The following is a 72,089-nucleotide window of genomic DNA, read 5'->3' on the forward strand; positions in this document are numbered from 1 at the left end:
GCTCGAGCTGACTCGAGCGAGTCGAGCACTCGGATCGACTCTTGAAGGCTTACTTAACAGTCTCAAGCTCAGTCCTGAGTTGGGGTATATCCCAACGAGTCGATCCCGGACAAAGGTCCTTAAGCCTGGCTCGACTCGAGATCGACTCGTTTAAATTCTCCTTAAAACGAGCTGGTCCGGGATTGCCAAAACTCGACTCGGACCGGCTCGTTTACAGCCCTAAGCATATGTATATTTCTATCGACCAGTTGCATGATTTAAAAGTATTGAGTTTCAATGTACTTAGATATTTATGTTTCTAAATTGGGGAATATAAGTGTCTTCGAGTAGGCAAGTGGACTGTCGTTTGATTTCCAGTTTAGGAGTACTTGCATACTAGGGCTACGCTCAAGTGCATGTATGACTAAGCCGACATATCAAAAGCATTGAGCTGTAATGCACTGAAACACGGAGTACCTATATTTGGGAATATTGATATTTATGTATAGCTGAGGCAAGATGTCGTTGTTTTCTTGCTTAAGGCCTATGTGTATGCGTAAGCCCGTAATGGAGCAATGGTGTGCGTGTAAGTCTGAGCCATCGATCAAAAGTCAAATATTGTAGATGGGTTTTTATGTAGATGTTTCCAAGGTGGAAAGTCTGGAGCTTTTACATATGTTCGCAGCTGCATAGTATATTTTAACGTTTTCTTAAAAGTCGATGTTTACTATATCAGTTACACGTATCTTCAAGAAACAAATGCTTATAAAAATGAGTAACTGTTTTTGTAAATGTAAGACAAAAGGAAGTTGGTTCTTTGCAAAAACTCAGTGATTAGTATACTACTAAGGTCTCGGTATATTTTATACTGAGATGGTGAACTCACAATTTTACCTGTACGGATGTGTTTAACCCCACAACTGTGCAGACATTGATGCTGTGGTTGCAGGTACATTTGAGATGGACGATGATCTAGCGGCACTATACTTGGGGTATTACTACTGAATCCTGACGTGACAGTTGTGATGGGTTGGACCATAGGTGTCTGCTCTTTAGAGTATTTTGTCCATGGCTTATGACATGTGTGTCACCTATTCTTTTGTATAAGCCATTCTTTTGTTATATGATGTAATTAATGTTAAGCCTTAAACAAATAGACTCATGATGACTCTTTTGTGTAGTTAACTAATGATATTATAGAAGTGCTTTTCCATTGTTAATGCGATTATTAATTATATATTTTTCTGCTGCTTAGATGTAACTTTGATTATTAGGTACATGTCATGGGATATGTGTCATTTATTGGCTGAGCGACAAATAGTTGTGCCACTGTGATGATTCATTTATGTTTATAACAAAAAAAAAAAAGGTTCATCACATAAGTAGTATGATTTCATGTATTTATGAAATGCCAGTGTTTACTTCATTAGCTACGAAACCTTTTTAAAAGAAAAGTATTAAACCAAAATGTAGCTGTTATTGTAAATGCGTGGTAGAATGAAAGAAAATTCTGCTCAATATGAACACGTAGTGGTTTATATACTCACTGAGACTGTTGACACATTATTCTGCCTACGTGAATGTGGTTACCATTGCGATCACATAAATCATACTGTTGAAGCAAGTGTAGACGGATTGGATGAAGACCCCGTGACCTTGTACTTGGGCTACCACGACTGATAGTAGTTTATGTCGGAGCTTAATGTCGTGCTATAGTTTTAGTCCCTTCATGTATGGGCATTTTTGTTAGTATATAGATACAATGGTATATTTATGGCACTGTGTCGCATGTGACACATTTTGTATAGCAGTACTTTGGTTATGTAAAAGATACATTGATCAAGCTTTGTAACGCCCCGCCTTTTGTGAAAAAGGCATAAGTAAATATAACTAAATATTTACGTGACATTACGACATTAGATGTGCGATGATAATAGCAGAAAAAAAATGTGTATCTTTTTTTAAAAAAAATAAAAAACTAGATTAAAATTTTCAAAACACTTCAGAGCTTCAAAAAATACCTCAGATTGATATAAAATGAGTAGTTCTACATATTATTTACATACAAAATATTATATACGCCACATGTGGCGTTGAATAATTTACAAATATTGTCTTAATGTTGTTATTAATCTTAATATAATAAACATACCAAAAGTAAGCATAAGGGAAGGTAGATGACTAATTAGGGTAGTCCATACAAAATAAGGTAATTGTTTGCCTTAGATGTCAGGATCATAACAAGGATCCTGATATTCCTGATACTCCTAAGCTTCAACACCTGCATAATCATCTACAAGATTGTAGATAGGACTACAATCTCATATACCTATAAGTGAGTCCACTGTTTTTAATAACATGATGCTTATAAATTTATTTTAAAAAGAAAGCACAATGCAATATAACTTCAAATTTATTTGTATATGGTCATGAGTCATAGTCATAGATTGAATATAAATATATCTATAAAGCAATGATGGTGATAGTTTCATGCAAGTCTTAAAAGATCATCTTCCTTTCACTCATCTCGTTGCAGTCTCATGCCTTTTAACGGGTTTCTAGAGCGCTAGCTCTTCACACTAATAGCTTATTTGTTCACCTCGGATATCTCCGGTTTTTCAATATTAATCTTTCACGGGATTTATATCCACTGGTGGTTCTGCCAGCTTTGTTGCATAATTTCATTAATTAAAAAAATAAATAAATAAAATTTGCAAAACCACATGCGCAAACAAATAATTAAATCTATAAACAAGACGTTATTAAAATTCAGCATTCAGCATCCCTCTCATTAAGTATTAAAGAAATACTTACAGCTTTTGTTTCCAAAAAGAGATTCCACAGAAAGGTAACTGCATAATCATGTTTATGCAATGATTAACATATAATTTGAGGATATCTTTATTATTACTAGTTTAACTCTTTTGTTTATTATAGTCTTTATTTTTATTTCAAGCATTAAGTCGCTATATTTATTTTAGACAAGTATTTATGTCATATAATTTATTTATCACCCCCATTTTTTTTTATTGATGACTTTAACAATAACCATATAGCTATATTTGGTATAGTTGAGCATAATAACTGTATTAACACTAAGACATATATATTTTATACAAACTAGACTTAGTGACTTCTTCAATAATATCAATAATACGTCTGTAAACAAATAGACAGAGTAACGGTATTATTATATCAAATGCCTAATATTTTAAAATAGTTGGGCAATACAACGACGCCTTTGGAAATATTTCCATTTTATAACAAAATAACTCAACCACATATATATAATACATATATATATTACTTCCATTAGTTAATTAAATACCTATATAAAATCTGGTATAGTTTGTATAGCATTCACGCCTATCAGTTTTATACACATCTTTAACACACACACACACACATAAGCAACACACACACACACACGTTTCATCTTAGTACACACACACGGTTTCATTTCAGCACACACCCACGTTTTTACTTCAGCACCTTTAATTAATCAATTAAACAACACACGTTTTCATATTATAAGGCACTTACTGGGTCTTCTAGATTAAGTTGGATTGCTGATCTTCTGTCCTTATTGTTGTAAACTACTGAGAGAGATGGAGGGTGAGTTCGTTTAACAGAAGAAAACTAAAACTGAAAATAAACACAGAACATAGAGAACTTCGTGGCTTACCAAAGGGAAGAAAAAGCTTCTAATTTTTATCCTCTCTATTTTTCCACAAACAGACCACACAAGGAAGAGGTAAGTGAAGATTGTTCTTCTTATTTCTATGGTTTGGTTAGTGTTTTAGGTGGAGCTTCTTGTAGCCTCTGATTAGTTGAGAAACAGGAGAAAAATGAAGGGACTTTCCTCTGGTCTCTACACTAAACTAAGAGATAAAAGTTGCAGAAAATCTGGTGAGCAAGAAGGAAGAAAGGCTCTTGGCTTGTGTGAATGAAAATCCATTGCCCAAGCTCCCTTTTAATAGTAAACCGAATGGTTAGGATTATTCCGGCGCCTAACTTCATCAATGGATAGGGGATTCGCAAGTATTCGAGTGTTGACTTGAGGGGTACGAATTTGAGTACTATCTCTTATCTCCTTCTAACTAGGATTTGATCTTAACAAATTAAAATATGATTTTCTTTCCTAAGTTTTCCTTTGCCTTAGATTTCTATAACTGCTGGGTCAGGTTTACAAGCATGTGGGACGGTAGAGGGAGACGACTGACATTTTAGTATGGGCTGGGCTTTTCTTGGAATAAGGCAGTCATGCCTTTTTAAGCATTTGGCTGTACAAAATTAATGAAGACTAAACGTTTGATTTAATTACCCATACACACTATTCAATTTCTATTATGTAAGGATTAGTCATCTTTTCTCCCTACTTAAAATTTTTAATCTTAGTCTTTTTAAATAATTAAGAACTAAGTGTAAATAAATTGAGTCTCACACATAAACTAAAATCATCAATGGAAGTGATGAGTTTGCTTAATTAAATATATATATTGTCATGATTAAATCTTTTATTTTCTCGGGCGTTATAAGCTTTAATCATATAGAGGTATTATTTGGCCTGTGTTGTTTATAGTTCTAATTCTTTAATGTTTAGTAATTTTCGCTACTATGTGTAATCTTTGATGAATCACAGTCATGTTGTGAGATGTTTAGTGTTGATATTTGGTTCATGACGTGTAGTCATGCCACTGCGATGATCGGTTTTATTATTAAAAAAATGGGTCGTCACAAATAGGTTCATTGTACATAATTATATATAATCCATAACTTTCCTTTATATGGTATATTCGAGCCTTTAACCCCTTTTTGATAGCATTTGTACTATCCGAAGGATCTATACTACAATATTGGTGCCCCAGTGAAGCACACATACCGTCATTGCTAGTTGCTCGACCAGATATAAACCCCAGGTGATCCACACCACTAACGATGTTGTCTTTGTTATCACCACTCATACATGGTTGCGTCGGTCAGTTATAAATTATTGGATCTAAGGCCAAATAACATAAAAGTAAACTATGGACTATATGGTCAAGTCTTTATAATCTTGTGCCCGCCATCCGTACATGACGATCCACACATCTTATATTCAATTATCATAACTCATTTATCATATGCATGCATTGAAAACATTAGCTCATAACATAATTATTTAAGTAAAAGCATGCATAAAAGATCTCATAATTTGTGAAGAGAAATGTCACATTTATATGTTAGAATGGTTTAATCGTTCCATAAGCATTTACGCACATCCTCAATTCCGAACATCTTAACTCCACGTTACTGCAATACATACTTTAGTATTAGACATATTCCACATTAGAAACCCTAATTATGCGACGTAAGCCCTAATCATGCATTAAAAACTTAAAAACCCTGATATTATTCTTCTCTATCTACATCAATCATTCGATCATTAGGGGTCGATCATTCGATGCTGGCTAGAAACCAAAAGTTTCCCAAAAACCTAATCTCATGTTCAACCAAGACTCCTAACAATTATAGAAAGCCTAACAATAATCATCCATTTCTATAAAATATCTAACCCATCATCAACTCTATCATATTCAACCTAGAAACTTAAATAAATTACTCAAATTAATAAACTACAGAAATGCAACCTAAGCAGTAGTTAAACATCAAGCTAATATACTTATAACATCAATAGGAACGAGATTAGGACAAGGAGTTACATTTTCTTGAATGTATTACTTCAAGAATCCTTCTTCTCTCTCTCTCTCTCTCTCTCAAACTCACTCACACTCTCTCTAGAGTTTTCTGAGGTAAGAAAGCTAAAATGGGTGAAATTGGCGTAAGAATGAATATAAAGGCCACACATGCACGTTCAAAAAGGCCGAGGTGTCGAAATTTTATTGCATGTTGGTTGTCTTTGATTGTTTTGATGTGTTCTTGAGTGTATCAATAATAAAAATAACCACTCGCAATAGAATGAATCTTTGTAAAATAGGATCTATGTAAGGGTGTCGAACCTCAATGATTATTGGTTGTTGTTAAGTTACTAAGATTATCTCGAATTTAATTCAGAAAATATTTTTGAATTTTGATTGTAATTGAAACTAAATAAAAATGTAAAAGTAAAAATAAGATAGTCAGGAGAAATATAGGGGATTGATCTCACCTCTAACCTCATCATAATGATAAATTACATTTAACATGAGAGTTTTACGTGCATGAATATTATGACTCATGTGTGTGTGTCAAGCACCCAACGATGTCATCAAGAAATTTTTTTTTAAGAAATAAACATAACTCATCTTTCGGCAAGGTATGAATGCTCTACCTAAACTAGGTTGTAGAATAATTCATTCTTCTTAGGCATGGACTATCAAATATCCTAATTAGCTTACACATAGTCAATGGATAAGCATAACTCATCTTTCGGCAAGCATAAATTGATTTACCTAAACTAACTAGGGTGTAAAACAATTTATTCTTCCTAGGCATGACTTATCAAACCCTCTTGATTTTGTGTCCTTTAAAACTGTTGTAAAACTATCGTTCACATAATCATAGAAAATATGAATGTTGAGTTCAATCAAGATAAATAATTTTCTAAGACAAAATAAAAGATTTATCAAAATTGAATATAAAAATTTGAACACAATCTCAAGATTAAACAACCAATATTCATGTTCATAACATTCCCAAGAGAAAACATAATTATATCATTACAACTTGGAAAGGGCTACATATGGAAGATTTAGCCGCTCATGGAGATGCTGAAGATCATCTTTGTCGGAGAGAAATCCATCCCAAATTGCTGCTGGAAAATATTCATCTTTTCTCCAAAACCCTAACCTCTAATCATATTGATTCTATTCTCTAATGTAAACTAATCTCTATCCCTTTAATCTGGACGAGTCTAGGGTATTTATAGAGAATACAAGTGAAATTATTCACAGATTTGTACATATAAGAACATTTAATCCAACTAGAAATCGTAAAACAACTCTTAAGTGAATTTGGTGTCTTGTTGTCAAATCTGCCGCGCGACTGTGCTCGATCCCAAGCATTACTGCGCTCAAGCCCAGGTTGCGCTCGAGCCCAATGTGATGGTGTCTTGTGCATGCATGTTTTCCAATTGCGCTCAAGCTTCTGATGCGCTCTCGAGCCTCATGGCCTGATGCGCTCGAACCTAGATGAGTTGCGCTCGAGTGGAATGGTATTGCACTCGAGCCTAGTGTACTGAGCTTGAGCTCACTTGTCTTGGTGGGTGAATGCTGGATTTGACTTTTGCTGAATTTGGCCTTTAAGTCCAGAAGATTACTTATGTTTTTCTCTTGGTTCTTGAGAGTGCTGTTAACATAAAAACAATGCAAAACATCGTATCACAATAAAACCAAGAGGCTAATATATGCGAGATAAGAGGCTTGAATATGCAATATTCATTGCTCATCATGTTCGATCATCGAGGTTTGATCGTTTGTGGACAGTTGTTCAATGATCATTCAACGTGGGATCAATCGTTTAAGGGAAACTGCATATCGATCTTTCATCGTGGGATCGATCGTTTGGGCCTCAAAATTCATTTTAAATATTCATTTTGAAGTACTTTTGAATACACTTTATGGAACACTTGTTCATGCATGCATATTAAAAATATTTTAATGAGGATATTTTTAGAATATTTAAAAGGTCTTGGGTTGTAAACTGTTTATTATTGATAAGATAATTTCCACGTGTTTATGCAGGGTGTTACAATATATGAATACACCATATATCACAATTAATATTTTAAGATACCTAAAAGACAAAATGTTGGACATCAATTTAATAATTTGAGTTAAAATTATGAAATTAAACCATTAGAAAACTAAAAAAATCATATTAACCATTGATATCAAAATGTTATTATAAAAAGAATGGAAAAACTTTATATATATTAAAAAGACTTATTTTCAATTTTTTTTTTAAAAAAATAATTTTTATTTTTGAAAATATGTTTGGTAATTTTTTTTTGGAAAATATGGTTTTCAAAAGAAAAAAAAAATTGAAAACCTATTTGGGTGTGAAAAAGGAAATAAATATAATTTTACACATTTGTAGGCAAAGGCTTGGTGGTTGTGCACCAGACAGGACAAGCTTTTAATGAATTCATCCCTATAGCTAAAGTCAAATTGGTCCATCACATTCATTGTTTACTAAAAGGTTAAAACCCCTATTTGGTACTATGTTGATGTAGATTTTTACACGGTTGGACGAGACAATAGATACTTAGGGTCCGTTTGGGTTTGCGATTTCAAAAAGTGCGATTTAAAAATAGCGATTTTAAAATGTGCGATTTAAAAAAGTGATTTTTAAAAACGCAGTTAAGCTTTTGGCAAAATCGCAATTTGGCCTTTAAAATCGCAGTTTAGCCTTTTAAAATACTGCGTTTTCAAAAAAGCACCACATTGCTTGCGATTTGAATAAGCACTTTTCTGCGTTTTCAAATCGCAATTTTTTAAAAACGCAGTTTCCAAACGGTTCATTTTCTGCGATTTGGTTTAAAATCGCACTTTTTCTCTACGAAATCGCAATCCCAAACGCACCCTTAATAAACAAGGAGAAGACCTTCGAGGTAACGCTGGCCCAAAAGGGATGGGGAGTCGATATATGCATGTGTTTATAATTTTCTAAATTCAAAATTTGAATGAAAAGCTTATAAAGGTGAGTAGTAAAAATAGCTTGGATTGTGTAATAAAATCAATACTTTAAATTATTACCTAATTTTCTTAGGTAGTCGGCCATTTATAGAAAATGTATCACAAAACTTAATTCTTTTTTCCTTTTTCTTTTTTTTTTTTTTTTTTTAAAATCTTTTCCATTCTTTGACTATTTGATCAATGGTCATGATTTTTGTAAATATCATCCCAACCACCGAAATGGCAAAAATTAAAAAAAGAAGAAGAAGAAAAAGAAAGAAAGAATGCTACAAGTTTAAAATTCAATTTTAACTCATCATAAGGAATGCCCTCTTAGGGTCCGTTTGGGTTTGCGATTTCAAAAAGTGCGATTTAAAAATAGCGATTTTAAAATGTGCGATTTAAAAAAGTGATTTTTAAAAACGCAGTTAAGCGTTTGGCAAAATCACAATTTGGCCTTTAAAATCGCAGTTTAGCCTTTTAAAATACTGCGTTTTCAAAAAAGCACCACATTGCTTGCGATTTGAATAAGCACTTTTCTGCGTTTTCAAATCGCAATTTTTTAAAAACGCAGTTTCCAAACGGTTCATTTTCTGCGATTTGGTTTAAAATCGCACTTTTTCTCTACGAAATCGCAATCCCAAACGCACCCTTAGTAATAATGTTGCTAATAATCCATTAATCTAATCATACCGGTCAATACAGCTTTAGAATTAAAGTCTTTAGTTTATACTCTAAGGGTGTTTTGATCCATTCAGCTAAGGTCACTCAATCATACTAATGGGCTTGTACATCTTTGTGCCCATCTACCTAGGCTAGGCATATGAATTATTCTATTTTAAAATTGGGGTCGTTACACTTGTGATCGATTGATCATAGGGGCGAGGGTGATTATTCACTTAGACCAATAAAAGGTTCAGGCCCAGTTTTTTCATTTCTCATGCCAAACCTTGTACTTTATCAACTCCTATATCCTAATTAAGAATTTCTTAATCTTAGTTTAAATCGGAGTATTATAAGTTTTATTTTTTTTTAAAAGGTAGTTGATGTAAATCAACCATGCTAGATCCATGGGACAAATGTGGGAAGAATTCTTAGAATCTAGCATAACGCTTGGATAAATGATGGTTCGATGGTCTCTAATTATAAAGACTTAACTTTAGTAATGTAATTTATTTTCATGCTCCATACTTGGGAATTATTGTGCCAATTTTTTTTTTATTTTTTGGTATAAAATGACATTTTTGCTTAATATAATTAAGAATGTTATTTATTTAATAGGTTAAACATGTCATATCTTCGTGTAAAAGCTGAAAAATTTGATTTGTTTAATAAAATAGATTGAATTTAAATTAACTCATATACCTTTATATACCTAAATAAATATGATTGAAATCCGACACGCAATCACAAATTATCACCGATTTGGTACATTCTTCATAGTGCCACTCGGAACCATTATTTTTACACCTGTAATGCTTATAGTTTCACTTGTCTCCCATACAAGTGGGATTCATACACGTGAGAAAGAGGATGCGCACTATAAATGTTAGACATCAATTATATAATTTGAGTTAAAATTATGAAATTAAACCATTAGAAAACTAAAAAAAAAATTATATTAACCATTTTGATATCAAAATGTTATTATAAAAAGAATGGAAAAACTTTAAATTTTTTTTTTTTTTTTTTTCTAAAAAAAAAAACTTGTTTTCAATTTTTTTTTTTTATTTTAAAAAAACTAATTTTTATTTTTGAAAACATGCTTGGTAATTTTTTTGGAAAATAGTTTTCAAAAAGAGAGAAAAAAAAATTGAAAACCTATTTGGGTGTGAAAAAGGAAATAAAGAAAATTTTACACATTTGTAGGCAAAGGCTTGGTGGTTGTGCATCAGACAGGATAAGCTTTTAATCAATTCATCTCTATAACTAAAGTCAAATTGGTCCATCAAATTCATTGTTTACCAAAAGGCTAAAGCCCCTATTTGGTAATTTTTACATGGTTGGACCAGACGATAGATATTTAAAAAACAAGGAGAAGACCTTCGGAGTAACGCCGGCCCAAAGGGGATGGGGAGCCGTTATGTGCATGTGTTTATAAGTTTTTAAATTCAAAATTTGAATGAAAAGCTTAAAAAGGTAAGTAGTAAAAACAGCTTGGATTGTGTAATAAAATCAATACTTTAAATTATTACCTAATTTTCTTAGGTGGTTGGCCATTTAGAGAAAATGTAGCACAAATGGCAAAAAAAAAAAAAAAAAAAAAAAAAAAAAAAGAGGAAGAAGAATTCTACAAGTTTAAAATTCAATTTTAACTCATAAGGAATACCCTCTTAGTAATAATATTTCTTATAACCCATTAATCTAATCATGTCATTTAATACAGAACTTTAGAATTAAAGTATTTAGTTTATATTCTAAGGGTGTTTTGATCCATTCAACTAAGGTCCCTAATCATACTAATGGGCTTGTACATCTTTGTGCCCATCTACCTAGGCGCATAGGAATTATTCTAGTTTAAAATTGGGATCGTTACACCTGTGATCGATCATAGGGGCGAAGGTGATCATTCACTCAGACCCATAACAGGTTCAGGCCCAATTTTTTCATTTCTCATGCCAAACCTTGTACTTTATCAACTCTTATATCCTAATTAAGAATTTCTTAACCTTAGTTTAAACCGGAGTATTATAAGGGTTTTTTTTTTTTTTTTTTTTTTTTTTTTTTTTTTTTTTTTTAAGGGGGTTGATTATGCTAGATACATGGGACAAATGTGGGAAGAATTCGTAGAATTTAGCATAACGCTTGAATAAATGATGGTTCAATCGTCTCTAATTGTAAAGACATAACTTTTAGCAATGTAATTTATTTTCATGCTCCATACTTGGGAATTATTGTGCCATTTTTTTTTTTTTTTGGTATAAAATGACATTTTTCCTTAATATAATTAAGAATGTTATTTATTAAATAGGCTAAGCATGTCATATCTCCGTGTCAAAGTTGAAAAATCTAATCTGTTTAATAAAATAGATTGAATTTAAATTAACACATATAACTTTATATCCATATATAAATATGATCGAGATCCGACACCCGATCATAAATTGCCACCAATTTGGAACAGTCTTCGTAGTGCCACTCCGAACCATTATTTTCTCCCCTGTAATGCTAAAAAGTTCCACTTGTCTCCCGTACAAGTGGGATTCATACATGTGAGACAGAGGATGTGCATTGTGCACTATAAATGTTAAAAGCAACGTCTCGCCAATCAAATCCTAGTCTTCACTGTGGACTGTTTTATTTTTATATTTTTGTGTTAATCACCGAGGCACAGTGAGAGAGTTGCTTGGCGCCTTGGGCATGGCTTCAGAGAAGAATCAAAAACTGCCGGTGTCCGATCCCTCAAAGCGCGAAGAGAGCTACAAGAAAGGCTCGGCCCTTACAAAGAATGGAGCCTACGCTGCCATCTCTTACATGGCCTCTGCAGGTTTTTCTTCCCCACTCTTAATTCCACTTTTCTTTTTTCCTTCATGCATTATTTGCTGGGAGAAAACCTTTTCCTTTTTCAAAGATATTTTCAAATGTCAATCATTTCTGCTCTGTTTGCTTGGTGAGAAAATGTAGGGAAAGTAAAAACTAGAAGTTAATTCTAAGAGGCTAGGACGAAATGAACCCCAGTTCCTTAATTTGAAAAACAAACTAAAGTGATGAATAAAACGGTTAAACTTTGGAAAAATGAGTCAGCAAAGACTCAGACACAAACCAAGAGCAATAGTATTGAGCTGGTTATATTTCCTCACAAAAGGTTGTAAGGAGAAAAATGAAGGCATTAATAGAATATTATTCAACCTAGGAAAATCACAGAGACAGAATGGTCAGCATTGGAAAATAAGACAACATCTAGTAGATATACTGATGCAATTTGAGGACAAAAATTTCTTGGGAGTGATAACCATTTTTATTTTTTTTGACACCGGTTATTTCGTTAAGAGTATACCATGATGAGACTATGTGGTAATTGTTATTCGTTTGACATTATGAAATTGGAGAAGGGCTAACGATACTGGAAAAAATTGGTTCTTTTCTTTTGTCCCAGCCCACGCTCTGAGCGAGTCACTCACACAGGGTATCAAAAGATACTTAAAATTTTTGAAGTTTTTAGAACAAGGGTGACACTTACAATATATGAACTGTAACTTTTACTACGACTAGAAATGGTGAAATAGTGATAATTAAAGGCCAGGAAACCCCTGTGCTGGCCACTATCATTTTATGAATCAATGTTTGAGATGGAGGATTTTCCTAGATTAGGATGAAACAGAGAAGTGATTTTGGAGTATTTTGATCGGTCAACACTTCCATTAATGCTTATGAAACTGTCAACATTGCCATTTTAAGAATGTTGGGCTGCCTATAAGCAACATACTCATTACAAGCAAGGAATATTTTGTGGTAACAGCTCACTGATCATCCAGGTAATAGTGTCTATTTTTCTGTTTGTTGTATGATCTAAAGGTTGCTAAAGAAAAAAAAGAAAAAGAAAAAGCACATCCTTTCTGAACCATATCATAAAGAAGCTAGTTAATGTAGTCCTTAATAAGCTGCACGATGGAGACATATATTGATCAATGAAACATCTATCTTGATATCGATTATTGTCAGTAGCTTTGGTGTCTCTTGGTTTCAGTTTGGATATTTTTTTTGGTAAGTAATTCAAATTCATTAAAAGTAAAGGGGTGCAACCCTAGTATACAAGAAGCATACAAGAGAACCCCTAGGAGCACTCTTAGTAGCTTCCCTCAAGCTTGTTCCCTTTCCTAAATGTGGGAAAAATCTCAAAAAAGTACAAAAATCCACATGCAGCAGATACCCTATACCTTCCCTAAACATTGGGTATGCTAAAGTGCTACCGAATGCATTGGGTAGCACTTTAGCTTCTCTATAGCTTCCCTATCTATTATTTTAACACAAAATATTTCTCTCTCCTCTCTTTGCCTTTCATTGGGGACTATATTGGAATTTTTTAAAAAAGGTGATGGTAGGTAGGGAACTTATATTTGTAAGGACATAATATTTTAATGGTATAATGAGAGATAAAGAAAGTTATTGTGGAGTGTATTTGGATAGAGAAGCAAATAATAGTTTTGTTCTATAAACTTAGGGAAATTAAAGGGAAGCTGCTGAGAGTGCTCTCCTAATACACCACATTAAACACAAAGGAGCCAACTTCCACATTTCCAAAGCAGTATAGTGTCCCAATTGTCCCCTCCAACTCACCAACAATTTTCTCACCCTTCGAGGCATAACCCATGCAACACCAAATAACTGGAAAAGCGAACTCCATAATTCTTGTGCAACCTCACAATGAAGAAGGAGGTGATCAATAGATTCCCCACTTTTCTTACACATACAATTTAATCAACCGCAATAGCATTCATCTTTCTTAAATTATCCAAAGTTAATATTTTTCTTAATGCTGCCGTCCACTCAAGGAACTCCACTCTTGGGGGAGTCTTAACTTTCCACATACTCTTTCAAGGAAAAATGGAATTTACTGGAGTAGATAACACATGGTACTATGGTAGTAAGACTTCACTTCAAATGACTTCCTTTTAGAAGGAATCCAACAAATTTATCCTCCCCTCCTTGTCTTACTCTTTGAGAATACAACTCAAAGAAAGCAGAGACTACTTCCACCTCCCAATCATGCATAGGTCTTTGTAAAGAAAATGAAAATATTCCAATGAATATTTTTATTCCAGAACTGCATATGATCCGCCATCCACGTATCCTTACAATGAGCAATACTAAATGATTTCGGAAAAGAAAACTTTAAAGGCTGCTCCCCACACCATAATCATGCCAAAACCGCACCGTAGATCCATCTCCTTCCTCATACCTCACAAATTTAGAAAAGCCTTCCCACCCCTTCCTAATACATTTCCAAACTCCCACACCATAGGGCCCTACAACCTCCTTAGAACACCTACCTCCCCTCAAACTATCATATTTATCGTCCACCACTGATCTTTGCATAACCTCCCTCTTTGTGGCATACTGTCACAACCACTCACCCAAAAGGGTTCGGTTAAACTAAATCAAATTTTTCACCCCCAAACCCCCTGAAATTATTAGAGTACATATTTTTGACCACTTTACTAGATGAAACTTAAACTCATCACCAATTACCCTCCCCACCAACCCAAAAAAAGAAAAAGAAAAGAAAAGAAAGTCCTCCTGAAGTGTTTTTCAATCTATTAGGCACTTCTACCAAAATAGGAAAACGGGACAATTAATAACTTATAGCAGAAAACATTATATGTATAAATACATATATGTGTGTGTGTTCGAGTATATATGCAAAATGCACACATATATATGTATGTACCGAAGATTATTCTATCTAAATAGTTACATGTTAGGTTTTTGCTACCGACTTTACCATGTACTGGTTAATAGGTTTTCTGAAGGCAGCCATGTTCCCTTATAACAACTATGATCATGCTTTGTACTCCATCCTGCAGTTCTCTTGGTAATGTTCAACAAAGCAGTCCTTTCTTCTTACAATTTCCCATGTGCGAATGTCATCACACTTTTTCAGGTAGTTCATTTACTAAGCTGTTCTCATTGGCTCTCTCTATATATATTTTAAATTTTCAATGTCTTTCATGTGCTACATGCATGTTGATTAAAATTTCAATATTTAATCCACGCTGGCCTGACACTATTGATGCTCGTTGAGAAATTGTCGGTCAAAAGTTTCTTCTGATTTTTCACTCAACTAATTGGGGTATTTTTTATTTCATGGTTGTTTTAGATGTTATGTTCATCTTCATTTCTCTATGCAATGAAATGCTGGAAGATCATTTCTTTCACAACAGATGAACCACAGAGCATTACCAATAATCCAGCTACCCTTGTACCGTTTAAGACATTGGTTCACACCCTTCCTCTTGCATTATCGTATTTGATTTACATGGTATGTATATGGTGAAATACAATAGTTCACATTTGTTCCCCTGTAGAAAACATAATCTTCTAAAGAATGCCTATCTATCTCCATTTTTGGTAAAAGCTGGTCTCAATGGAATCTGTCCGGGGCATAAATATTCCGATGTACACCACCCTCAGACGGACCACTGTGGCTTTTACGATGATTGTTGAGTATCTTTTAACTGGAAAGAAGCACTCACCTTCTGTTGTCAACTGGTATGCAACCCTCTGGTTCTGTTACTTTCTTCTAAATATTGTGTCAATGGGTTCTAGTGTTGAGTACCTTTTGACTGGGCATGTGCATGAAAGCAGGCTAGGTATCAAAGTGCAAATGGGTTCAAGTGTTATATTAAGTGTTTGTAACCAAGCGAACTTTGTCAAATGAATGAATATAATCTTTTCATGTACTAAGAAAGAAACTTGCTTTGTAGCTGTATTCCAACTAATTCAAGCTAGCAAGATTTTGCATATCTGTATAATTCCCATGTCAAACATTGTGAGTTACCTTTAAGATAAAGTTATCTCAGTAAGATGTACATTATAGTACTACAAGCGTGGTATGTGTGTTATGTGACGATGTTAAAATAATATTCCATAAGCAAAACTAGATTCTTGATAATCATCAGAAAATTATAGAGACTAAGCCAAAGGTTGGGAATAAGTATTAAGATCTTATTTATTTTTAGATTAGTAATCGAAGTTCATTAAAAACCAAAGGGCGCATCCAGGTACACAAGAAGTTTACAAGAGAAATGCCTAATTAGAAAAAGAAAAAGATATAAAAACTCATGAAATCTAAGAATATGAAAACAATCGTAGGCAACCATCCACTGGAAAAGGGTGTCAAAAAAGAAAGCCTTTAACTAGAAATATGAAAACAATCATAGGCAACAATTAAGATTTTATTAAAAAGTCCCTTTGTGCTTAAATTTCATGACTTCCTTGTTCTCTTTTCTTCTTCTTCTTAGGTGTTTCTCTTGTATACTTTCTATGTATCCAGGTTGCCCCTTTCGCTTTTTAATGATATTTTGATTACTTGTAAAAAAGAAGAAAATTTTATTAAAAGGGGTAAGAAACTTCTTTGATTTAATAATAGGAATATTGACTGTTCAAACAATTAAGTTAATACATAAACAATGAAATGGATGAGTGGTGATAAAAAGATGGAAAAAGATGATAAATGGAGGATTTCTGGAATCTATTGGTGCATTAATTTAGGAAAAAATAATGGGAACGTTGATTAGATGATTGTGATATACCAGGACAACAAGTGAATGCAATAGTGAGGAAGGGTAACTATTTTTTTTAAACGTATTTTCGAAGTGTTAGGGTAGATTGTCTTAGATAACCTTATCTTTACCTTATTATTGGATTTATTTTTATCTTATTGGTTAGAAAATTTTTTCTTTATCTTGTAGGTAGATAGGTTTATCTTGTGAAGGTTGTTTTTGTAATTTAAGTATTCTATCTCTACAGTGTATAATAAAAGGTAAACCTCAGTGTGTAGACTAACTTTCACTACCACCATTTTTCTCTATTTTTTAATTTTAAACCCAGCACAAAGCAAGAGGAAGGCCAAAGACTTGGGTTGAATAATGAGGGAATTGGGTTAAACTGGCTAGTTGGATGGTTCCATGAAATTTTCTATTTGCTACATAGGTGTCCCAACTCCCAAGTGATTTTTATCATTCTAATTCTATTGAACCTGGGTCAAAATTTTGAGTTTGGGCTTCAATATTTGTCTGGTCATCAGCCTGAGTTGTATGATACAGAAATTCATTCTTTAAGGCAGAGCCTAACCTCAGCAATCTTGTCTCCTCATAGCCAACTATATTCTTGATCGGTCTTTTGATATTTTTCTATAGTTCTTGATTAATTTGTGACAGCATTGCCTAGAGGTGGATTTGGCGCTGAATAAGAATGTAGGAACCCTCAAAAGCTCTATTAGTTGCAATTTATTTTACATGCATATATGCAAAAAATACTACATGTTATTATTATTCTTATTATCATTAACATTACTACTACTGCTTTCTGGGCTTGTTTCAGTAATTTTGTTAGCATGTTTGAGTTATACTGGATCTTAGGTTTATTTCTGTGGAACATGTTTGACTATTTTGATGATGATGATCCTCATTATTGGGCTTTTTATTTAGATAATTCACTTTTTAATTTTTTTTTTGTTATTCTGGGTTTCAAGTTTATTTTTTTCTAGTGTGCGACCTTGTGTCAATTTTGGAACACATAAAGTTGATTTTATAAATCAAGAAAAAAAGGTATCATTTTTTAAACATGCTAGTGAGTGATAGCCAAATAAAAACATGCCAAATTCAAATTCTTAGGTCGTTAATTTATGTATGATAACATTATGATGTAATTCATCTTGCTGATACATTTCTTGATTGAATAAATCCAAGGATTTCATCAGTGTGGGGATCATTATACTTGGTGCCTTTGTTGCTGGAGCTCGGGACTTGTCATTTGATGTCTATGCTTATACAGTCGTTTTCTTTTCAAACATCTGTACAGCAATGTATCTTGCTTCTATAGCTCGTATTGGTAATAGATTCTCTTCTTCTCGTGTCTCGTTTATGGTGTGATTAGGAATTTATTTAATTTAATTCAATGTCTCCTCAAATTTTCAGGTAAATCCAGTGGTCTGAATACCTTTGGGCTTATGTGGTGCAATGGTAAGATAAGGGTTCTGGCAAACCTGCCCGGCATTTATCACCATTTGTTGTGAAAAAAATAAATTCAACTCATCGAAGCTAAGTATGAAAATGTAGTTGCTTGATTTTTGTAGGAGTAATATGCGGACCAATCTTGCTGTTCCTGACATCAATCAGAGGGGACCTAGAAGTGACGCTGAATTTCCCTCATTTGTTCTCTCCTGGCTTTCAGGTGCTTGTTATTCACTAAAAGAACTGGTGTGCTAGAACAAAGTTTTCAAGCGCATGCTTGACAACGTTGTCATGGTGGAATGCCATTACTTTTTCTGCGACTGGCTGGAGTTCCCTTACCCTGGTTTTTGGTCTTTCTGTTATGGTTATGATTTTGTTTTCTTAAGACTACATGCTTTTCGGCAATTATGTCATTCTTCCGGCAAGTGCTTCCTTTCATAATTATTCTTACTCTTGAGTCTTCTGTCCTGCCTAATAATTCTTCCAGTATAGTTTTTCAGCAATAAAAGTATTGTTATAACAACTACTAACCCGAGTCTTTTACCAATTGGCTTAGCAATGACAAAAGCACTCTAGCTATGCCAGTTTGTTACTAGTCTTATTCTCATATACAGTATAGCCTCCAAAAGGGTCCCCCACCCCCCGGCAGAGGACATCTGCACATATTTGTTGAACCCTGTTTATACATTTGAATTATTTTGATATCCTCATCTTATTCAAGATCTTGACCCTGATGAGGCCATACTTCAGATTGAAATTTCTCAGATGACAGAATGTTCTGATGTTAACTGCATCCCGCTGAACTTCTTTCTGGGAAAGAGTGCATCAATATCTGGCCAGATAGCATTTCTTAGTGCCTCCAAACTTTCCATCAAGACTGTAACTCCAAAGCACAAAGTCATATTGGCTCCATGAGGACCTTATTTCTTATCTTTATAAATGCTTTCATTTGTCTCTTTCATACTTTAATCAGATACCACTGCAGGCTTGTTAACCCCATAGCATTACATACGTGCCATAGCATTATTGAATGGTTTGATTTGTGTAATTTCAAAATTGCTCCATTGTAATGTTTTGCAGGCTGTGATGCTTCTTTCCTGTATTATGGCTTTCTTGATAAACTATTGTGTATTTTTGAATACCACTCTCAATTCAGCTCTGACACAGACGATTTGTGGTAATTTGAAGGTATGTAATGTCTCTTTCCAGTTTCATGTTACCCTGCCAACAAGCAGACATGAAGCCTGTTTCAATCTTGATCTGGGTATACTAATATTATTGTTCTTTTCGTGGAGATTAGTGCATTACTATTGATTTTAAACTGCAAAGTCAGTGGCTTCCATTTGATTGTTTCATCTTGAATATAAGTCAACTGCTCAGATGATCACAATCACTTCTTTGATATCTTATCCTTCATAATCTGGATTATTCAGAAATTTCTTAATTGAAGTACATAATTGTCTAGAGAGTATCTAACTAATAGAAGCTCTTCATCTTTCTAATGGAATTACCATTCCGCGTACTAAACATACCCTTGGGATATGGCTGCAAACTGAATTTCTGGTTTTGCACAGTACCTTTATGGTCATTAGTCAGTATAGTCCTTGGCCTGCAAACTTCTGGTACTTACCCTAAATATATTTCAGTTTTATGCCTTTCTCACCGCTCTTCTCAGTCCTTTTTGTCTTGACTCCTAATTCTGCTATTATAGGATCTTCTTACAGTTGGGCTTGGCTGGCTACTGTTTGGTGGGCTTCCATTCGATCCAGTGAGCATATACTTTTACCAATCTTATTTTTCTACAGTGTCATTGACAATGCCATTCTCAATCTTATGTTCTCATGTGAACTTCTGTAACATTTGCTTCCAGCTCAATGTTCTCGGCCAATCACTTGGTTTCCTTGGATCCTGTTTGTACGCCTATTGTAAAGTCCAAGGAAAATAAGAATACTAAGCCGCCGCATGAAAGTTTCCCTAGTCACTGGAGGTAAATAGCTCCAATGGCTCACTGTTGTTGCTTTTGTCAGCCGCCTAATTTTGATCTCATGATTAAATGTTGTTATAGAGCATGTTGAAAAACAGAATTTTCTCCTTTGCAGCAAGGATTTTCCTGTTTAAATTTTTTGTCCTTTAATCCTAAAAGGCTGGGAAAGTTTTGGCTGAAAATAAAATCTGAACATTAATTGTAGCATACGAATGAGTTTTAGACGAGATGCCATCTTTATGAGGCTTAGATGCTATTTTGTTGTTGGTAATGATAATATGCCATTATTTGATTGGACAAAAAGATCAGAAAAAAGAAAAGATGCTAATGGTATTATTGTAGACATGCTTGCAATGGGTCGTGTGAAATGAATGGGACCTGAAATGCATGATTTCATATGAATGAAGATGCATGATTAGGCTGGTTTTTTTTTGTTTCATTACAGCTTGGAACATACTGATTTGGCTTAATTAGGCGCTGTAAAAAAAAAAACAAAAACAAAACAGAACTACTAGAGTCTAGATCTCTTTTTCATAGAAAACTTGAAATTAAATCTAGACCGTTGAAGAAACTACTGAAGATCGATCTCCTTTACAGTATCGGAACAATAATATATTCATCCTAATTGAGTTGTCATTTTCCTTTCACCCAAATGCGAGCTTTAATTACGGGAGTTTTTGGAGCCCTTAATTAACAGTTAATTTTGACGAGCTATTTTTGTGGTTTGCTGTGGTATAGATAGAAACAGACAGTCAGGCACTGCCTGAACCTCCAGACATCATGATATTTTTGTATGCCGAGGAGTTTATAGGAATGTTAGCTTTTGGTTAATTAGTTAGGTTGTGCCAGGCCACATGGGACGGTTCAGGTGGGTTTTATGTCCCAAAAATTGGTGAACCCATGTCCCATTTGTGGACTCGTGGGTTATTTTTTGGTCTGGCGTTACTGGTTCTACCTTTCTTAAAGTGAAAAAAGCTTCTTCCATTCACTCATTGCTCAAAAATTTTATCGGGAGAGTCTAAACTTCTAGGGGTATGCCTGCAGCCTGCATGTGTCAACAGAAAACTCTCATACATAAAGATACAGGCATGCATATTACAAATGTAGAGAGAGAGAGAGAGAGAGAGAGAGAGATGTCTTTCTTGTCTCCACAAGCTGACAACTGACTTCCGCCTAATTGCCATGCATGATTGAAACATACCCATCAACCCCGGCCACATTGCAATAACTTAAAAAAGTTAAAATATCCTGCATTTTCTCTTCCCTAATTCATGCCAAAATGTACGTATGAGAGTGAGATTTTGCAACCCACCAACGTCCCAAATTTCAAGAAGGCTAGGGTGCCGATTTCGTTTCTAGAGAATAATTTATCATTTTGTATCGGCTTAAATTTTTGAAATAAGTAGTGTCAAATAATAACACTATTACCATGAAAAATAACCCGAGCTCTGGACGGAGATGATGGGGACGGCAACAATAACAACAATAATATAATATTCAATGAAATTAAACAAAAGAGGAGGTTAATAAAGTGGTTCAATTATTCTTTGGAATAGTAATATACTGATCGAAGAAAGCGTGATTGCTTTTTTTTAGAAAAAAAAAAAAAGGGGGTCAATATGGCCCGCTAAGCTTTTAGTGAAAAAAAAAAAGAAAAAGAGAGAAAATCTGAGTTATGAGAACACGGGTGTCTCTTTGTCCACCTCTTTAATCAAGAGTAGTCTCAAAGACGACCTTTGAATAATAATATTTCCCAATTACCAGTACTTTCCATATTTCTGCTTCAAGAGAACATGTACACATGGGACTTAATAAAACGTAAAAATCAGAGGTAAAGCAGCAGCACAGAAAGCCGAAGAAATAGAGCTAGCTTTTGACCTTCTCAGTCTAGGATCTGGTGATCAGCTAGGAAAGAAGAACCGAGAAGTGCAATGGTTCAAGGCGTGGGTGGAAAAAAGAATCTGTTTGGATAGTGGCACGCGAACTTATCGCCTCAAATTATGAGAGAGAGAGAGATTAAAAGGGTCTTTTACAGTTCCCAAAATGTTGAAGAGGGTGGTGGCTGATTTGAAATAAATTAAAAGAAAGAAAATAGGGTGGAGAGGGGAAAAAGGATAAGCACAACCCAAGGAGAGTGTTCCCTAATACAGGCCCAAGGCAGGGCACCTTTAGCGCCGGTGTCCCCGCTTTGGGTCGTAGACTATTTTGCCTATTTGCTTACTGCTAAAATATGTGTCTTCAAAAGCTAGCAACTTTGTACGTACCCCTTCCTTCCATTCCGAAACTTCTTTCTAGACAAAATCCCTCGCTGACATTCTGCACTCCTGTTCCCAAGATTCGCCTTCTTCTCTCTCTCGCATTCATTTTGACCATCTTTTAATTTGCTTCTACGTATTCATTGTTAAATGGCAAAATAACCAAGTTTATGTTAACTCTATCTCATGAAGACCTAGTACTATTTTTCTCCTACGCTAGAAGGTATATTCTTGGTGCTCTAGTACTTTAGACAAAGAATAATATTAATTAATTCTGATAATTGGTGGGATTGATCAATAAGATTAATGAAAATGATCATATATATCTAGTTTAAGTTAATTATTTCGGACAAGTAATTTAAATTAATAGAGGGGGCATGTTATTTTTGTATGATCATGGTACGTTACATATATAAGCCAAGTATGTTATTCTGTGGAGTAATAAATAATACATAATTAAGGAGACGCAAGCATGATAGAAAAAGGTGGGGGAGGTTAAAATAATTAAGAATAGAAAAAAGGTAGAGGTACAATCAAAAGGAGTTGTTTGGGTTTTCTGGTGGAGAATATTTCAGGTGCATGCGCAAGAAGGTGGTGTTTGATTTTATTTGAGTACAAACTAAGCATGACAAACCCTAAAGTAAGTGATGCTCCCCCTTGACATCATTCCACTCACCTTCTTCACCTTCTCATCCCGAGGCACAATCTACCAGTATACATTCTCTGCCTCTTCACCCCCTTCCCTCCTCACTCCTCTCTCTCTCTCTCCCTCTCTCTCAGCTATACTTCTTCTATCTCTCATATATGTTCTATCAATATATAGTTGTTGGTTTCGTTTAAAATTTTGTGTTGATCATCATGATCATTCTTTCTTTCTGTATCATATATATATACATCTAACCTGCACGTTCATCTTCTTCATATATATATATATATAAGCTTTTCCTTTTCCGAACCCTAGTTTTGTTCTTTGTTGAAAAGACTTCATTGAATCAATATGAGTGCTGTAGTGATGATAATCACGACTATTTTTCAGTTGGATAAAAACCAAACAAAGTTGATTATTATTGTTTCATTTTTCTTTGTTTAGTGAATAGTGAGTGTTGTTTCATCGATCGTTTTAGTAGCTTCATGCACGTTGTTCATCTTCATCCCCCGCGTGATTTATTGAAATACCATATAATTTTGGGACCCCACTAGAATTCAAATATATATAGAAATTGTTTTTTGCCTTTTTCATCGAACTTTTAAATTGAGTTAGAAAAAAATGCATTGATAGTGTCTCACTATGCAGAATATAAATCATGATTGGAGATCCCACTTCATCACACTAATTAAATATATACCATCCCTGGCCCAACCACTTCACCATGGGTACTTAAAATTATCATGTTATTGTCGTTTGGTGGAAAATATATGGGACCATATTTGGTATTCTTTCGTCAAGTTATTTTTTACTTTCTATTTCCAGGCCAGCAAGCTAGCTTGAAAGCCAAAAAGATGGATGGATGACTGCAAACTCTTTCATTTTTGCTGTAGCAGTCGTGGTGGCGGGAAGAAGAACTTTTGCTTTATGCTTTTCTTATGGATGCTTGGGATCGAAGCAAAGAAAGCGATGTTGGTGAGGTTCAATCTGATGACGGATTTACGTTTGGAAAAGTCGTAAAAGATCTCGGATTGAGCCGCGCCAATATCACTTTCTATATGATCATGATTCCCCCATGAACTGCTTTCCCTCTCACCTCAGCTTCTCTTGAAAACTTGATTAACTGGTTTTCTATTCTACTTCTTGCATGATATTGCATGTTTTTTCTATTGCTTGGAAGCAAGTTTTGTATATATGTGTATATATATATGTGCCAATGTATGTAAATTGCATTATTAATATATATGTAGGACTTCTTCTTGTAGCAGCTATCTCTTCTGGAGTACCAATGTTGATCATATATGTAACATTGTTGGACTCAAACATATTGGGTACGGTAGACCTCCCAACTCCCAAGGTATATATTACATTCCCTAATAATTTTATCTTCTTTCTCCCATATCCCTATTGCTTTTTATTTCTGTTTTTCTGGTTCCAAGCAGTTCTGTTCTATATATAGACACAGGTATGCAACTCTGCATATATATATATATATATATATACAGTTCTAAGAGTAAAATCTCTCTTTCTCTCTCTCTCTCTCTCTCTCTCTCTACAGGAAGAAAAACACTTCATTAATCATAGAGGCAAAAAAGTGTAGGATCATCATTTGGATTTCATGGAAACTTGATGCTTCTATCTATCTAATCTTTTGCCATAATTGGTTTCACTGGTTCCATTCCTAATAATGAGTTGTCTTAATTAAGGAAATGCATGCATTTATGCCCAAATCTAAAAGCTTAATTTCCTAATTAGGCATTCATCCATTAAGTAGTACAGTTTCTTGATTTAATATGCTGTGTAATATGAAATTAATGAGTAGGGATTTTTCTTGTTGTATAGCTGTACGTGTATATATATATATATATATATATATATATATATATATATATATATATATATATATCTATATGTATGAGCATTTCTACACACACACACACACTATATATATATATACACATATAGTTGAAAAAGAAAGAAGGGTCCACTCCATCTAATTCCTTCTTACATTTTTAATTAGGTGTGGACGGTGTGGTTATGGTGGGATGCATATAGATCATGATCTAGCTAGCTAGAGTTGATAGCTTCGTCGCAGCGAAATAATGAGATCGATGGGAGCCCATATTTAGAAACGTAGGTCATGGACACTTTTGCTTCATGCATGTGCGTGGATCCGATGATGGAGTCATAGCTCATAATGAGTTGTCTGATGTTGAGTTGATATCCCTCGCATACCTTGGCACACACAACCAGCGTGCATGGAATATTGCCAAAAATCAGCATGACCAAAAGTAATTGGGCTAGCTATAACGCATGGTAGTGTATGCAGTAAAACGTGCATAACTTTTACTACAAGTTTTATTAGAATTGAATACAAGACTCTAATTTTTTTTGGTATGCACGTCGATGCCATCGAGCTATGCTCCGTGAGCATCGTTTTGGGCCTCAAAATTCGTTCTTTTCCCTTTCGAATCAGTGTTTGAATTTTTTTTTTTTTTTTGTAATTTTAGGAATTATTTCAATTTTTCGTTTTAAAAGTGATTTTGCAAGAATTTTGACAGAATCCTTGTTTTGATAGTAGTTCAATTTTGTTTAATTAATAATTAGACTTTTGCCCATTTTTGATAATTTTCGATTTTCTTTAGCTATTCAAGCCCGGCATGTGGGCTAATATAACTAGTTGAGACATTCGATTTTGGAGAATAATTCAGTATTTTCAAAGAATATCCTGTCTATTTGGGTGACTAGGGTTTTTTTCATCCCTTTTTTAACTTTTCGTTTCTCCTAAAATACCTCTAACTTCAATTCCTATTATCCGCTAGCTTCCCTTTCATTACGCTATTTAGTTCACTAATTAATATATCCTAGGATATATATATTCTACATCATGCATGGCATCGATCAGGATCTTAATTATTACAAAAAAAGAAAAAGCCATGGATCTGGACCTGATCATGATTCTGTCTATGCTACAATTTGCATATTTTTCTGTTCTTTTTTCTTTTCTTTTTTTTTTTTTTTTTTTGGGCGAGGTGTGGAAACCGGCAAGCAGTACTCTTATGTCACCATTGTGTTATACCGTAAAATTATTAGATCTTGATTATTGAAAAAACTACAAAACTTACATGTTGTATTTTTTTTTTTTTTTTTTACATGCAGCACCTAAGCCTAATCCGTATTTTTATTTCAATCATAAGAAAATGAACGGCCTAGGAATATCTAGCTAGTAATTATTATGTTCACACCAAAAGTATATATATATATAGAGAGAGAGCCCCTTTTATAAGGACCATCCACAAAACACCATTTTTACAGCCTCCAATAAAACTTTAACACATTAACTACACACACCAAATAAAATAGGAATGAAAGCAGCAAATCCATCATCAAATGGGGGCATTTTGTCTCTTCCTGTTATGGTCTAGCCAGATCTGAAACCAAGACTCGTTCTTAACCACCAGCGACGGCGGCCGGCTCCACCCTCATCACTAACGGCCGACTCTTTCTTCTTTTCATTGGTTGTTTGTTAAAAGTCCGATTTCTCTCTCCCTCTCTCTCACCTTGCAGACAACAATGGTGAAACCCATTATTATTGTTGTAAATTTCACTATTTACCTCTTCATCCTTCACTTGTGTCACTCCAAAGCTTATGCAAACCTGCTCTAATGGCCATCGAACCCCATAGAAGTTAGAACAACCCAACCAAACAAGAAAACCAATTTAAAAACCCAAGGAAAACCCAATCAACAAAACCTAAATCAAAATTCTTAAATCTGAACAATCAAAGGGGAAATCCTTACCTTGCTAGAGTTTTATGTCTCCTCCACTTTCAATCTCACTCACAACAGTTGTCACTCTCCTTCGTCGTACGGTGGCTAGAATTGCCACGGGATAGTGCCAGACCCGATCTCTCTCTCTCTCTCTCTCTCTCTCTCGGTTCTCATTTACCCGAAACTGGGTGAATTTCGGTGATGTCCTTCGGAGTATTCTGACGGTGGCTCCATGGATTCCGGCGGTAGCTTCATCTGGTGAGGTGGGGTGGTTTACGGGCTGAGCTCTACGAGCTAGAACGGCCAGACTTGATGGTTCTTCGAGCAAGGGTCTAGCGGAGGCACTGTTGAAATAGAGATGGTAGCTTGACCTCCACGGGAGATTAAGAGAAGTAGGGAAAAGACTAGATGTTTTGATGTATATTGTATTTTTTTATATTTTTGATAAGTTGTCTACTTATAATTGGTTACCGTAAAATGAAGGATTTATAGCCCATCTTTATTGAAGGTATTCTCATATATATATATATATATATATATATAGATAATGTATATTTTGTGAATCCATAATTAAAAGGGTGCATGCTGTTATGCAATGTTGTGTCCGTCAAACACACAAAATTAGGTTCTGATTATCACCTAATTAATTAACCTTACTAGTTAATTTGTAACATATTAAAAAAAGGTCACCACATAATTCAATGGTGTAAAAAATTTAAAAAGCGATTCAGCATTTTTCCTTCTCTTCCCACCAAGAAATTAAATAAAGTATTTTTTTTTTCTATTCAATAAATTAAATAAATTTGAACATCTATAACTGTCTCCGTCTTCAAAGCCCAACCAACTAACATATATTCAAACAAATATAAACTCTCTCGATCTCTCTCTGTGGCTTGATCTTTGACCTCTTCGAAAGATCAAGGCCCTAACCCTACCGGCCACCAAAGGAAATTAAACTCAGAGAATATTTTTGGAATATATATATTGCCGTTTAAGATTTCCTTAATGTAAAAGGTAGGGTTAGGTTAATACTCCGGGCATGGGGCTGCACATGCCGGAATCATGCTTACGTGGCCCTCTATCTCTCCGATGAGCGTTTGGAAGAGTTTAACATACCACCGGCTGCCTCAACAGCCCCTCAAGCTCTATGTTCTCAAGTTGGATGGCTCCTACTTTGGTAATTAATATATATATATATATATATATATATATTCTCTCTTCTCATACGCATGATCGAATTGAATTTCGTAAATATTTATGCATGCAGTTATAATTAGCATATTGTAGGCACGTACAGCTATATCTGGAATGCATGGGGTGCAATTGTATATATATAATTGGGAAATTTTGAATGTCAAGCAGAGGTGGGGGTTGCAAAGACGGCAACAATTGCAGAACTGAAAGAGGCCGTGGAGGAGGTTTTCAGTCAGTTACCAAGGGATACACACATTAATATTTCATGGTATGGACCTCAATGTGTGTTTTTTTTTTTTTTTTTTTTTTTTTTGTGAATAAAAGCTTTATTGATCGAACTCATCTTCTACACACTCCAGAAAACTAGACTCCCGGTTTACAAAAGAACCAAACAATCAAAACAAGCCCCTCAGGAGCTAGCACTATACAAAACCAATCAAAAAGCTAACACAAGAAGCAAAAAACAGAGAACCAAAAACAAGAAGTCCTGGACTACTTTTGGGAAGATTTAGATAGCAACCGAACCTTCACCTCCCATCTTATCTTGGAAAGCAAAGCTTCTTCAGATTTGGAAGAACCATTATGCAGGAGAGCATTCCTTTGGAGCCAAAGGTTATAAACGGTGGCAGCAAAACATAGTTTCCTTGCCGTAGCATGTAAACTTTTGCCTCGCATGAAATTTCTGCTCCACCTGAAAATATCATCCCAACCATTCGGGGCATCCATCATCCCACACTCTCCCATCAGCTTACACCAGATACGTTTACTCAGCCCACACTCAAAAAACAAGTGGTCTCGAGTCTCCTGTTTCGCATGGCAAAATAGGCAAAGATTACTACCCGAATAGCCCCAACGACACATATGTTCTCTAGTAGTAAGAGCATCATGGAAAGCCAGCCAAAGGAAGAAAGCATGTCTCGGTATGGCAGCAGAGAACCAAACCAGATTAAACCATTCCACAATCGGTTGCCTTTCTCTAATCTTTCCACAAATTTCAGCACTAGAAAAATCACTGCTCTTAGAAACCCAAACCGGCTGATCCATAACTCCAATCTCAATTTCAGGAAGTCTACTTTGAATATCAACAATAGACTAAGACCTAGCATGAGGCCAAAACCAGTCTCCATGTCTAATAATCGATGAAAGCTTCGGGCCAACAAAAGGACCTGCATCATATATAACCCTTCTTCCATATATATCCAATAAGCAACCAGCAGGGTGCCAGACATCATGCCAAATGAAGATATCACTACCATTACCCACTTTAAAGCTTATAAATGGTTTTGCAATGCTTATGAGGTTAAGGAGTTTCCTCCAACTCCAAGGGCAGTTTTGGGGAATTGAAACCTCCCAAAAATTTCTCCCTTTAAACCAATTTAGATGAATCCAAGCAACCCAAAAGGAACCCTACTTAGCAAAGAGGTTCCAAATATGGTTTAACATGGAAACACAATTCCAAACCGCCAATCTTTTGATACCTAAACCTCATTCTCTTTTAGGCAAACACACTTTCTCCCAAGCAACTTTAGCTCTAGCCTTCTCATCCTTACCATTCTATAAAAATCTATTGAACTTTTGCTCCAAAAGCCGAATCACCTTCTTAGGAAGCATAAAGATTCTAGTCCAAAATATTTGAAGACTAAAGAGAACAGAGGTAATGAGCTGTAATCTCCCAGCAAAGGAAATATATTTAGACAAACAAGGGTCCATTCTAGCAGTTACCCGAGTACTATTGATCTTAAATAAAATATATTATTTACGTTGATTAAATTCCTTTTTTTTTTTTTTTTTTTTTAATTCTTTTCTACATTTTAAAATTTCACAGCAACAAACATGGATAATTAAGTTAGAGTTTACTGTTAAATTCCTAAAGTTAACATATTTATGTGCAGGTCTCATGTATGGGGTCACTTTTGTTTATGCTACAAAGGTCGGAAGCTAGTTGATGACAAAGCATCTGTCCGGCTGTTTGGAATTAAGGATGATGATCAGGTAATTCACCTTGTTAAATCATCATTTATTTTAAGAATTTACCGTGAGATATATTTAATTTATATTCGACCACACCTTGTTGGGAGAGTTTAAGATATATTAGTTAAGGATGGATTCTCATGAGTACTATGGTACTAATGGGCTAGGGTGAAACTAGAACTTGAGGGGAGGGGACAAATGGGGGGTGAAAAATAAATTTTGCGATGAATTCTCATAAATACATATATTTTGAGAGTTCCCCCACTCATTCAGGTGGTTCCGCTCCGGCTAATGGATTTGCTCGATAATGCTCTTTAGGTTTGCTTTTTGTTTTTTTTCGCAAAAAAAAAAAAGTATTAACAAATAACTATAAACACAAAATTGCTTTTATATTTTTGTCACATCAGAACACATTTTTAACCTAAAAGCAAAAAAGTTGTCTCTAATTTTATTTTATTATTATTATTATTATTTTTTATCAAACGAACCCAATATCTCGCCGACGGAGTCTTCAATTAAACTAAACTCTACAACAAATTATATTCTTCAAATAAAACAAACTTTGTTATATATATCAGCCAATGATACAAACTTTATCATCATTCTAAATAATTAATTCTGACTTCACTGATAATAGAAAGCATTTCTCAGTTGGACAAAATATTACGAGCTAGACAGCTTATTAAGCTTTATATGGTAGACTAAAATATAATACACTTTCAAGATTATTGCCAAGCACTGTTTCACGTATATGTCAAAACTCAAAAGCATTCTGGGACCAGAAAACAAATCACATGTATGGCTGAGTTGATCCAGACTGCGACATAAATCTCTTTACTAGATTCCAGTATAATTTTGGTCTTTGGACAATCCTAGGATGTCGTAATATGCATGTTAAGGCTATATATATCTATATGCTGGGACTTACTTGAAAAGCTGTACCAATGCTCACCTTTTTGAAGGGGAAGATGTTGAACAAATCCAGATCACTTCCAAAGTTTTCTGTGTACAAATCCTGAATCGCTTTCAAATTTATTGCTTGAGCCTTGCCATCTTAATTAACCAGGGTACATGATGTGAACCAATTGATCACCGAAACACAGGAAAAATGTAGGTTGGAGTGAGTCAAGAACTTCTAAAAACACAGTAAACTGTATTCAGATTAATAATTCAACATACTTCTTATTTCCTTGTTTGCTTCCTTAAATAAACTAACAAACTCACGTAGGAGTGTAACTTTATTCTACATAGAGTTTGACTACTTCTATCCATTCTTTTAGCTAGATAATCCTACTGATATTCAAAGAGAACTTCAAATGAAAACAACTACTACTACTCTTAGACTAAATAATTATTTAGATAAGATAAAGATAAAACATAAGATAAAGCTAAACCATAAGATAATGATAAACCAAGATGTAATCCTTACTGATTAGGATTACATCAGTACATATCCCGGACTAAATTATCGGGACACTGTGTAAAGCGTCTCATTTACACATGCTGGATAAAGTTCAGGCTTTGGCCGGCAAGCATGACCCAAAAAATTGATTGCATTCAAGAGGGCCAGGGTAGAACGTTTCACATGTTTTTGATAGATGGTTGCTTATTTAGTGGCTAATCATTCTTTAATTTGATTCTGAAACGTGCAGCTGTGTTTTGTCCGGCATATTTCAATTAACGACGGGCAAGAAAAAGAGGAGAGACCAGTAAAGGAACCAAGTGCGAATATCAACAGCTTGTGTGTTGAAATGGTTAAGACATTAATACCAGAAGGCTGGTAGGTACGTAGAGGTAATTGGTTTGCTTCTCACACATGCACTGACACACACACACACACACACACACACACACACACACACACACACACACACACACATATATATATATACGTATTTGTTGATACCCAGATCCACAGGAAGCCTGCTAATTGATACTTTTACGTGTTGGTAGAAAATGAACATTACTGGAAAAAACGTCGACGGTCTCTAGAGTTTCAGTTTGCCTTTACGGTCCGGCCAGTTTCCATCATGAAGCCTAAACGGACAGCAGCAGATCAGCTAGCCAACAGAAAATCACTGCCTCTTTATTTATTTTTTATTTTTTATTTTGTTTTTTGAGGCTTGAGCGTGAAATTTAATCCATAATTGTAGCAACCGGCCGTTAATCAGAAATGAATTCTTCGACACCAATTTGGACTGCTGGTAAAGTATGTAGAATATATGGCTGACCGATGGTATTTCTTGGACAGGAGCTTAATTAGTAAACACTGCCCTTGGAGGCACAATATTTAAGAATTGTCATAGAGAACACTAAGAGCTGAGAAGATGTGCAACCAAAAATATTTTCTATATAAAAGAGAAGATAAATGTTTCTTTTACGTTCTGACGTTCATTTCCCGTATGTCTGACAATCATGTTCAGAGAAGACGAGCTTACTTGAGTTTAGATACAGTTCTCACTTGTTCCCCAGATTAATTACTCGACTTTTCTTAATAAAGCTAGGCAATTTCTCAATTACTTTCCTAGAGCATAGTCACCGATCGATGAAATGGTGTGAACTAGGGTCAACGGAATCAGGAGCTCTAATTAAGAGGCTGGAATTTGAATGAAAATACATTAAGATTTAAGATTTAATTAATATATATAAAATATAACTAGTATTCACTCAGTGTTAACAAAATATAAACAAAATAAAAAACACAAAATAAATGTTTCTTAATATATGTCAATTTCTAACCCAATTACCTATAAAAATAGAATCTAACGTTTTTTTAGACCTAAAAAATCATCTATGATTGAATATGTACTAAATTTCACAACAATTTTTCTTTTGATGGACGGCATCAAATAGTCAATCAAAAACTGTAATGCCTCGCATAAATTAATATCAACTATGACGAGTAATTCGCTATTAAAATTATTGCGTGTTTTAAATCACTAATTAAATACCCTTCAAAATATATATAATCCCTTTTCAATTAATTTTATTAATATTCATATTTTACGATCTTTGAACGTCTATCTCCTTGGAACGTTTGAATACTTTCACTAGAACGTTTGATGCTTGCCCTAGGCAGCATTACCTTTTAACTTCTCTTGGAACATTCGGCGCTTTGTTGGAACGATCGACATGTCATTTTCCTGAACATTCGAAGTACAACACGAACATTCGAACATGTCTGAAAAGCACTTTATCCACCTCAATCAATTCTATCCATTTCTCACACTTATAAAACGCTCACTATGACCCTCAAACCTTCACCCTTTGTTCTTGAGCTTCAGAGGAGCCTTAATCCTAGTGAGAGAGATAATTTGTAGAGAGAGAAAATGGTTTGTGGTGTGATACCACCCTCTTTGAGGTAAGCCTTGTTTCCAATTCAATTTTTGCATTATTATTATTTTTATTATACTAACCTTGTGATTTATCAAGCATTTCTTTTTGTTCTAGCATTCCATGTTGAGTTTATAATTTATTACGTAAGAATAATTAGTTTTTCTTCAAAAGATGAGAGTTTATTTATGATTTTATTGTTTTATCACATTGATATGTTTAAGCATGTCATTATAAGGTTATTGGAAGCTTTGGTTAACGTTTTATATGTAACAGGTAGAAGTTTTGGGTCTCTCATGCATTTTGGTACCCAGTTCCACTATATCTGGTCGAACGATTGACCCTTGCTTACCGAACGCTCGATACTGAGGACGAACATTCAAAAGTGTCCAAAATGAGAGATTAGAGTTTTTAATGATGGGTTAGTATATCTATTTCTTAATTAGGATTTTCGCATTCATAGGCTAGACTCTTGAGGTATTGTTCATGATATTATGGTATGTTTTGCAATAGCGGTTGTCCAAGACGTCAAAGTCTATAGATGAACATTTGAAGTAAGTAAATGATTATGAAACTAGTTTCACTTTAACGTGCAACATTTTAGCTGACTGAACATGTTTTATTCTTCAAAATGATATGTCTTGAGCCTACTGATTTTATAACATGTTTAGATTGCTTCAAATGGATGCCTGGCCTATATATGATTTTCTTAAAATAAATGAGCAATATTTGCATCGTATGACATGGTACATCGGTACATGTGGTATTATAGTCATGAGCTTACATTATACGGGCTTGACCCTATGGTCACAGAGATTTACTTTTATGTTTAGCCTTGAATTCAACAGTTGTTTTGTGATGGGCACACCATATATGAATGGAGTCACGATTACGGCTTTACTAGTAGTTTGGGCCACCTGAGGCCAGACTCTGTCGGACTGCTAGTATATGACGGTATGCATACAATATCTGGGGCCACCAGTGTTGTATTATAGGTCACTCGGGACAGCTCAAACCCTACCATTGAAGGATTGAGGACTTACATAGACCATATGTAGGATAACTATGATTATACATATAGTATGATTTCCTTGCATTAAAATATCAGTGATTGTTACCGAAATTATGTTCCATCACTTCCTCAAAATAAACTACATTTTAACGACATATTAACGGAGACAATACTCGTATGTTATATTTGTGAAAACTCACGTCTAATATTTCAAAGTTATGTTATGTCAATGAAGGCTCGATGCATAATTGATTTCGTAATAATTTGCTTACCTAGTTGTGAACTTACACAGTTATTTCTCTTCCACTATAAACTCCTTAGTGTTTTGCAAATGAGAAATGCTATAGGTACTTAAACTTTTACAAAGGGAAGCTTACAAACTGATGTGGAATCTGACGTGACGTTTTCTTAGTTAAACTTTATAGGCGTTTTCTGTTTACTGTTCACGTCAGTGTACAATTTTTTTTCTTTCTAAAAAGCTAGTTCTCTCTCTCTCCTCAGCCGCACGGTGGCCGGTGTACCAGCGAGGTGGTGCCATGACGCCATGTCCTCCAACTCCAGTAGCGCCTGCTGCTCTCTCGACATGCCCTCGAATGTGCTACCGACGAAGAATGAAAATGGTGTCGGAAAGAGGTGCTGACGAAGGTCCTGTGCCTCCTTCTCCAGCTTCCCACCGAGCTGGGTTGAGAGGCGAATCACGTCCTTCATGTGCCCCTCCACCTCGCTCGCCAACACCTCCAGATCCTCTTCCTTGTTGCAGGACAGCCGGTCCTCCAGCCACGTCACCTCGATGACCAGGTAGGGCTTGGTCGGAACCAGATTGGTCACTCGGAACCGTTCCTGGCCCTTGCAGATGAGGAATAACCGGTTGTCGACGAGGCGCTCGTGCTTCACCACCTCCCCAACGCAGCCGACCTCCGCGATGACTGAAATGGCATCAAAGTAGATAATGCTGAATCGAAGATCGATCTGGAGGAGCGTGTGCATCATCATTTGACTTGGAGAGATCTCCTCAGCCGCACGATCTAAGAGAGAGGCCTGGAGAAGATTCAGGAAGATGGGTCTTTTTTTTTTTTTTTTTTTTTAGAAAATGAAAAGCTTGGAGCGAGAGAAAGAACCCAGCTTTTTAGAAAAAAATTGTACACTGACATGAACAATAAAGAGAAAAAGCCTGTTAAGTTTTTTAATTGAGAAAACGTCACGTCAGATTCCACATCAGTTTATACGCCTTCATTTGTAAAAGTTTAAGTATCTGTAACATTTTTATTTGCAAATTAATAGATTGCCGGGCGGTAGAACGACAAATTTGCTGGAATGAAGATGTTAAGTGAATGGCTTGTAGGACCCAAGCAAGTTTTGGCACTCTTCCTCAACCAGATCTCGCAGCGGAGTCACGAGCACTTACTTGAGTAGTGCAGCCTCCCAATCTCGGTCGACACTAATGCGTTGGCCGGTGTGGTGATGATCGAGAAGTTCGACCTCAAGCAGGTTCTAGCCCTCTTTTCCTTAACCAGATCTCGCAGCGAAGTCACAAGTGCTATCTCAAGCAATGCAACCTCCCAATCTCAACCGACGCCGATGCATTATTGGCCGGCATGGCAATGATTGACAAGTTGGACCCGAAGTATCTTTTGGTACTCTTCGTCGACCAGATCTCAAAGCGGCGTTGCAAGCGCTTGCTCGAGCAGCACAGCTTGCCAATCTTGGCTGACACCAATTCGTTGCCCAGCGTGGCAATGATCGATGAGCTAGGCCCCAAGCAGGATTTGGCGCTCTTCGATCTTGCAGCGTAGTCGCAAGCACTTGCTCGAGTAACGCAGCCTTCCATTCTTGACCAATAAAGGATATTTAAGAAAATATATATATATATATATATATATATATATATATATATATATATATATATATATATATATATATAAAATAAAAAAATAAAAAATAAAAAATCTGATGTGGAGTGCATGTGAAAAGCCTTCAGCTAATTTTTTTTTTTTTTTTTTTTCTGTTTCCCCCCCCCCCCCCCCCCCCCCCCCCCCCCCCCAAAAAAAGAAAAAAGAAAAAAGAAAGAAGAAAGAGAGAGAGAAATATAAAAAACTTCAGCTAAATTAAATTTAGATAGAATTACTTTACCTAATGGGACGGATAATCCTAGGCTCCTAGCTTTAGTTCCTACAAATGTGGATCCCGAGGCTTTGGTTTGAGGTAAGGAGACCCTTAATTTGTTGTTTCCTTGCACAAGGACAATAGAAAAACGACGTCGACACTCTCAAGTGAGGAACTGGGTGGCTATAATTCATGTTGCCCGCCAGTAATAAAGGAAGTCAAAAGTGACATGTCCATCAAACGTAATCCTTGCTGGCTTTTAAAAGTAACATGCATTTTCATAATTTACACTTAACATAACTTAACTTAACTAGGGTTGTAGACTTGTAGTGACTGGTGAATCTATCAAAAGAATACATGTCGCTTCTTCCCTGGAAAGACAGAAAGCTAAAAAAAACACCTGACTGCTCTTATTCTGCTAAAAGATGCAAAGGCTTCCTCTTTGCCAGCATACTTTATAGAGTTTTTAACTGCAACTGGAGAAATATCCTTTCTAGAAATTATACATACATGGACCAAGTCAAAGCTAAACATGATCCTAATCTAATCTGACATCAAAAAACATGTGAAGGCAAAATGAGTACCATAGATACTTATGCTTTAATTTGCATATAATGTTAGGGAAATAAACACCCAAATAATCTATATGCCAGGCCTTAATATAGCACGATAGCACCGCACTTAAATCCAAAAGCTTAAACCTATGGGATTGGGTAGGGAGTATTTGCTCTGAATTTTTGCTGGAAACTTAATTGTTGGTGGCTTGTCCTGGACATGATCTGGATAGATGCTGAGGTTGGATGGGACACCCAGAACCTACACTATGCCCTCATATATACATAATTTAGAAATAAAGAAAATTGCAAGTAGAAAAATATATAGAAAAATGCAATTTCCACAACTCAAAGCAGTTGGAAAAATCAGGTAGTTCCAAATAACAATCTTGGAAATGAGAGGTTTTATCTAATTACAAGATATAGCTCAATTACAACACAGGCAAATCGTGAGGAATGTTCTGAATTGATGGTTAGTTCTCTAATGTCAGGGTTTATGAAAAGGAAACTGATGTACCTTCCTCTTCCGTTGACCCTGCTGCTCTGGCAAGTTTCAGACACCCAAAACTTAATACAAGCTTGAAATATATTCTTCTGACAATTTCCCAGTGGAAAGAGTTGGCATCCAAACCTTTTGTTTTATCAAATAGTTGAGCCAATCAAAGAGAAGTGACTGCCAATCATCTACAATGCTGCCTGCCAGTATTCAGTGGGGAATCTCTGATGCTCCTGGATTGGTTGTAGGTGAGCTGTGGAGTTCCATCTTTCTTCTTGCGTCTCCCTTGTTGAGGTAAACGAGAATGGCAAGATAAAATGGCAAGGTCGTTAAGATCTTGCAATGTAGTCAGAACCCTAACAACTTCATCCATTGTGGGGCGGGATTTCGGGTCCTTACTAAGGCAGTTGTAAGCTAATTGAGAGACTTTCTGCACCCCTTTAATGGAGTAGTGCCGTTCCAAGCGGTGATCCACTAGTAGGTCAAGCTTTCGCTTGTCAAGTAGAAATTGCCGAGCCCATGCAACGAGGTTTTGCTGCCCACTTGGGCGTTTTTTGTCCATAGATCTTCTGCCTGTTAAAATCTCAAGTAGCACAACTCCAAAGCTGTAAACGTCACTTTTGGATGTCAAGTGTCCTGGGGAAAGAAGATCCAAAAATTGTATAAAAGGTCAGATCTGAAACTTCTTATGGTACAAGAAACACAAGCATAAATGATAACTCGCTTGTATGCCAAGGACATGAAGCATCAGTTTCCAAGCATCTGAACTGCATCAAACTTGAATTTTTGAAAGTTTTTGGTGTTGGTTGGGCGACCAACTAACTAGATTGTTAATGCTAAATAACATCATTATCAAATCAATATGAAAATTCTAATTTAATGAATTTGATTGGAATGACTTCAAATAAATCTTTACTGTCTTATCTGACCTTGTAATGTGATCACTAGCACAAGATAATCAAGTCATCCTACAATTAGCCTGGGAAGGAACAGGCCCTTGCTGTTTGTTACAAAAGTAGAGGGGTCTAAAAACAAAAGCTGAAATTCACTTCAAATAAATGTTCCACTGTCTTAGCTTTTTGTAGCTTTTTAAGTGAGACTATTTACTTTTGACATTAGAATTCAGCTCATTGAGGATTCTGATGAAGTCAGTAAACCTAATTAGTGAATATATCAGTGATTGTAGATATTAGACAATGTCTTATCACCAACTTCAGTGTGTAAATCGTCTTTAATTATGTGGTATCCGAATGCCTCATAAAGATGCTTGAAACTGACGCTTCAACAAGTTTGAGCATTTAACAAGTTCAAATATCTCAACGCTATTTTTGTTATTAAGCCAAGGACAAGTTCTAATATCACTATACCTCGCTATTAAGTTTTCTTACAATTAATGATTAAATTCATTAAAGCTAGAACATATATATATTTGAACTTGTTCTTACCTGTCATTACATATTCTGGAGCAGCATAACCATAAGTCCCAACGACCCTGGTAGAAACGTGCGTTTTATCCCCCTGAGGCCCAGCTTTGGCTAGACCAAAATCTGAAAGCTTTGCATTATATTCCTATAGAAGATAAAACCTGTTAACAGCTCAGTTCAACAAAAATCTAAATTTGATCATTCACTAATATCATATTCATATACCGAATCAAGCAATATGTTGGATGTCTTGAAGTCTCTATATATGACTGGTTCTGGACCATTATGGAGGAACGCAAGTCCTTTCGCTGCGCCAATTGCAATCTTAATCCTATTGGACCATGGAAGAGGTATGGTCCCTTCAAATTTTTTGACAAAATTAGCAATTGTTTAATACGACAATTTGACAGTGCATGATCATGCAAAGAATACAAGTTAAAAAGAGGCTAGAGAAAATAAAATAAAGAAGTTAAATCTAAGGCATTGTGCTCAATTTAACCATCCATCAATGTATAATCTTGATGAATTGTGTAAGAACTTACAACATACCTGTAGGGCTTATACTCCTAAAGAAATATCTTTTGAACATGGGAACCCTTGTAGGATTCATTCAACGTATGACATATTCAGCTATAAGAATTAGGAAGAGAAACTGGAGAAGGAAGAGGGAAAGCAGATATTGGAGAAAGAAGAACAAATTATATGTTTGATGCTAAAATTTACTTGTAACAACATCACTTACATCTTAAGAAGGCAGATTCCTTTAACTAAAATTTTAAAAAACAGTGATCCCAAGCAACACTCTGATGGCAGTTTTTCAGAATAAACAACACAATATAAAAGTTTAGCAAGATCAGTTGCACAATAATAGCTACACTCACTTTTAAAAAGATGGTTTTCAAGACTTCCACGCGTCATAAATTCATAAACAAGCAGCCGTTGATCAGCTTCACTGCAGTACCCAATAAGTTTGACAAGATTAGGATGGTGAAGCTGTCCAAGAAAGTCCACCTCAGCCTGCATTAAGGAAATGTCGTGGTTACAGTCCCAATTTCCAGCATCTCACTGAAAACATCTTTTTGACATCAATCTACTAACCCAAAGCATATATTCTACTAACCACCCATTCTCTATGGCCCTGAAGACCATCCAGCTTCAAGCTTTTAACTGCAACCGTAATTCCTGTCCCGGGCTTTGCTGGTGCTGTCCCATTTTCCTCAATCCATCCTTTGAAAACATACCCAAATCCACCCTCTCCAAGAATACTGTCGGGTCTGAAATTCCCGGTCGCAGCTTTCAGTTCCTGAAAAGTAAATTGGAGGAGCTGGCGAGGAGCTTCACTTTCCGATGGTGGTGGCTCAGGATTATCTGAGGATAGGTGAGCTTCATTGGGAGGACAGAGTTCTCTGTTGCTAGCATTTAGATATCGTGTTTCAGTTGCTGCATTTGACAGAACAAGTGTGAAAAGCTCTGCTTTGATAACAACCCTCTCATAGACAAATCACACAATAGATGTCAATTTAGCTCAATTTGAACTTTGATTGGTTCACAAATAACATCTGGAGGTGAATTTTGCAGAAATAAAGTATTACCATCAACATCTTGACTGGACTGGAAGCATGAGAACTCAAATTTTGCAAAAATTGGGAATTCGGTGAGATATCAAGTGGCATGAACTTCCTTGGTATCTCATTAGGATTAACTAGTTTTCACAAAAATAAAGCAACGCGGATTTGTACGATCCAAAGAACAGAATTATGCAGCTATCAGAAGAAAAACCAGTTGAATTTCAACTGTCACACTCAGACAGAACAAGAAAAATCGCATTTTCTGGTACCTAGTACTCAGGAAAATGACCTTGATGGACTCATTAGGAGAAACCAAATCTGAGATCTGTTGTCTAGTTCAAAAATACATCATGATTCAACAGTTCATAAGAGGAATCTTAACAAATTATTTTGAACTCCAAATTTTTCATGGTTAATAGGAAACATGGGAAGTGAGTATAATAGCCTTTCAAATCCAAATACCATAGAGCTATGACGAATAGTTTGAGAAATTGGAGAAATTGACGAGAGAGAGAGAGTTTGAGTGTGTGTCTCACAGAAAACAAAAACAGAGGAGACCCATATGAAGGCACACCTGGAGCATTTCTGAGACAAAATTATATAAAATCTCGTCGCTTAAAAAATCAAAAATAAAGCCAGTTCCATTTTATAAAACAGACATATATATGTGTATGCACCTGCGTCATAAACAAGACTAGTACGAGGGATAGTGTTGGCAGAGTCTTTAGAAGCAGAGGACTTGCAGGCACCTCTAACGCCGCGTTTCAGCACAGACCAGCAACCGCACTTCTTCTCCATAACTCGTTTGCTGCTTCTCTACCATTCATGGATAAATGCATGAGATATGAGAAGGGTGTGGGAGAGTAGAGAATCGACCATGGTGGTGGGGGAAGAGAAGAGACAAGGCCAAGGGAAAGAGGTGAGTAAAAGAGAAAGAGAGAGAGAGGAAGTGTTATTGTTGTTGTTGTTGTTGCTGCTCCTGTTGGAGATTTCAGGCATCTTCATCGCCATCATCGCAGTGCGTACAAAAAGAACTTTTTTCCCACCACTTTTTTGTGTGGGGGATGGAATGGGTCTCTTTCTCTCTCAACCCATCAATCACATTCCAAGCTTGTTTGTTAATGCTTTCCTTTGGTATTTTCTTTTGGTTTTTCTTTTATAAAAGAGTATTGCCTTTTTAGTTGATTGACATTCCACTACTATACCACTACAATACATACGTGGTACTGTAAAAATCAGTCATTTTTTTTTTTTTTAATGTGTTAATTCAACAATTAATTTTTTTTGTCGTATTGTTAAATTGTAAGACAATCTATTAAATAATATAATTCTTTTAAAAAAAACATTATGATATAATATAAAGGGTTAAATACTCTATTGATACATAAATTTTAGGCTTTTTTAAATTTAGTATCTGAGTTTTTATTTGTTTCATAAATGGTACCTGAGTTAGGGGTAAAAACCCGTTTGATGCATTTGTTACATTTTTTGTCTAAATATTAACGTCTGACTATATAAAAAAAATTAAAAAAAAAATTAAAATCGTTAAAAAATTATATAAAAATAATAAAATAATACAATTTTTTTTTTTTTTTTTTTAAAAAAAAAAGAAAAAAAAAAAGAGGGGTGCTACCATGGGGTGGCCGGCTCTATTAGACGTTAGGAAAATTGATGGAAAAATCACGGAATGGTTGATTTCAAATCCGCAACAAACTTAAGCAGTAAAGTTTGATTTTTAAACAGTAAACGACTGATTTCTAATCACGTGTTGACTCATGAATTTATTAGACATTAACCTATAAACATAAGGGAAAAATCCATTCTATCTTCTCGAAGTATCATTATTTTTGTACTTATATTATTTAACTTTAAAAAGTGACATTTAGCTCTCTCAAATTATTACCCCGTTACAAATAAGCTATTGCATTAGCAATAGACGTCCAAATAGATTGACAGAAAAGTAATTAAGTGCACAACAAGTCACTATTTTTTTTTTAATAAAAATCCCTTTAATTAAATCCTTAAAAAATAAATAAACTAAAAATAAACAAAACTAAAATTTCAATTTTTAAAAAACAAGGTGAAAAAAAAAACAAAAAAAACTAGAGAGCTTGGTTAAACCACCCTCACAGTCGTGGCTGTGGGGGTGGTTCAGCTACTCTCAAAATGTAAAAAGGTGTGTATGGTAGTTTGACAACCTAAAATGCAAAATGAGTTATTGAACCACTCCCAAAATGTAAAAAGGGGCGGTCAAACCACCCTAACATTTAAATGGAAGGTGTTCAAACCACCCTCATACTTTGTGGAGATGATTGAATTACTCCCAAAATAGAAAATGAGGGTGGTCGAACCACTTTCATAGGCTAGGGTGAGTTACTGAACTCAATTTTTTATTTATTTACAATAATTTTAAGAGCATTTTGGTAAGAACGAATAAAAAATAGTCATGTGTGAAGCATGCGCATGGCTACTTTTTTTGTTCATTTTGACGCCAATTGCTAACAAAGTAGGTTATTTTTAATAGAGAGATAATTTGAAAGATCCATACGGCACTTTTTAAAATTTGATTATACAAGTACTAAAGTAATATTAGTAGAAGGAACTAAAGTGTATTTTTTTCCGTAATATATATAATAGTGAGTACAAGATAAATGCATAATAATATATCCAAAAATAGAACATGTACATATTTTTGCTAGTGATCTCTCTCTCTCTCTCTCTCTCAAGAGTCTCAACGTCAAGAATTCCAATAGTAGTATACCATAAAAGCAATTATTTGAAAGATTGGAGAGAGTACGGATGTGATGTCCCCCACCGAATAAAGGGAGAAAATAAAAAATCCACCCAATAAGATCTTGAGAACTGATGTGTTTACGCTCTGAATCGCAAAAAGAAATACTAAATAAATAGTAGGAGATAAAAATAGAATAATATTCCAGGATCTAATGGCATTATTGTGAGAGCAAGAATATGAACCAATAAAAAGTTTTAGTGGATTTGCTCCTGTTTCCACCCCATGCCAATCACTAATTTGCCTTACAATTACGCAATTAGGATTAACGTTCATAGTATCCAACCGGTGCACCATTTTCATTTCCAAAAAGTATGGCATATTGTAGGAGGTAGCATGATGCACTACTAAAAGAAATGAACTATAGTATTGAGTAATATATATATACATATAGAGAGAGAGAGAGAGAGAGAGAGAGAGAGAGAGAGAGAGAGAATTGGCTAAAATTGCCAAATCCGTCTCTTTTGAGTAAATGTGCTTAAAAAAAATACTAAAAAGATCGAGGTGGCCCTTTTTGTATTAGCACTTGTATTTTATTTTTTTTATTTTTTCAAATGGTTTTTTTTTTTTACATTATTTTAATTTATTTTTTAATAATTTAAGGGTATTTTGGCGAGAAGAATGCAAAAGTGTCTAATTTGATACGCGATGGTAATATGTAGGGCCTCGATGTCACTTTTTAAAGTTTGGAGGTGTAATTGCAAAATGGGTGATAACTTGGGGGTTAAAGTATATTTTTCCCAAAAAAAAAAAAACAACTCATGCGTATGATATATTTTTATGTTCAACACTCGCCCAGTCAAACTTGGCTTTGATTGTATGGATAGGTCACCATTGCAGCTTTACTAGTAGCGTGGGCCATTCGATGTCGGACTCAGTCGAGCTACTAGTATATGACATTATGCGACAATATCCAGAGCATCGGTATTGCATTACAGGTCTCTCAGGACAATGCCAACCTTGCCAATAAGGGGTTAATATCTCAAGTAAATCATATTGTTTAACATATGACATGTTTACTTAATATCTGTACTATATCTATAATGCATTATCATGGCATTCTCTTATTCAACAGAATATTTCATTTAGATTATTGCTTGTGAATTACAAACTTTTGCTAAATAACTGAGCTCATTACATGATAACTTGTACACCATGTGTATTATTACTCACTAAGTCATGGTTTTATGCTTGTATCATTTCCACTTGTAAACATGTGTTGTTTTATAGTTAAACTACTTTAGATGCCGATTTTTAGGGAGGAGGATTTTGAGGCTATTGCGGTTATTTGGCGTATTGATACTGAGCTGGTTAATGCTTGAGGACTCATCGCAAGATTTTAGAGGCCGTTTATGGTAGTTAGTATTCTTAGGAGATATTGTAGTCTTAGATTTTGAGGCATGTTGTATATGTATTAAGGTTAGTTTGTATCTTTTGCAATGATGATATGTATAGTATGATTTAGTTAAAGGACGATTGTTAGTAGATGCTATGGTTATAATGATTAATGTTGATAGAAAAATCTTATGTTTCTGTTGCATAGTATTCTGTAACGACCAAGGGAAAAGTGCTAGCCACATATGCACTATCACCTCGAAATTATTAGTCAATTTTAAAGTTTTCCTAGAATTACTTATAAAGCCCAGTTTTACCTAATAATGCCAGGCCATGTGGTACTGGAATACTGCATGATATGGCTCTGACAAGGACGTTAGGAGTTTAAGAGGGAGAGTTTGTAACACTCAGGACCCATATGAGGAAGATAAGGAGTAGCCCACAGCCATGAGTGCTAAGTTCCATTGCCTAGTTGCTAGGTGAAACTGGGCTTTGTAAGAGATTTTAGAAAAAAATTCAAATTGACTAATTCTTTTGGGGTGACAGCGCAGATGTAGCTAACGTTTTTCACTACGTTGTTACAAATGGTATCAGAGCTAGGGGTGGCAATTTGGGTTCGTGTGTCGTGTTCGGGTCATGTCGTGGCATGGGTGTCATATTATATATGTCAACTCTAACCCGACCCATTTAATTAAATGAGTCAGACTCCTCAGCCCTAAATCTTTAATTTCGTGTTCGGTTTTTGTCAGGTTCGCAGGTCGTGTCAAAAATTGCTAGCCTTAATTAGAGTCACCTAATAATGTCAGGCTATGTGGTATTGGAACACCACATGACATGTCACTAACGAGGACGTCAGGGGTTTAAGGTGAGAGCTTTGTAACACTCATATCCCACATTGGAAGATTAGGATTTGTTCATGAAGAGTAAGTGATTAATAAAGATAGTCATGAGTGCTAAGTCCCCCACATTACTTAGTTACTACGTAAATTTGGACTTTATAAATGATTCTATGGAAGCTCCAAAATGACTAGTCATTTTGGGGTGATAGTGCATATATGGCTAGTGCTTTTCCCTGGGTCGTTACAAAATAATTTGGGGGTGATAACGTAGATGTAGCTAGCGGCTTTCTCTTGGCCGTTACAAATTGTATCAGAGCCACATAGTAATGCTAGGCTACGTGGTACTGGAGCATCACATGACGTAGCTCTAACGAGGACGTAAGGGGTTTAAGGAGGAGAGTTTGTAACACCCATGTTTCACATTGGGAAGACGAGACGTAGCTCATATAAAATGGATGGTTTATAAAGATAGTCATAAATTCTAAGCCCCACATTGTTTAGTTACTAGGTGAAACTGGGTTTTATAAGAGATTTTAGGAAAGCTCTAAATTGACTAGTCCTTTTGAGGTGATAGTACAGATGTGGCTAGCGCTTTTCCTTGGGCCGTTACACCTCTGGTACAACACTGGTGCCTCAGTGAAGTACAATAACAGCCACCAACTAGTAGCCATACTTGGTCCGACCTTGAGTAGCCCTAATAGCAATGATGCTCTTGTAATACCCCAAGTATTAGTTATGATTAAGTGAGCCTAAATTGAACTAAGATGGATGATAGGATTTGATAAAGTTTTAAATTTTTACTTTCTGTCTCAACTGACTGTTTGAAGTAGAGAGACAAACATTTGAATTGGAAAATGCCACTGGGACGTTCGATAGTAAGCCCGAACGTTCGCTTGTAACCCTAAACCTGAATGTTTGACGACTGGCACTACTAAAAAATAACACCTCAGCTCTATCTTATGCGATTCTAAACCTATAAATACCCCCCAACCACGCCCGTTTACCCTATTTCCGCCCCTTCAATTAGTTTATTCCTAGAGAGAGAGAGAGAGAGAGAGAGAGAGAGATTTGGAAATAGAATAAGCTTTCTTGGTCCCTTGTTCTTCAAAGTAGGTAACTTTCCTAACCTAGCTTTTTTTATAAGCTAGGATAGTTTTTTAAAACTATAAGCTAGGAAATAGAATAAGCTTTTTCAAAACTATTGATTAGTTAGTTTTTCGTATCCTAGCTTATAGTTTTGAATCTCTAGTTGGTGTTTGGTTTTAACATAAGATTAAACATCAGATTAGTAGCTTAATGATGTTGGTGTAGGGAATAGTTTTGCAAAAACATGTTTGCATAGCGAAAAATAAAATTCTCAAGCCAATATTGACTTTAAGAAGACCACGTGAAGAACTATGCTATTTAAAAATAAACTGCAGAACAAGAATTACTTGAAAAATTTGTCCACTCCTTGGCTTTTTGGGCAAAACTTTGCTCATTGCTCTCAACGAATAACGTGTGATCTCAGAAATTTTAAGACATTCAGAACTTCTCACTAATGACTGATGATAACCAAGAGCGTGGACTCTCAACTTTCTCTTTATAAACTTAAACTTATTCTCAAAAGTTAAATAAATAATATTAATTCTTAATAAAAACTAAAGAACTATTGTTATAAGTTATTTTACAAAAGCTACAAACATATCTGTTGTTGAGCAATGTGGGACAAGCTGTAGTAGAAGTTTTAGTTGAACTAAAACTCCCACTAGGAACATGAGGCATAGGATAGGGAAATAATTTCCTAGCCCATGCGTTATCTGTTATCCCATTGGGTTTGGATTTTATTTCAAGCCCAATCTCCCTTCTTACATCTTCTATACAATTCATATCTAGCCCATTTTTTAATAAGTTAAAACAAGTAGCCTAATAAATTAAAAGCTTTACTTGGTTAAATTAAATCAGCTTGATGAGAGGTCTAAAGGAAAAAAAAGAAAAAAGAAAAAAAAAGAAGCCAAAATAGTCCCGAATCATCAAATCACTATTTAATTACAATTGATTTCACTCTAGTTTATATTTTTTATTAAATAAATTAATCCATTTGTCTTACTTAATATTGACTTTTAATTCCTCCATGAAATCGACTTACTTAATATTGACTTTTGATTCCTCCATGAAATCTTCTATAACAGAATTAAGCAAAGGATATTGCCACTTAATTCTATACCTCTTTATCCTTGAGTCACTCACTACAAAAAAATTTGTGAATACTAACCTAAAGTCAGGAATGTGAAAATATGTTTTTCAGATTACTGGAACCCAGTAACGTGGTCCCAATAATGCAAAGCTGAGGTTAGTATCCCTTAGGTTGCTAAAATGTGTATTGTAACCTGGAAATCTAACATTGCGTTACTAGCCAGTAACGCAACAAATGTCTCTCGTTACTGAGTTGTTGTAACGTGCAAAGAACAGATTACTGAAATGTTGTAACGCAGAATTAATTTTCACGTTACTGAATTATTGCAATGTGAGTATTTTTATGTTAGTGAATGTTGTAACGCAGAATTAATTATCACATTGCTGTAATTTGTAACGTGAAGATTGTTAGGTTAGTGTATGTTGTAATGTAGAACTCATCCTCACGAACGGTATATTCTAACGTGAATATTATTAGGTTAGTGTATGTTATAACACAGAACTCATCCTCATGTTACCGTAGTTTGTAACGTGAATATTGTTAGGTTAGTGGATGTTGTAACGCAAAACTCATCCTCAGGTTACTGTGGTTTGTAACATGAATATTGTTAGGTTAGTGAATGTTACAACGCGCAACTAATCTTTCGTTACTGTATTTTCTAACGTGATATTTATCACGTTACTTTATATATAGTAACATATATATATATATATATATTCACATGTTACTGTATTTTAAATAGCAAAAAAAAAAAAATTACAGATTTTTGCTCTCCCAAATATTTTTTTAGCGGTTGACCATTTACATCTATCCTCCTATAATCACAACAAATTGTACGTTTCCATCCATCCATTCGTCAACAATAACAACATTTTACATTTAATTTTAAAGAACAAGCACAACAATATACATTGAGAATGAATCGTCAAAAATTACAACTGTTGAAAATAATATAATCAATGTTTGTGTTTTCATATATATATATGAACAATTATACATAAAGAATACAAGCAAAACACAATGATAAAACAGCTACTAACGGATGTGCATGAGTCAAATTTCTCACCGCCGATGCATGAACAACTACTAACAGATGCACAACAACATGCTCCATATTACCTATAAATGATAAAACAAACAAACTCAGCAAATAAAAATACGATAATATCATATTAAAACTAACACTTAAGGAGCAACACGTGGAATATAAAGAAACGTCATCAATACTAAAAAAATAAGGATATAACATAAAAGTAATTAATTATTACTTGAACCACTACAAGTAGACAATCTAACATTCAAACGAGGTGTGGAATATCTGTCAAATGCTAGAGTAACCTGCGAAATACACAACGCACACAAATTTATTATATATTTATACAAAATGCACACGAACATGAATTGATTTTAATTGATTGACAACGCAATAACTTTAACACTTACCTAATGCACACATTAATTATTACCACATGTATAAATGATTCACCAATTCGTTAACAATTGCCAATCAATGTAGAAATAAATAAAAGAAAACCAGTCAAATTTTATTGAATCACTTACACTAAGATTGGATCTGAGTCTGGTCGGACGTGGTCAAAATCATCACTCGTATCATTGTCGTTAATTCTGGTTAATAGGAACGGCTCACACTCGTGGTAGGTGTCAGATGCATCATGAGACCCGTCACCCTAACCATCGTCGTAGACGTTCCTGGGTTTAGTCCGCACAACACAAGCCCAACCTGGGTTCCTTTCATCTTCGACGTAAAATACTTGGTCAACTTGTGAAGTTAGCATGTACGGGTCATCAGTCTCCCGATCTCCCCTATGGACAAGGCGATTGAAGTTGACAAGTACCATGCCATACTCGTCCACCTTGTACCCTCTGTCCCTCGTGGTGTTCGCCCAATCACACTTGAACATGACATACTTAGTCCGGTCGTAGTAAAAGCCACCAACGGTCGGCACACACACGCCACTGTTCTGAGTCCTTTTACCCGCATCATGTGTAACAGTTCGAAATAGTTTGCCGTTAACCACGTATCTGTTGTACCTAACTGTTGTCTCCTTTGGGCCCCTACAATGCATAACCAGCTTCTTAGCCATCTCCGTCCTACGTTGATCATCCAATGGATCAACCTGCGAGCAATATTACGTAAAATGGTAAGCCAAAAGTTAAACATGTAATAGCTAAACATCAAATTATTCTTACGAAGTCACAGTACCAACTGAAGAATTGTTAATGATGTTGGACTTCCAACTGATTGTCCATAGTTCGCCCTCTATCACATGATCGCCTAATCTTATCCATGTCCATCCTACATTTATAATTTAAATTCATTATCTATTATTCGTCATTCCAGGCTACAACATTATAGAATATAACACATGCTAGAACTTTTTTTAGCTTACGTTCGAAGTTGATTAAACTCGTCAGAGTTGAACATAATATATCGGTGAATCTAGCTCAACTGAATATGGTTGAGGATGACTCGTGTTCCCGCCCCCTCTGAACCATTAGGATTTCGTTGGGGTCTGTTATGGAAGGTTGGTGCGTTTTTCAGATACCTCGAGCAGAATATCACCAACTTGATTGCTATGTAGCCTTCCGCAATGCAGCCCTCATGAGCCGCTTCATTGCGCACACTAGACTTGAACACCCCGAGGCTCCTACATTTTAAAATCAGTCAATCACACCCAATTAGTCATTGTGATATAACAAAAAACACAAACTAATTAAAATAATGAATATACAAAATCAATATTTTACCTCTTCGCCGGATACATCCACCTATACTGTATGGGGCCCCCTAGTCTGCACTCATGAACAAGGTGAACGACCAAATGAACCATGCTAGTAAAAAATCTAGGGGGAATACCTGTTCCATCTTGCACAAAGTGACACAAATGTCGCCCTCTAGTCGGTCTATGTCCTCTTGTGTTAAATTTGTTAAGCATATGCCTCTAATGAATGCAGACATCTCAACAAGAGGTCTAACCATGTTATATAGTAGTAACCGACGCAATGCAATAGGGAGAAGCTGTTGCATTATTATGTGGCTGTCATGGCTATTCAAACCCGATATCGTATGTTCCTTAAAGCGTACACACTAAGAAACGTTCGATGCATATCCGTCAGGCACCCTTAGATTTGGAATCACCTTCAAAAAATTTGTTTTCTTTTCATTGGTCATTGTGTGGTAAGCCGCGGGCATATAGGTTTTACTATCTTCGTCAATGAACGGATGCAGTTTAGGCCTCAAACCCATTTCTTGCAAGTCTTGGCGGGCTGCGAGGTCGTCCTTCGATTTCCCTTTGATGTCGAGAATTGTGCCAAGTATGTTGTCCATCACATTTTTCTATGAATGACATCAAGGTTGTGCCGCAATAAATTATCTTTCCAATATGGCAACCGAAAGAAAACACTTTTCTTTTTCCACACGACATCGTCAGTTGCAACTTCTGCCGATTGTCCCATCTTTCGCTTCTTCTATTTCGTCTTGCCCACACTCTCATCCCCAAATACCATCCCCTCCAACTGTCCCAAGATGTCATCACCACTTTGCACATCGGGTGCACATTCTCGATCTTGAGTGCCGTCAAATGCTCCCTTGTTACGCCTTCAAGGATGATACATCAACAAGTATCGCCTGTGCCCCATAAAACAAAATTTCTTGCCGTTATACAACCATCTAAACCTTGTTGAATGCATACAAATGGGGCATGCCTTGACACCCCTGTTAGGCCACCCGAACAAATCTGCATATGCGGGGAAGTCATTAATTGTCCACATCAACTGTGCCCACATCACAAAATTATTTTTCTTTGATGCATCAAATGTGCGCACTCCTACGTTCCACAATTCTTTTAACTCCTCAATCAATGGCTGGAGGTAAACATCTATACACATTCCATGTGAACTTGGGCTCGAGATTATCAGCGATAGTATGAACGATGTTTGTTCCATGCACATCTAAGGAGGCAAATTGTAAGGAACAAGCATCATTGGCCAAGTGTTGTGGGAAGTGCTCATGTTTCGATATGGATTAAATCCATCTGAGGTTAGACTAAGCCTCACATTCCTGTTGTCGGTTGAAAATTCTGGATGTAATAGGTCGAATGACTTCCATGCCTCACCGTTGGTCGGATGCCTCAACACGTCGTCCTTAGTGCAGCCTTTTACATGCCATCTCATGTGGGGCGCAGTATACTCCGACATAAAAAGCCTCTATAGGCATGGGATGAGTGGAAACCACCGCAACATTTTCACTGGACATTTCTTTCTAGACGATATGGGTTGACCATCACAATCCAAATGAATTTCATCCTTCCACTTAGATTCTCCACAGGCAGTGCATGACTCTAATTCCCCATTGGACTTCCAGAATAACATACAATCGTTACGGCATGCAGGGATCTTCTCATACCCGAGCCCCATGTCACTGAGATACTTTTTCGCCTCGTACGTAATAGCTGGCAAATTATCCTCACATGCAGGCAGCAACTGATTGATGAGCTCAAGGAAAGCCAAGAAAATATTGTTGCTAACTCCGCCAACACACTTTAAGTTGTACATGCGTACTGTATCACTCAATTTTCTATGTTTAGTGCCCTCATGCAATGGCTTCTCTGCCTTTTTAAGCATGTTGTAGTACTTCTGAGCGCCACCTGCAGCTGGTGGTATATTTACATTTTCCTCACCCAATTGCTCAACACCCCCAAGCCCACTATTCTCTTTGATAAGTCTTGAATTATTCGATTCAAGACCCCTTAATTTGCATTTGTTAGACCTAGTTCGTGTTGTATATATAAGGTTTTGTTGTAGTTTTGTGTTATGTCTTATTTTCATGTCTTAGTTGAAATCTAGTTCAAAACATTTGAATTAGACCTGAAAATACATCAAAGGCAATTTGGTCATTTCCAGAGTTCAAGGTTGATCCTGAAAAGATGAAAAATCGGCCAAGGCAAATCGATTGATCGATTATTTTTTCAGTAAAGAAATCGATCGATCTCATTATCAATCGAAGAAAATCGATCAATTATTTATACAGCCACGAAGTCGATCGATCGAACTTGGATATTTTCTGAGAAAATCTTTGGATGTCGACATGTTTTGTGTGGATGAAATTAATCCAATTTGGGCGGTTCACAAAGGATGTCGACACTATTTTGTGCAGCCAAAAATCGATCTTTGATGTCCCCTTTTGTAAATTAAATCTCTATATATATGAGATTAGGGTTTTAGGTTAGTTGATGCATCATTTGGGGTTTTCGGATTTTCTCAGGTGTATCACTTAATTTCTTAGCTAATCTTAGTGTGTTTTTATTTACTTTGATGCACGTTCTCTAGGCCAAAATCCAGAGAGCAACTTCTTGTTCTTTTTCTTCTTTGTTCTTCATGTTTTAGCTTAGGTTTTATTTTCCTTTTGTAATCCGAATTTCATAATTTTAATATAGTTGTTTTTGATTTATTTCCTTCTTGTTCCTTTACTGTTTTCCATAGATTTCATGCTTAGATTAGATTCAATTATGCGTAGCTAAATTAGTTCTTAGGGTTTGATCAAAATCCTCTCCAAAAACCATGAAGTGTTCTTGATGTTCTTGAGTTTTTCTTGATACATTTGATGATTGTGTAAGGCTAGAGGATATCAAAACTCATGCCAAAAGGTTTTGCTATCAATATTCCAATCTAATTATTCATGAAAAAGGGATTTGCTTGTCTTTGAGTTTTCTTGGATTCTTGAGTAAAACCAACGTTCTTCGAAACAAGAACGATGTCTTTTGCAATGGTTCTATTTGACATGATGTGTGTTTACCAATTAGAGTCACCTTATAGGGTATGCTAGGGAACTCCAGTCATTTCACACCTTTGGTAGTCTAAAATGCTTTTCAATTATAGTGTAACTTTTATGTGAAATAGATTGGTGTGAAACTAGATACTTTATCATTGTAGCCTAATTAGGGTTTTCACATATTATGTATGCTTATTAGGAGGTTTTATAGAGTAGTAAGCTAGGGAGCATTAATCACTCCACACCTTTGGTAGAATAAACGTTTTTAAATTATAATTTAAATCTTTACGTGGAGTTGTTTGATGTGAAACTAGGTGCTTTATAACTATGTTTTAACGAAAGTATTTTCATGTCGAGGTCGTCATAATAGTTGACGCCCATTACGCGCTCATATCATGCATGTTAGGAAGATCCATATATACGTTAAACATTTCATTGGTTGAGGATTTGATGAGATCAATACCGTAAGTTTCCTTTAAGTTTGTTTTCATTTTCCGCTTTCCTTTACTTTACTCGTTGTCGCTTCAATTCTACAACCTTTACTTTTATTTTTATTTCAAAGTCAAGTTAAATACGCTCTATAAGTATCTCGTTACACAAAACAACCTTATATCTTTGTGGTTCAATAACCCTTACTATAGTACAATTGATTCGTACTATTGCGAAGTGGTAAAACATATAAATTTAAAATCCACGTACGGAGTCGTCTAGACTCGATGTACCACTCTTCTCTGACTTCGTGCATTCTGAATGCATCACGCAACATTGCGTGCATGTTGCCACCTTCTTCTGTACTTTCACCTGCCACATCTGTGGCCAGATAGTTCGATCAGATGGCTGCATCAGGATTGTAAGGCGTCGTTTGACCGTGATGCCACCAGTTTATATAGCTAGTCATCATTCCCCTACCCGCTGTCAAGTGTTCAATTACATAATCGGGCGAGTGGAGGTGATTATTCCGACACATCTTACAAGGGCATTGAATTTTACCATCGGTCGTTCTGCAGCTACTAACTGCAAATTCCACAAACTCTCTACACCCGTTATTGTATTCTCTTGTACCTCGAGGCTTTGTAATCCAAATCCTATCCATATTTTTTTTATATGAACATGTCACAAATGAACACATATATAAGATAAAACTACAATTATTAATTGTTAATTAATTGAAGAATTCACATTTAACTAAGAAAACAAAAAATTCAATTAACTAAAATATCATAATTCTTAAAAATGAAGTAAATAAATTTTATTTTCTCCCAAATATCAATTAAATCTAACACACCAACCATTAGTGTAAATAAGTTATGATAATGCTTGTTGTTAATAAAATAATGCACATTTAAACTAGTATCAATCATTTTTTTTTAAATAATATTGATCTTATTGATTAATTACAATTATTATTATTATTATTATTATTATTATTATTATTATTATTATTATTATTATTAGTAGTAGTAGTAGTAGTAGTAGTGCTATTATTTTAATGTGTTCAATTTTTTATGTCGTTTTATATTTAATTAACCATAATATCAATATCAATATTGGCCTCTAATTAATTAGGTTAAAAAATCTGATTCGGGTATATTGTCAAATAAATTGTAATTGAAAAATAAATGGACTTCTAAATTTAACAGTGTGTGTGAACAGTGTGCAACAAAATATTAAATGCGGAATTTAAAGGAGACAAATATTTTGTTGACAAAGTGGAAACTCAATTAAGAGAAAAACCACTCCGGAGTAGCCAAACCCAGTATATCCACTATCAGAAGACAAAGCTAGATACAAAGCAGTAACACTCACATACCCCTGATGCAGTGGTCGTACCTTGCTCTCTGACGTGTAACCCAACACAAACGCTTCCCAACCAGGTTCACCTACCTGAAGGGGTCTTCAATGGAATCCTTTACCTTAGGGCCAACCCCTAAGATAGACTTCACAGCTGATCAAATCACACACTTGGCAAGGCTTTAGAGGAAATATCACGTCTCTAAGCTGTAGAGAATTCACCACTGAATTCTATGTTGAAAGCATGCCTAGAGCCTCTTATTTATAAGCTTAGGAAACCCTATTTTGAGTAAAAAACGGATTCTGTGGCACGCGTGTCCGGACGGGAGCCAGGGCCGTCTGGACGGGTCAAGTTTTTCTTGTCCAGAAAGTAATTCTGAAATTTTCTGAAGGGCCGTCCAGACGGGCAAATCTTTCCGTCCGGACGGAGGCCGTACGGATGCTTCTAGGGTCCGTCTGGATGTTCAAATTACATCATTTTTTCTAATCTTTCCAATGAAGCCAATTTCGTCCCAATCCGATATTTGAGTAAAAAGTTATGACCAAAATACCCGAGGGTGTCCGAACGGCTTGACCGAGCATCCGAACGGTCAACTGCAACCGCCTCTCCAAGATAGCGTTGAAAGCTTCCATAACAAGGCCGCGTCCGGACGGTGTTACCCTAGCGTCCTGATGGTTGCACTTCGGCTGCATGAAATTACCATAATAAGGCTTGGAGCGTCCGGACCTTGAAGGCTAACGTCCGGACGGTTGAACTGGTGCACGCAATTTCCATATATGAAGCTTGATCGTCCGGACCATGAAGGCTGACGTCCGGACGGTTGAACTTGGTATGCACGTTCTTTCCTCATAGAGGACATCGTCCGGATGGGATCACACATCGTCCGGACGGTAGCAGCCGTCTTCCCATAACTGTGTCTTTGAGGCAAAAACCCTATTTCTTGTCAAACACTGAATGGCGTCCGGATGGTATAACCACGTCGTCCGGACGGATGCGCTGGAACACTGGGATTTTCTCGAACTCTGAAGAGCGTCCGGACGATTTGCCATTACGTCCAGACGGATGCAATCTTGAACTGTTCGAAGCTTCTAGACACTGATGGGCGTTCGGACGGAAAGATCTCGTCGTCCTGACGGATGTTGCTGACTGATGAGCGTCCGTACGGAATACCACGTCGTCCGGATGGCTGACATGGAACTGATATAAATCCTTGAAAACTTCACAGAATCTTCTCGAAGAACATAGCTGAAGAGTAGACTCTGGATAAAGCAGCATCCCTGTGAAAGCAGCGACATTACATAGAAGTGATTTTGTCCAACAGAATGTAGCCAACACAAAAACTAACAGTAATAATATCTCAATATCAATATATCAATACTAGCTTCTAAAACATTAAGTTAAAAAAATCTGATTAGGGTATAAAGTTTGACATATAAATTTTAATATTATTCCAATATCCACATTATACTATCTCAATATTCACAATAATTTGCCTCAATAGATTATATGAATATAACTTCTTCTCTTTTTTTTTTTCTTCAGAATATTCAATATCTAATATCCAATATCAACAATATTAATAATATCCAATATCCATTATCAAATATTCAATATTAACAAAATCAACAATATGAACAATATTCAATACGTGTTACCTGCAAGGGGGAGACTAAGCAAAGAGATTGAGAGGGAGTGTGAGAGACAGCCGTTACTGAGGGAGAGGGACAACACCGAGGAGAGACAGGGAGATGAGGGAGAGCAGAGAGAGGGGGAGATGGAATTTATTGCCAAATTCTGTGAGAAAGTAGCACACGTAGCACTGTTCTCAAAATGTTTTAATAACGTGCTTACACGTTAATGACACACATAACAGTAACGTGGAATACAAAACCGCGTTATTACATTTGCAAAACAGTGACGTACAGATGGCCGTTACTGTCATTTGGAAAAGTAACATGCACTCATATGCACGTTACACCATAGTAACCCGTAAAATAAAATAACGTTACTATTTAATACAATATTTAATGATATTTAAAACAATAAAAAAATAAAACATATATTTATAAAAAAATAAGTTAAAATATTATTATAAAAATTTTTGAGCGATCATGATCGATTGGATGATCTATTGATCATATCGATCAATCAGGGTCGATCTATTGATCCTCATGATCCTATTGATCAATCATGATGAATTGGATGATCTATTGATTCTATCGATCGATAATGATCGATCGGATGGTCTATTGATTCTATTGGTCCATTAAGATCGATTGGATGATCTATGGATCATATTGATCAATCACGATCGATTTATTGATCCTCATGATCCTATTGATCGATCATGATGGATCGGATGATTTATTGATCCTATTGGTCCATCACGATCGATCGGATGATCTATTGACCCTATCAGTCCATCACAAATGATCTATTGATCATATTGATCAATCATCGTCAATCTATTGATCCTATTGATTGATCATGATGGATCAGATGATCTATTGATCCTATTGGTTCATCACGATCGATCGGATGATTTATTGATTATATTGATCAATCATGGTCGATCTATTGATCCTCATGATCCTATTGATAGATCATGATGGATCGGATGATCTATTGATCCTATCAGTCCAACACGAATGATCGAATGATCTATTAATCAATCAGCGTCGATCTATTGATCCTCATGATCCAATTGATCGATCATGATGGATTGGATGATCTATTGATCCTATTGGTCCATCACGATCGATCAAATTATCTATTGATCCTATTGGTCCCTCACGAATGATCGGATGATCTATTGATCGTATTGATCAATCATAGTCGATCTATGGATCCCCATGATCCTATTGATCGATCATGATGGATCGGATGATCTATTAATCCTATTGGTCCATCACGAATGATCACATGATCTATTGATCTTATTGATCAGTCATGGTCGACCTATTGATCCTCATTATCCTATTGATCGATCATGATGGATCGGATGATCTATTGATCCTAGTGGTCCATCACGATCGATCAATTTATCTATTGATCATATTCGTCCATTACGAATGATCGGATGATCTATTGATCGTATTGATCAATCAAGGTCGATCTATGGATCCCCATGATCCTATTGATCGATCATGATGGATCGAACGATCTATTGATCCTATTGGTCCATCACGAATGATCAGATGATCTATTGATCTTATTGATCAGTCATGGTCGATCTATTGATCCCCATTATCCTATTGATCGATCATGATGAATGGGATGATCATTGATCCTATCGACCGATCATGATCGATCGGATGAACTATTGATCCTATTAGTCCATCACAGTCGATCGGATGATCTATTGATCATATTGATCAATCATGGTTGATCTATTGATCCTCATGATTTTATTGATCGATCATGATGGATCCGATGATCTATTGATCCTATTGGTCCATCATGATCGACTGGATGATCTATTGATCATATTGGTCCATCATGATCGATTAGATGAAGTATTGATTCTATTAGTCCATCACGATCGATTGGATGATCTATTGATCATATTAATCAATCATGGTCGATCTATTGATCCTCATGATCCTATTGATCGATCATGATGGATCCAATGATCTATTGATACTATTGGTCCACCACGATCGACCGGATGATCTATTGATCCTATTGGTCCATAACGATCGACCGGATGATCTATTGATCCTATCGATCAATCATGATCGATCTATTGATCCTCACGATCCAATTGATCGATCATGATCGATCGGATGATTTATTTACCCTATTGGTCCATCCTGATCGATCGGATGATCTATTCATCCTATTGTTCCATCACGATCGATCGGGTTATCTATTGAACATATTGATCAGTCATGGTCGATCTATTGATCCTTTTGATCCTGTTGATCGATCATGATAGATCGGATGATCTATTGATCTTATTGGTCCATTACGATCGATCAGATGATCTATTGATTGTATTGGTCAACCATGGTCAATCTATTGATCCTCATGATCCTATTAATCGATCATGATGGATCGGATGATCTATTGATCGTATTGATCAAATATGGTCCATCTATTGATCCTCATGATCCTATTGATAATTCGTGGTCAATCTACTGATCCTCTTGATCCTATTGATCGATCATGATGGATCGGATGATTTATTGATCCTATTGGTCCATCACGATCGATCAGATCTATTTATCCCATCAATCCATCACGATTGATCAAATGATCTATTTTATCATATTGATCAATCATTGTCGATCTATTGATCCTCATGATCCTATTGATCGATCATGATGGATCAGATGATCTATTGATCCTATTGGTCCATCACGATCGATCGGATGATCTATTGATCCTATTGGTCCATCACGAATGATTGGATTATCTATTGATTGTACTGATCAACCAGGGTCAATCTATTGATCCTCACGATCCTATTGATCGATCATGATGGATCGGATGATCTATTAATCCTATTGGTCCATCACGAATGATCACATGATCTATTGATCTTATTGATCAGTCATGGTCGACCTATTGATCCTCATTATCCTATTGATCGATCATGATGGATCGGATGATCTATTGATCCTAGTGGTCCATCACGATCGATCAATTTATCTATTGATCATATTCGTCCATTACGAATGATCGGATGATCTATTGATCGTATTGATCAATCAAGGTCGATCTATGGATCCCCATGATCCTATTGATCGATCATGATGGATCGAACGATCTATTGATCCTATTGGTCCATCACGAATGATCAGATGATCTATTGATCTTATTGATCAGTCATGGTCGATCTATTGATCCCCATTATCCTATTGATCGATCATGATGAATGGGATGATCATTGATCCTATCGACCGATCATGATCGATCGGATGAACTATTGATCCTATTAGTCCATCACAGTCGATCGGATGATCTATTGATCATATGGATCAATCATGGTTGATCTATTGATCCTCATGATTTTATTGATCGATCATGATGGATCCGATGATCTATTGATCCTATTGGTCCATCATGATCGACTGGATGATCTATTGATCATATTGGTCCATCATGATCGATTAGATGAAGTATTGATTCTATTAGTCCATCACGATCGATTGGATGATCTATTGATCATATTAATCAATCATGGTCGATCTATTGATCCTCATGATCCTATTGATCGATCATGATGGATCCAATGATCTATTGATACTATTGGTCCACCACGATCGACCGGATGATCTATTGATCCTATTGGTCCATAACGATCGACCGGATGATCTATTGATCCTATCGATCAATCATGATCGATCTATTGATCCTCACGATCCAATTGATCGATCATGATCGATCGGATGATTTATTTACCCTATTGGTCCATCCTGATCGATCGGATGATCTATTCATCCTATTGTTCCATCACGATCGATCGGGTTATCTATTGAACATATTGATCAGTCATGGTCGATCTATTGATCCTTTTGATCCTGTTGATCGATCATGATAGATCGGATGATCTATTGATCTTATTGGTCCATTACGATCGATCAGATGATCTATTGATTGTATTGGTCAACCATGGTCAATCTATTGATCCTCATGATCCTATTAATCGATCATGATGGATCGGATGATCTATTGATCGTATTGATCAAATATGGTCCATCTATTGATCCTCATGATCCTATTGATAATTCGTGGTCAATCTACTGATCCTCTTGATCCTATTGATCGATCATGATGGATCGGATGATTTATTGATCCTATTGGTCCATCACGATCGATCAGATCTATTTATCCCATCAATCCATCACGATTGATCAAATGATCTATTTTATCATATTGATCAATCATTGTCGATCTATTGATCCTCATGATCCTATTGATCGATCATGATGGATCAGATGATCTATTGATCCTATTGGTCCATCACGATCGATCGGATGATCTATTGATCCTATTGGTCCATCACGAATGATTGGATTATCTATTGATTGTACTGATCAACCAGGGTCAATCTATTGATCCTCACGATCCTATTAATCGATCATGATGGATCGGATGATCTATTGATCATATTGATCAATCATGGTAGATCTATTGAACCTCATGATCCTATTGATGGATCATGATGGATCGGATGATCAATTGATCCTATTGGTCCATCACGATCGATCGAATGATCTATTGATTTTATCGATCAATCGGATGATCTATATATCCTATTGGTCCATCACGATCGATCGGATGATCTATCGATCATATTGGTCAATCATGGTCAATCAATTGATCCTCATGATCCTACTGATCAATCTTGGTGGATCGAATGATCTATTGATCCTATTGGTCCAACACGATCGATCGGATGATCTATTGATCATATTGATCAATCATGATTGATCGATCTAGTGATCCTCATTATCCGATTGATTGATCATGGTCGATCGGATGATCTATTGATCCTATTGGTCCATCACGATTGATCGGATGATCTATTGATCATATTGATCAATCATGGTCGATTAATTGATCCTCATGATCCTATTGATTGATCATGATCGATCAGATGATCTATTGATTCTATTCGTCCATCACGATCGATCAGATGATCTATTTATCCTATTGGTCCATCACGATCGATTTGATGATCTATTCATCCTATTGGTCCATCACGATTGATCAGATGATCTATTGATCATATTGATCAATCTTGGGCGATATATTGATTCTCATGATCCTATTGATCAATCACTTTTTTTTTTAAATAATAATTGCAGTTTATAGTAAAGAGGGCATATTGTCCACGTAACTATTGATCCTAACGTGATATTTACATTCATGTTACTATTTAGTTCCTATTAACCTGGGTAAATGTTCATGTTACTATTATAATAACGTTATAATTTGTCAGGTAAGTATAATTGTCTCGAGAAATCACGGGAAAAATCGCACGTGCTCAAGTTTTTAGAAATGTGAGAAAACGCCACGTTAGTGACCTACTAACGTGCAATTCCTTGCACGTTACAGAATGGTACTAGCGTGATATATGTCACGTTAGTAAATTATTTCATCAGTAACGTGTAAGCATTAATAGCGTTACAATTTAATAAGATCAGTAACGTGCAATTAACGTCACATTAGTATTTTTTATATTAATAGTAATGTGCATGTAGCAGCAAAAAAAAAGTCTCTTCTTCTTCCTCGCGGCCGTCTGGTTTCCTCGGCATATCTCGATCTTCTCTCTCTCTCTCCTCTCTATCTCCGACATCACTCGTTCGACCACCGGTTAATCAAGGTATATATCTCGATCAATATTAGTTTTGTTTTTTTGTTTTTTCCTAAATGTGCTTTTTGTTGAATATTGTTGAATGTTTTTTATGTTTGTTGATTGTGTTATTGATGATTGCTTGACTAATGATTGTGTTGTGTCGTTGTAGTTCTATATGGGCAGTGTAATAAAATGCATGTTGTGTACGTTGCGAGGGATGTTTGGGTAGGATTGTTGAGTTGGAGTTTAGGGTAATTTCAAGTGTTTCAAATTTTTCAGGGGCATTTTCGTAATTTCACATGTTCAAAATTACGAAAATGCCCCTAATATATTAAATCAACCTCAAATGTAATGTTTGTTTGTTTGACCGTGACAATTGGGTAATTTCAAGTGTTTGCAATTTCCAAGGGGCGTTTTCGTCATTTCACATACTCAAAATTACGAAAATGCCCCTAGTATATCAAATCAACCTTGAATACGATGTTTGATTGTTTGCAATTTTTTAAGGGCGTTTTGCGTCATTTCACATGGTCAATCTTTCGAAAGTACCCCTAAATATAAAATTAACATTGAAAAAAATGTTTGTTTGTTTAATGTGACAATTGGGTAATTTCAAGTGTTTGAAATTACTCGAGGGAAATTTCGTAATTTCACATGTTCAAAATTATGAAAATGCCCCTACATATAAAATTAAGACGTCTGTTCCTTAAATAAAATTTAGGCATACATAATGTGTCAATTGGGTAACTTCATGTGTTTGAAATGACACAGGGGCATTTTCGTAATTTCACACGTTCGAAATTACGAAAAACGCCAATGATTATAAAATTAAGTTGTCTGTTTCTTGTAATACCAAGTGGACTTGAATTGTTGTTTGTCTTACTGATTTCTCTCTAATTCTCAGGTTAAGATGAGTTCTTCGAGGAGGAGTTTTCGGGGTTTTAAACTCCCCGCACGGAGGCCACTGGTCGAGCAGACACCGTCTATGGATGACGGTGCTAGCACTAGTGCACAGCCAGCACAGGGGTTGGGATCTGGCAAGACTATGCGCACACTACCAGCGTACCGACTGACATCGTCTAGGAATGACGGTGGTAACACTAGTGCACAGCCAACACAGGGGTCAAGATCTGGCGAGACTGTGCACACACTGGCAGCGTACCGACTGACACTCCTCGGTGAGCCTGGGTACTAGTCCCTGCATTCCCTGGCCGACACCCAGCATTGTTCACCACACCTATCAGGCATGCACGATTTCATGACCGATTTCGATACTCCTTCCCCTACCCAGATGGCAGGGCTTTTCAATCACGTGGAGATGGGAGACGTTAGTAGTGCAGGAGCTGTACCTGCCGTGGACCCTACTAAACAGGAGTTGCGCCCTGACCAGCTCCTGTTGATCGATATGTAACTATATATATATATAGTTTCAATTTATATCGCTAACAAATAATATGCATGTGTTAGGTCCAAATTCCAATGGGGACAATCAATACGAAATATTTAAAAAATCGCCATCGTATTAGGAGATCCCACCGGGAAAGAAAATAGCTTTGCAATTCAATAATTCTTACCAGCCATTAGGACTGGGCGCCGGAAAATTCAGAAGAAGTTGTGGCAAGTTAATTAGGACCGGGTCATTCGTCCATATGTTGGACGAATGGGGGAATGTAGACCCTAGCAAGAGGCAACGTCTATGGGAGGTGTTGATGGTATGTCGTATCTGTAACACATTATTAATCTATATTTATTTGTTTGTTTTTTACTTTTTTGTATTTTTTTTTTTAAGATAATTGCACCATTGGTTCTTGGGGTATGCCATAATTACAAATCACTCCTTATGGTTTAAAAAGTTCATGGGAGGTCCTTGTGGTAAACTATAATTACAAATTGATCCCTGAAGTCAAATTCCGTTAAATTTTTTGACAGATTCTGTTAAATGCCACGTCAACGCTACATCAAACCAATAAGATGGCGACATGTGTCCATCTTAATAAAAATAAATAAAAATTTATTAAAAAATAAATAAATAATTTTTTTTAAAAAAAAAAAAAAAAGAAAAAAGAAAAAAAGAAGAAGAAGGGGTAATTACCTTTTCCCCCCACGAACTACTAGCCGTTGTTAACTCGACCCAGTCTTCCCTATCGAGTCCACTGACGAGCCATGAAATCCAATGCTTACTGTGGTCATTTGTTTTATCAGCCCAGAGAAAGTTGGACATCAAAGAGTTTCTTTCTAGTCTTCATGACTCCCTTCGGAAGAGAACAAGCTGCCAGTATGTGAACATGAATAGAAGATAAGACATGTTTAACAAGTATAAATCTTCCTACAGGTGTGAGTAATCTTCCAACCTAGCCTTCTATTTTCTTTCGAAACTAAGGGTTCAAAATAGTTTCTTTTTAACTTTCAAGAATACAGAGGAGCACCCTTTTAGTCATTGGCTTCACTTACACATAAAACAAAGAAACCAACAAAATCTAAACTTGGGTGAGTGAATTTACAGATTTTGAGCTAGTTGAGACTGCTGCCTTAGCAGAAAATGGAAGCAAACATAGGCAAATAGAGGACTCTGTTCGTGGTGCTCAAAACAGAGGCAAACAGAGGAAGATTAGAAAAGATTAGAAACCCGGGCGTGGCGTGGGAGCACACAGAGGAGAGAGATAAGAAGATGGAGAGATTGATGTGGGGGTGCTTACAAAAATTGGACTTCGATCACTTGGTGATGATTTAGACAACATAAATAATCCCAGGGAGATACTCGAAAATGGTGAGCAACAAATAGATCCAAAACTCCACCTGATGAATCAGAATCAGAATCACAATCATCCCAATTGAAATTAAACATAACAAAGACATGAAAGAGAAATTACAGAGGAAAAATAACTGGACATGTAAATACTATGTTGTGTATATATATAGATTGGGCATCACGTATGTTGCAGTTGCAACCAAGCTTGAGAAAGACACCTAGAGGAGGCAAGATGATGGCCAGGAGAACGTCTACGACGGTTGTTGCACCCATTTTCAATTGCTTTTCTTTTTCTTTGAAAGAGAAAATTAAACTGAGTTTGAGAATGGGAAAGAGATCTGATACGAATAGCTGCAATTAATTGTGTGAGAGAAACTACAAGGGCAGCTGGTGGATATATAGAGTCCACATGCAACCCCACGCGTTGTCCACGTATTGTCGGTGTATACGTTGAGATGGTGGCAATCCTTGACAAGAAAAAGAATCTAGAATTTACCAGAATTGTATCCAGGAGATTAGGGCTGAGCATGGGGTGGGGATGGGGTTTTTTTGACCCCGCACCCCGTGAAAAACCCCCTGCAACTGTGTGGGGCGGGGATAAACGGGGAGGGGATCCCCGCGGGTATGGAATACTACAGATTATTATTTATTTTTATTTATTTATTTATTTTAATCTTAGCCCCTCCTTCCCACTACAGTGATTGAACTTCAAAATTCCAAGTTAGAAGAAGATTGAATGGATTCATCAATTGATCAAATTCTCCCAACACAAAACAGGGTTTTTTTTTAAGAGAAAAAAAAAAAGAAGGAAAAGCTTTCTATATAATCAGAATCAAAATTCAACAGGTTCATCACATGAGCCAAAACCCACTATTGCATGATCGTTAAAACCAGCGCAATGACAGAAGTTGAAAAAAAAAACAACAAAATGAAACACAAGTATCTATCCAACATAACATCAAATTGTCAAACCATGGGGTTAAGAACACAAATTCAAACCACACATACTTGTCTTGACTCTTGCTAAATGCTAAATAGAAGCTAAATACAAGCTAAATAGAAGAAGAGAAGAAGGAAAGAAGAAAAGAAGAGACTGAGAGAAGTAGAGAATGTACCGTGGGGTGCGGGCCTTGTGGCGCTATGGGTGTGGGCATCGTGGGGTGGGTTGTGCGGCCATGTGATGATGAAAAGGCTGAAGTTTGAAGACGTGAAGACTGAAGAACGGCTAGGGTTAGGACTTGTAACTTAGGTTTTTTTTTTTCCTTTTTTTTTTTTTTTGTTTTTTTGTTTTTTAATATGCAGGGCGGGGACCCGAGAATTTTCAAGGGCTCCCCCCGCACAGTGCGGGGGGGCCAATTCAAGGCCCGTGGCCAGCACCATGGGTGCGGTTTTCATGTTAGTGGGGGCGGGGCGGGTATTGCGGGGATTTGCTCACTCCTACAAGAGATTAGAGCTCTCGAATGCTCTATATCCTTTGTTTTCTTTGAATTTCAGCAATTTCTATTCTTGTTTTCTTTCATTTCTTATCTAACCCTCAGTAAAAACCCATAAACAAAATCTTGTACATTACAGGGAACCAACAGAAATTCTCTGTTCATGGTTTCATAGGAACAAAGTGAACAGTCAATTTATAGTCCAGCTATCGTTGGCTGTGGGATTCTTCGGGTGTTGATAATTACAATTATAAGCTCCTCATACACGATTAAAAATATTGTATAACCTGTAGCTCCTTTCTTAACAGGGATGATGACCCACTGCGAATTGCCTTTAGGAACAGAATCACCCTGATTTGCACCAAGTTTTCTCTGTCAGACTTGGAGAAAGCTCCAAGGATTGACCCGGGGTTAGACTACTCTACGGAACCCCTTTGGACGACTGCTCTATGCTTGCCGGTGTCTTTTGTTCTTCCGGCTTGAGCGATGTAAGTCGCTATTGTTCACCACTGCCGATGGAGGCTTTCCGGTTGAGCAGATAAGAAGTACTCCATCACATGAGAAGAAACATAAAATAAAAAAATATATAAAAAATATATGTCATGAATTGTGAGGTTAAAAGAGGAAGAGAAGTTAATAAAACCGCATGTGATAGGCACATGACCCTTTGACCGTCCATCATAACGGGTCTGACTAACGGAAGGGAGAAAAACCTGTAAAGATGGTAGTTGGATGCTCTATTTTGTTCGAGGTGTCAGTTCATGGAGGCATGTTGACAATGATTGGTAGTTCATGGGGGAAAAAGGTAATTACCAAAAAAAAGAAAAAAAAGAAAAACAAAAAAGAAAGGGGTGGTTGTGCCACCCCGAATGGCTTGGGGTGGCCATGCGCCACCCCCGACCACCTCTGGGGGTGGCCGCGGCCTCCCCAGAGGCTGGGGGTGGCTACACACCACCCACGGCCATTGGGGGTGGCCGCTTGCCACCCCTGGCCACTGGGGGTGGCGCGCGGCCACCCCTTCCCTTTTTTGTTTTTTGATTTTTTTAAAAAAATAAGTTTATTTATTTATTTTTTAATAAAGTTATATTTTTTTATTAAGATGGACACGTGTCGCCATCTTATTGGTTTGATGTGGCATTGACGTGGCATTTAACAAAATCTGTCAAAATTTTTAATGGAATTTGACTATAGAAATCGATTTGTAATTATAGTTTATCACAAGGACCTCCTATGAACTTTTTAAACTATAGGGAGTGATTTGTAATTATGGCATACCTCAGGAACCAATGGTGTAATTATCCATTTTTTTTTAATATTTCTAGAATTTAATATGTCAAATTTTATATTGTGCAGACAGAGTACTACATCCCTCCTAGATTTGATCCCAATGAAGTAAAAAGGGTAGTCTTCAAGAACATCAGCCAAAAGATGTGGACTTGGAGATGCCAACAAAAGAAAAAACTTGAAATTCAACCTGGCGAAACGCCCGAGATGGTATGGACCAGAGTAGGGGATACGACTTTCATGGGGTGGGACCCCGAAGACATGGCAGTGTTATTGGCCAGATGGTGTGACGAGGCGTGGCAGGTGCGTGGGTTATAATCGAGTACTTATATTACTCTTTTCCGTACTTTCCCTAATTTCATGTCGTTGTGCATATCATATAACTAACACATTGGAAATGTTAATTGTGTAGGAGTACGCCGCTCATATGAAGGGTTTGTGATGTCAGAACGATACACCACATTGTTGTGGCACCAAGAGCTTTGCCAGGGTGTCACACGAGGAAGTATGTATACCAAATTTAATTTACACATATATATATTTTTTAATAACTAATTAATGATATATGTTTTTTCTTGGCAGGCACAAAAGTCCAGCGGCACTCCTCCGACCCGTGCAAAGTTTTTTGTTAAAGCACACAAAAAAAAGGATGGAAACTATCCAAACGAAGCAACGCAAGAGATATGTGTATGTAAAATGCTCTTTTGTTTATTATTTATTTATTTACAATTGAAATTTGTCTAATGTCACTAATTTAATACAGCAAAGAATGGAGCAGCTGATCCCCAATGACCCTGCCTCATCAGATACCGTCACTGAAGGGACGGTGCGCTGGTTTCCGCGTTTAGGAATAAGCCCAAGTACTCGGGCAGGGTTAGAGGGGTTGGGAAAAATGTTAGGCCTGTCCCGGGGATGACACAGACATACTATACCCCCACACATGGACGATCTTAGCGTTCTAGGCACTCCTCCCAGTCCTCTTAAGAAGAAATCAATCAAGCTTGCGCTTTAATCATTGAGGCTAAACAGAGATTGTGCACAGCTTAGATTGAGGCTGCTTTTCGGGCTCAACAGGAAAGGAACGTAGCTGAGATTCAGTCTGTTTTAGAGATAGAGCGCAAGGCTGCAAAGGAACGGTTCGCTATTTTGTGGGCGAACCACGAGGCTGAGTTTCTGTCCCATGAGACACAATATCTCGACGGCCGCATCCTTTCAGGATACCCTCTTGCCTGTCACAGGTGTACACCTCGCCAGCTTGTGAGATCGTTTGTGGGTATTACATAATATAGTTTGTTAACTTTGTTTTGTTTTTTTTTTTTAATCATTCGTAGGTGCTGCGGTTCAGCATGATACGGTTCTAGACGATGGTGCTGCCAGTACGAGTAAGACGACAGCTGCTGATGTAGATCGTCGTGACCAACCCGCCCCTCCAAAATAGTTGTATTTTTTTTTTTTTTTAAAAAAAAACAATAGTTTTATTTTTTGAGTGGAGACTGGAGAATTGTATATATGACAAGGTTGATTGTGTTTTGTTATTGTAATTAGTGTTTTTATTTTTAAAGACTATGCTTGTTGATAATCAATGTAAATATATCAACCGTGAAATATAAATATAAAATATGGGATAAGAAATAGTTAAAAATTAGGGATAATTGCATCATTGGTCATTGTGGTTGGCCTAAATTATAAATCACTCCATGTGGTAAACTATAATTATGAATCACTCCTTGAACTCGTTTTCCGTCCACCAAGATAATAAATTCCGTTAGTTTGTTACGTCATACCTAATAGGAAACAAACATATGGCCATCCCAGGCCTAGGGGAGGCCGTGTGTCACCCCCCAGATGTGGTCGAGCCACCCCCGGCAACCACCCCTTTGGAAATTTCTATTTTTTTTAAAAAATAAAATAATTTTTAAGTTTTATTTATTTATTTATATATATATTTTTTTTATTGTAATGGACACGTATCGATTTTTTATTGGGTATGACGTGGTAAACTAATGGAATCTGTTAACTTGGACAAAAACGGTTCATGGAGTGATTCGTAATTATAGTTTACCACATGGACCCTCCATGAATTTTTTGTATCACAGGGAGTGATTTGTAATTTAGGCCAACCCCAAGGACCAATGGTACAATTATCCCTAAAAATTATAAATAGGAAAAAATATAAACTATGTACTTACTAGTAATGTTGGGTAAATCGTCAGGTTACTAGGGCAGTTACGTGATAATTTGTCAGGTAAGTATAATTGTCTCAGGAAATTGCGGGAAAAATTGCAAATGCTCAACTTTTTAGAAACGTGTGAAAATGCCACGTTGGTGAAATACTAACGCGCAAGGAATCGTACATTACATAAAGGTACTAACGTGATGTGTTTCACGTTAATAAATATTTTTTCAGTAATGTGTAAATATTAATAGCGTTGTAATTGAATAAGATCATGCAGTAATGTGTACTTAACATCATGTTAGTATGTTTATATTAATAAGAACGTGTTGTTGTTTGAACGTTACTTAAAACTACAACTCTTTTTCTTCCTCGCGACCATCTGGTTTCCCCGGCATATATCTCGATCATCTCTCTCTCTCCTCTCTATCTCCGCCGTTCTCTCTCGTCTCTATCTCCGGCATCACTCATTCGACCACCAGTTAACAAGGTATATATCTCCTTTTTTTTTTTTGATGAATAAGTAGAACTGTATATTATTAACAAATGAATCAACGTGCTGTACAGAGTAACCAACAAAACATCAAAACACATACATTACAAGTAGAGATGTACTCTGTGGAAACAACCAAAACTCTTTAACATCAAAACCAGACGAGAGTTTCAACAACAAACTGAAACTATCTCAGTTATCTCAATCAACATTCATGTACACTAGTTTTGTTTTTATTTATTTTTTCCTATATAAATGTGCTTTTTGTTGATTGTTGAATATTTTTAATTGATGCTAGTTGATTGTGTTGTTGATGATTGTGTTGTGTCATTGTAGATCTATGGGCAGTGTAATAAAATGCATGTTGTGTACGTTGGGAGGGAAGTTTGGGTAGGATTAATTAGTTTGTGTTCAATGTCTTGAAGTGCATGTTGTGTTGGAAGGGGAGTTTGAGTAGGATTGTTGAGTCGGGGTTTTTGGTAATTTCAAGTGTTTGAAATTTTCCAGCGCATTTTCGTAATTTCACATGTTCAAAATTACAAAAATGCCCCTATTATAAAATTAACATTGAATAAAATGAACGTTATCAAGGATATAATTCTCTTTCTTGATACCATGAATCTATGTTTGTTGTGAATACATTAGTATGACTCCATTAGATTCAGTAATTAATGGATGTTTGTAAATACTTTAGTATGAATCTGTGTTTGTCTTTTTACATGCTTAAAATAAGAAAGTGCATGTTTGTCTTGAAGTGCATGTTGTGTTGGGAGTGGAGTTTGAGTTTGAGTTTTTGGTAATTTCAAGTGTTTGAAATTTTCTAGGGGCATTTTTGTAATTTCACATGTACAAAATTATGAAAATGCCCCTAAATATAAAATTAAATTGAATAAAATGTATGTTATCAATGATACAATTCTCTTTCTTATTACCATGAATCTATGTTTGTTTGTGAATACATTAGTATGAATCCATTAGATTCGGTAATTAATGGATGTTTGTAAATACTTTAGTATGAATCTATATTTATCTTTTTACATGCTTATATAGATTGATTTAAACTTGTCATTATAGAAATATATCGACATGGCTGATCATCTAAATGAAGAGGAGCACAAGGTTGGTATGATCGATTTCCCAAACGACAAATTGACGGAAGTCCTTACAAAGGTTGCTTCATCTTCCTTCACCGACCTCTTCAAGGCAAAGCTCACTTGCAGAGATTTATGCAGGTTGGCAGAGGAGGATCATATCTTCCAACAAGTGTTGTTGGAGAAGATTCTGTATTCTTAGTGTACAAATGTGGAAGT

At 36.0% G+C, this 72,089-nt stretch overlaps 4 protein-coding genes across 5 annotated transcripts; 2 read left to right on the forward strand and 2 right to left on the reverse strand.

The window, feature by feature from the left end:
• Positions 1-11,919: 11,919 nt before the first annotated feature.
• LOC133857664 (UDP-N-acetylglucosamine transporter UGNT1-like) lies at positions 11,920-20,555 on the forward strand. Of its 2 annotated transcripts, XM_062292958.1 has the most exons (11): positions 11,920-12,120; positions 15,158-15,234; positions 15,451-15,612; positions 15,709-15,842; positions 18,055-18,185; positions 18,272-18,316; positions 18,430-18,527; positions 19,388-19,495; positions 20,019-20,075; positions 20,178-20,294; positions 20,407-20,554. In XM_062292958.1, exons 1-10 carry the CDS (start codon positions 11,994-11,996, stop codon positions 20,250-20,252), a joined length of 1,014 nt encoding a protein of 337 aa, XP_062148942.1. In that variant the 5' UTR covers positions 11,920-11,993; the 3' UTR covers positions 20,253-20,294; positions 20,407-20,554. The 2 variants fall into 2 exon arrangements, with proteins under 2 accessions (XP_062148942.1, XP_062148941.1); XM_062292957.1 differs by having other exon boundaries at positions 20,178-20,555.
• Positions 20,556-27,834: 7,279 nt separating this feature from the next.
• Positions 27,835-32,453, forward strand: LOC133857123 (U11/U12 small nuclear ribonucleoprotein 25 kDa protein-like). The gene is made up of 5 exons (XM_062292254.1): positions 27,835-28,139; positions 28,325-28,424; positions 30,049-30,148; positions 31,780-31,911; positions 32,081-32,453. Exons 1-4 carry the CDS (start codon positions 28,025-28,027, stop codon positions 31,909-31,911), a joined length of 447 nt encoding a protein of 148 aa, XP_062148238.1. The 5' UTR covers positions 27,835-28,024; the 3' UTR covers positions 32,081-32,453.
• Positions 32,454-33,198: 745 nt separating this feature from the next.
• On the reverse strand, positions 33,199-35,465 carry LOC133856692 (uncharacterized). Its single transcript, XM_062291747.1, has 2 exons — positions 34,953-35,465; positions 33,199-33,270 (listed from the first exon to the last, which is right to left on the reverse strand). The coding sequence occupies exons 1-2, from the start codon at positions 35,463-35,465 to the stop codon at positions 33,199-33,201; spliced, it is 585 nt and encodes a 194-aa protein (XP_062147731.1).
• A 1,977-nt stretch (positions 35,466-37,442) lies between these two features.
• LOC133857122 (serine/threonine-protein kinase PBL34-like) lies at positions 37,443-41,706 on the reverse strand. The gene is made up of 6 exons (XM_062292253.1): positions 41,295-41,706; positions 40,170-40,489; positions 39,931-40,066; positions 39,275-39,408; positions 39,071-39,194; positions 37,443-38,261 (listed from the first exon to the last, which is right to left on the reverse strand). Exons 1-6 carry the CDS (start codon positions 41,413-41,415, stop codon positions 37,810-37,812), a joined length of 1,287 nt encoding a protein of 428 aa, XP_062148237.1. The 5' UTR covers positions 41,416-41,706; the 3' UTR covers positions 37,443-37,809.
• Between the last annotated feature and the right edge of the window lie 30,383 nt (positions 41,707-72,089).

Source organism: Alnus glutinosa, chromosome 14 (assembly GCF_958979055.1).
Source record: "Alnus glutinosa chromosome 14, dhAlnGlut1.1, whole genome shotgun sequence".
Lineage (NCBI taxonomy): Eukaryota > Viridiplantae > Streptophyta > Magnoliopsida > Fagales > Betulaceae > Alnus > Alnus glutinosa.

Excerpts from the sequence above, each read along its gene's own strand:
- LOC133857664 (XM_062292957.1), top strand. The coding sequence starts at position 11,994 with ATGGCTTCAGAGAAGAATCAAAAACTGCCGGTGTCCGATCCCTCAAAG. Across the intron at positions 15,235-15,450 it reads ATGTCATCACACTTTTTCAG|ATGTTATGTTCATCTTCATT; the intron begins GTAGTTCATTTA and ends TGGTTGTTTTAG. Across the intron at positions 15,613-15,708 it reads TATCGTATTTGATTTACATG|CTGGTCTCAATGGAATCTGT; the intron begins GTATGTATATGG and ends TTTTGGTAAAAG.
- LOC133857123 (XM_062292254.1), top strand. The coding sequence starts at position 28,025 with ATGCTTACGTGGCCCTCTATCTCTCCGATGAGCGTTTGGAAGAGTTTA. Across the intron at positions 28,140-28,324 it reads GTTGGATGGCTCCTACTTTG|AGGTGGGGGTTGCAAAGACG; the intron begins GTAATTAATATA and ends AATGTCAAGCAG. Across the intron at positions 28,425-30,048 it reads ACACACATTAATATTTCATG|GTCTCATGTATGGGGTCACT; the intron begins GTATGGACCTCA and ends ATTTATGTGCAG.
- LOC133856692 (XM_062291747.1), bottom strand. The coding sequence starts at position 35,465 with ATGATGATGCACACGCTCCTCCAGATCGATCTTCGATTCAGCATTATC. Across the intron at positions 33,271-34,952 it reads TGAGGAGAGAGAGAGAACTA|GAAAATGACATGTCGATCGT; the intron begins GCTTTTTAGAAA and ends TCGAATGTTCAG.
- LOC133857122 (XM_062292253.1), bottom strand. The coding sequence starts at position 41,415 with ATGGAGAAGAAGTGCGGTTGCTGGTCTGTGCTGAAACGCGGCGTTAGA. Across the intron at positions 40,490-41,294 it reads TAGTCTTGTTTATGACGCAG|CAACTGAAACACGATATCTA; the intron begins GTGCATACACAT and ends TGTCAAATGCAG. Across the intron at positions 39,195-39,274 it reads CCAACATATTGCTTGATTCG|GAATATAATGCAAAGCTTTC; the intron begins GTATATGAATAT and ends TATCTTCTATAG.